At 38.7% G+C, this 72,089-nt stretch overlaps 2 protein-coding genes across 6 annotated transcripts; both read left to right on the plus strand.

The window, feature by feature from the left end:
* The first annotated feature begins 29,184 nt into the window (after nt 1–29,184).
* Nucleotides 29,185–39,078, plus strand: KRT222 (keratin 222). 2 transcript variants are annotated; one of them, XM_064369598.1, is made up of 6 exons: nt 29,185–29,359; nt 32,342–32,470; nt 34,153–34,373; nt 36,663–36,739; nt 36,922–37,057; nt 37,810–39,078. In XM_064369598.1, the coding sequence occupies exons 1-6, from the start codon at nt 29,264–29,266 to the stop codon at nt 38,036–38,038; spliced, it is 888 nt and encodes a 295-aa protein (XP_064225668.1). In that variant the 5' UTR covers nt 29,185–29,263; the 3' UTR covers nt 38,039–39,078. The 2 variants fall into 2 exon arrangements, with proteins under 2 accessions (XP_064225668.1, XP_064225669.1); XM_064369599.1 differs by having other exon boundaries at nt 29,266–29,441.
* A 7,969-nt stretch (nt 39,079–47,047) lies between these two features.
* On the plus strand, nt 47,048–66,397 carry SMARCE1 (SWI/SNF related, matrix associated, actin dependent regulator of chromatin, subfamily e, member 1). 4 transcript variants are annotated; one of them, XM_012452031.3, is made up of 11 exons: nt 47,048–47,102; nt 49,043–49,094; nt 49,272–49,315; nt 52,380–52,484; nt 57,460–57,540; nt 58,489–58,620; nt 58,913–59,084; nt 62,659–62,831; nt 63,381–63,482; nt 64,145–64,355; nt 66,121–66,397. In XM_012452031.3, exons 2-11 carry the CDS (start codon nt 49,088–49,090, stop codon nt 66,327–66,329), a joined length of 1,236 nt encoding a protein of 411 aa, XP_012307454.1. In that variant the 5' UTR covers nt 47,048–47,102; nt 49,043–49,087; the 3' UTR covers nt 66,330–66,397. The 4 variants fall into 4 exon arrangements, with proteins under 4 accessions (XP_012307454.1, XP_064225658.1, XP_012307455.1 ...); XM_064369588.1 differs by lacking the exon at nt 52,380–52,484 and having other exon boundaries at nt 47,051–47,102; XM_012452032.3 differs by lacking the exons at nt 49,272–49,315; nt 52,380–52,484 and having other exon boundaries at nt 47,051–47,102.
* Nucleotides 66,398–72,089: the final 5,692 nt, after the last annotated feature.

A 72,089-nucleotide genomic window follows, 5' to 3' on the forward strand; every position in this document is an offset into this window, starting at 1 on the left:
TATGATCTAACTGCATGACTACATTACTAATGTGAGCTCATTGTTTATACCTTACCTTCTTAAGACATTTCAGATTATAGCCATTTTTTTAATGTGGGCATTTTTCATGGCATCACACAAGAACTCAGTGGCATCATAGCTGAAATTAGACTACAGTGTCAACAGTTTAGCCCATAAAGAAGGATGTGATTATTTTAATAATCAATTTATAATTAATTAATGCCTAGTTTATATATGTCCATCACTGAACTCAGTATTTCATAAGATAAAAAAGAAACTCAAAATATGCCTCTGGGCAGGCGCGATGGCTCACACGTCTAATCTCAGCACTTTGGGAGGCCAAGACAGGTGGATCACAAGGTCAGGAGTTCAAGACCAGCCTGGCCAATATAGTGAAACCTCATCTCTACTAAAAATATAAAAATTAGCTGGGTGCAGTGGCAGGTGCCTGTTGTCCCAGTTACTAGGGAGGCTGAGACAAGAGAATCGCTTGAACCCGGGAGACAGAGGTTGCAGTAAGTTGAGATTGTGGTGCCACTGCACTCCAGCCTGGGTGACAGAGCAAGACTCCATCTCAAAAAAAAAAAAAAAAAAAAAAAAGGAAAAGAAAAAAAAAGAAAGAAAGAAAAATGCCTCCTACTTCAAAAAACTCACATTTCAGCAGAGAAGAAAAGCTAAAACACAAAGAAGACAGCAAACAATAAAAAGCTGTTAACAGTAAAGACTTGATTTCACAATCTGCTTCCGAAGTGACATAGGAATCAGACGTGTGTTTACAGAGCATTTAGGACAGGGGCCAAAAGAGAAGAGTCATGGGAAATAAGATTGGCTATGTGATATGGCATCCGACTTCTTGAAACCTTGAAAGCCCCAAAGAGAAGAGATCCTCAGTCACTTGTTCCGCTGCCAAATCTAGCCACACCTTTAGCAGATACCTGCCACTTCGCCACCAGGGTTTGTTTTCCCTGCTCTCCACTGCGAAGATCTTTCACCCCATCAGTAGTCACAGCCCTTTTCTGTCATTTCTACGGTATCCCTGAAGCCACATGGCTTTGTCTTGTCTTGTTTGGGATGATGAAACCTGTTAAGACTAGGCAGGAGGTGGTTCGGGTCCCAGGAAGAACCGGGCATAGCACCAACCCAAGCTGGCTATGGACTATCTCAATCAAGGAATTTAATACGCCCATATCACAACTCAGAGAATCAACTCTAAAAGCCAGTCCTCAAGGAAAGAACATGGGACATGGCATAAAAAGCCAAATGTAAAGTTATAAAAGGACAAACCTGAACATGATTCATGTAAATTGTATCTTCCAATATAAAACCAATTAACATGTCATTTTTCATCTTCCGGGCACATTAAATAAAACACAAAATTAATCTCTGGGTACACCATGACTTCTGCTTAAATAGTTAACCACAGAATAAGGTTAATAGCTAACCACAAAATAAACATTAAACCACTACTCAAAGAAAAAGAGCAATGTTGTCTTAAGTCAAAGCTGTTTTCCACCATCAAATCATTACAATAAACAAAACCCTGAATGTTTCTTCTCCGCTGAAACACTAAGAGTATGAACCAGCTTATCCAGCCTGGATCCATAGCTCAACAGAAATAGAAATCTGCCACAAGCAGCCTGCAGAACCTAAGGCCATCATGGCCACACCAGGGAAGCTGCTCTCTGTGGGTCTTCTCAAGTCTAACCCTCTAGCTGTGGATCTTGGCCACCTGAGACCTATATTCATGGCTAATATTATCTTCATGTCAGGGCAAAAGTAGGAGGCTACTCTGAAAATCATCTCGCAGTGAAAACCCTCACTCTGTTCTTCCTTGGCATGCATGAAGATGCTGTATTTGTACTGAATGATTGTTTACAAATATAGAAAAGGCCCAATCATAGACACAGGAGACTGAGGCACAATAGAATGTGTTGCTAAGGGCATGTTCAATTTTGAAAACTGAAACTTTTGAACCATTTTGGATCATAAAACATATTCAGAGTGCTGAATAAAATGTTAAGGACATGGTGTTCATACATTATCACTTGCCTTAAAATTATGTTAAAACTATGCAATAGGAATATGTTTATTGTGAGACTCTGAAGTTCAGCCCTCCAGGCAATTTGTTTTGTTTTGTTTTGTTACAGGGTCTCCCTCTGTCGCCCAGGCTGGAGTGTAGTGATGGCATCTCAGCTCGCCTGTAGCCTCAACCCCCTGTGCTCAAGCAATCCTCCCACCTCAGCCTCCTGTGTAGCTGGGACTACAGGTGCAGGCAATCATGCCTAGCTAATTTTGTTTATTTTTTGTAGAGATGGCTAATTTTGTTTATTTTTGTTTATTTTTTCACTATGTTGCCCAGGCTGGTCTCAAACTCCTGGGCTCAAGGCATCCTCCCACCTCGGCCTCTCAAAGTGCTGGGATTATAGGCATGAGCAACTGCACCCAGTCTCAACTTTTGAATGACAGGAACACGTTTCTTTTTCTGAGAGTGGATTTACCATAAGACGGAAGAGCCCATGCCTATGTGCACATGGCTTTTCACCCATTTACTTTTGATCCACAGATTCACAGGGTTGTTTTTTCTTTCTAACCTCAAGGAAGTATAAGCAGGAATGATGAGAATGGTAGATGTGGCATCCATCCTCACCGAGACTAGAAACAAGGTTTACAGCAGGCAGCTCAGAGGAAACAGTGAAAGTATTTGAGGCTCTAAGGAAAGTGGCCTGAACTTGCTTAACAACTTCATGGAATTAGACAGTGTTCACCCAAGAGGAGACAAACTGGGGGATATAAATCACCCAAAATGAAGCTCAGGTAATATTATCCAAACAACCTCCTCAAGTAACAAAATGCTGCAAGTGACAAATCACTTTAAAAAATTTTCAGTGGCTGAAATGTGACACTTAGATAACAGAAAATATTGATCAAGCCCTTCTGAAAACAAAGTACTCCCATTTGTAATATCAATGTCAATACAAAATGATAAGGTGGAAAGAAGCAAACGTTAATAGTTCAACCACTATTTTTAAAGTTAGCACTTAAATAGCAGGTAAAGGACAAGCCCAGAGGTATCCTGTATACAAAGCTCGGACTCCCAGAGAGGGGGAGTGATGAAGTTATTTTGCTGACAGAACCACAAGGAACATGAAGGCACATGAGAGCTCATAACAAAATTGCAACAGGATGTGCCTTGCATGGCTCTGTCACCCAGGCTGGAGTGCAGTGGCTCGATCACGATTCACTGCAGCTTAGACCTCCTGAGCTCAAGTAATCCTCCCACCTCAGCCCCCAAGTAGCTGGGACTACAGGTGTGCTTCACCATGCCCAGCTAATTTTTGTATTTTTTGTAGAAATGGGGTTTTGCTGGGATTGCAGGAGTGGCTCACACCTGTAATCCCAGCACTTTGGGAGGCTGAGGCAAGTGGATCAGTTGAGCCCAGGAGTTTGAGACCAGTCTGAGCCACATAGTGGGATCCCATCTCTACAAAAAAAAAAAATACAAAAATTAGCCAGATCTGGTGGCGTGTGCCTGTAGTCCCAGCTACTCAAGGGGCTGAGGTGGGAGAATCGCATGAGCCAGGGAGGTTGAGGCTGCCGTGAGCTGTGGTGACACCACTGCACTCCAGCCTGGGTGACAGAGTGAGACCCAGTCTCAAAAAGGAAAAAAAAACAACAAATTAGAGAAAATGTAGCTATATGTGGTTCCACTTGTGATGTAAAAGCATTACAATAAATTAATGTCTATAATTAACCTGAATAGATGTTTCTACAACAAGTGATGTCAAACATAGTAATTTTTTTGAGCAATCCAAAAGAAGGAGAAAAATTAGGAGGGGAAAAGGAATTTACATTTCGTAAGCATATATTACGTTTATAAATACTTTGTATCTATGTTTATATTTTATTTCACTTAATCCACAAACTCTCTGATGTAGGTACATGGCAAGCAAGTGGAAGAATTACAAGTTAAAGTCCCATCTTCCTAATTCCATGAGCTAGAATTCTACTCTATCAAAATAAGTGAAGTTCTATAGTTTCATATCCTAAACTCACCAAGTGACCTATTTCTGTGAGAGGTACCCACCAAAAGTACTATTTTTTTTTTTTCATTTTTCCAAACCCGCTTCTCCCCCGCCTAAAGTCAACAGGGAGGCTTCAAAATTTCCAGAAGAGTTTTCTATCTTTGTAGACAGGAGAAATCTGTTGACGTTGGAGACCAGAAGAACTAAAAAAGACACCCATTGATCTGAATTCAAATAGAAAGCAGGCTATCACATGCCCCTTTGGCCACTAAAACTGAAGCTGGATTTCAAGTTAAGGGCAAAACCAGGGGAAGGCCACCTTCCTAAGTAGGACAGGAGCATCTGAGCTTCATAATCTCACAGTGATAGCGATGAGAGGAAAATAATTCATTGAAAACCAATTTTTTAAAATGAAAATAGAGACAGGGTCTCAATATATTTCCCAGGCTGGTCTCCAACTCCCAGCCTGAAGCAATCCTCCCACCTCATCCTCCCAAAGTGCTGACATTACAGGCATGAGCTCCAACACCTGGCCAAAAACCAATTTTTTATGTGCAGAAAGTACATATGATATGTAATTCTAAGCAAGAATTATTCTAAAATTTTTATAATAAGGTGGTGAGGTGATTCTCTGCATAGACAAATGGGATCTAATTAAACTTAAGAGCTCTGCACAGCAAAAGAAACAATCCTTAGAGTGAACCAGAAACCAATAGAATGGGAAAAAATTTTTATAAGCTACCCATCTGACAAAGGGCTAATATCCAGAGTCTACAAAGAACTAAAGCAGATTTACAAGAAAAAAACAAACCCATCCAAAAGTGGGCAAAGGATATGAACAGACGCTTTTCAAAAGAAGACATTTATGCAGCCAACAAACATATGAAAAATGCTCATCATCACTGGTCATTAGAGAAATGCAAATCAAAACCACATTGAGATACCATCTCACACCTGTTAGAATGGCAATCATTAAAAAATCTGGAGACAACAGATGCTGGAGAGGATGTGGAGAAATAGGAACGCTTTTACACTGTTGGTGGGAGTGTAAATTAGTTCAACCATTGTGGAAGACAGTTTGGCGATTCCTCAAGGATCTAAAAATAGAAATACCATTTGACCCAGCAATCCCATTACTGAGTATATACCCAAAGGATTATAAATGGTTCTATTATAAAGACACATGCACACGTATGTTCATTGCAGCACTGTTTACAATAGCAAAGACCTGGAACCAACCCAAATGCCCATAATGATAGACTGGATAAAGAAAATGTGGCACATATACACCATAGAATACCACGCAGCCATATAAAAGGATGAGTTCATGTCCTTTGTAGGGACATGGATGAATCTGGAATCCATCATTCTCCCCAAACACAAGAACAGAAAACCAAACACTGCATGTTCTCACTCATAGGTGGGTATTGAACAATGAGAACACATGGACACAGGGAGGGGAACATCACACACTGGGGTCTGTTGGGGGTAGGGGGCTAGGGGAGGGGTAGCGGGGGGTGGGGAGGTTGGGGAGGGATAATATTGGGAGAAATGCCTGATGTAGGTGATGGGGGGATGGAGGCAGCAAATCACCATCCCATGTGTACCTAAGAAACAATCCTGCAAGATCTGCACACGTACTCTAGAACATAAAGTATAATTTTTTAAAAAGTTAACACATACACTTTGAGAAATGTAAATACATTTCCAAGCATCCTCTCTCATCCTTGAAAAATCTCTACTTGCGCAACTCATAACTGAAATGATTAATGCCCTGGAATTTACTGACCTATGGAAAGAGCTTTTTCATAACTCTCACAACTTCTGTTAATTAATTCTAACACTTTCATCTTTAGACACACACGCTGCTTTTAGCTTGCAACTATCTGTAAATAAATTGCTTCATATGATTTTTATTAATTTTAAATAAATTGCTTCATATGATTTTGTATTAGTTTGCCTAAGACCAAGACGCTAGACTTTTACATCTTCATGATGAGTTTTTATGCAAATGAGGGCTTTGTTACACCGATTCAAGATGAGGTAACTTTACTTTCCCCACTAGCTGTTCCACACCTAAATTTTCCATGAAGATTCAATATCAGTGCTTTGTGATTTCTATCACAATCATAGAAACATAAAATTTCCAGAATTTTAAAGAGTTGGGTGGTGACCTTTATTCCAACCTCCCACTCAGAACACACCACATTCATTTACCAAAAAATATTGTCTGTGTATAACAGCTTTCATTAAAGATTGATTGATTGATTGATGAAAGATAGATAGAAACACCTTCCATCAACCTCTGGGTTTATCTCACTGCCCTGACAATAAACATGAAGAAAAATACATTTTGTAATATAGAAATCACCTGAGGTCAGGAGTTTGAGACCAGTCTGGCCAACATGGTGAAACCCATCTCTCTTAAAAATACAAAAATTAGCCGGGTATGGTGGTGGGCGCCTGCAATCCCAGCTACCCGGGAGGCTGAGGCAGGAGAACTCAGGAGGCAGAGGTTACAGTGAGCTGAGATCAAGCCATTGCACTCCAGCCTGGGCAACAGCTCAAGATTCCATCTCAAAAAAAAAAGAGAGAGAGAGAGAGAAATCATGGGTTATTTTTCCCCATGATTGCAAAAGAAACTGCAAAAGAAGCAAGACACAGCCACTGCAGAGGTTTACAAGAACCTGGAAAAACTTACAAGTTTGCTATTTCACATTAAATCCACCCACAAAACTCTACTATGTCAGTGCCTCCATTCCTCTTTAACTCTCTTGGGCAGGGGAGAGATCATACACTTTCACAAGATAAGGGGGAAAAGTTAGATAACATTAGCTATTTCAAAATTCCAAGACAGGCTTTAATAAATTTAAATTTTTGTTTTCTTAGAATCAATCAGATTCAAGAAAAAAAATAGAACAATGCCATTTATTTTCATATTATTTTCCTAAATTTTATTCTTAAATACTTCAAATATTTAATATATAGGATACAGAAATTAAGGATCTGCCTCTTTATATTACTTCTCTAGAAATCCCTAAAATTGGTTTCAAATAGCTTCATCTGAAAATAAGTAATATTTATCATATCATTCCAAAGGACTTTGTATTACAAGCATTGTGCCTATATAAATGTATTTTCCTTTGTGCAGAAATTCCATAAGGGAAAATACAAGTTTTATTGGGCTGATATCATGTAAATATTATCGGATTTATCCCTCCAATATGAAATAAATATCTAAAGGCATTTTCCGTGCCTTTTAATAAAAAGATAGTCTATTGAGTTTAATAGACAGCCTATTGAGTTTAATTACAGATGTTATTAAAAATATTTAAAGCAATTATATCAGAGATGAAATGACCAATCAACTGTAAGAGGAATTACTAATTGATGATTCCCTTACCATTCTCTCTGTTGGGCTTTGTAGGGTTGAAGCTCTTCCATTCAGTGATACTCTGCCTCAAAATCTACTCTATGGCAATTAGATACTGCTCATTGGAAAGAAAGAATTACAGGGAGAAATGTGACTCAGGTGGAGATTTTCTACCAACTTTGGATTACTATCTTGGGAGGAGGTGGGTGGGTTCTTCTCTGGTAATAAGAAGGATGCAATGCAAAATCTAAATGACCATCTCACAGTTTACCTGTACAAGGTCTGAACTCTGGTGCAGGCAAAGAGTACAGTTGAATATAAAATCAAAGAATGGAATAAGAAATGTGAGCCTGGGGCTAACGATCAAGGAGAAAAATAGGACTACAAGAAGTATTATCAGATAACTACAGAACTTAAAAACAAGGTAAGACATTTTGCTAGACAAAAGAACCACACTAAAAATGACAAAATTTTAGAAGACTGGCAACATCTTATACGTATACTTGTACTTTTGTCAATTTAGGCAGATTAAGGAAGAAATTTAATAAGCAACAGAACATACTTCTTAGCTATTTTTTTTCCTAATTTGTTTACTTTTGTACGGTTCATTTTATGGAAATAATTCTAGAAATGCTTCCAAAATACTTAAGAAAAAGTAAACTAAATTGCTTACAGTTCTTTTATTCCAAAAGCAGAAGGTATACGCATTTTCCATTAGAGAACCATATACATATAAAATTTATTTGAAAGACCTGAAGTTGACATGGCTAAACACCAGCACACAGAGGTTCAGAATGTGAGTGTATCAAACACAACTTTTTGTGTCCTGTATTTCCAGCTTTCAGAAGCAAACACTAACAATGCAACTCTATGCTACAGACCATCAGTGTAAAACTAGCAGCTGTGGACCTCAGACAACAGTTTGATGTAGTTACCCTTAGCAACGTGATGGAAAACATAAGCTATGAAGATAAACACTAGGTGAAGCCAGGCTTCTTTTTATACTGGAATCACAGTTACAAAGGAATGTTTTTCTTCTTAGAAACAGATAGAATCCTAAACAATGGAAAAATATTTTAGTTGAAAACCTCATGGGAGCTCATTATTTACAAGAATGCTGTGATGATTCTATGTCCAAAGGAACTACCACTTAGTTTATGTTCCATAAGTAAGAATTTCTAGTTAGGTCAAGTGAGGTTTCTGAAAAGAACCAGCATGTGTTTCTGAGGATTCTTTAATTTAACTCCCTACTTTATGTGTGTGTAGAAGGCCCTCAACACACAAGAGGCCAACAAGGTATAGTCACTGTGTTCTAAGAAATAAAAATGCTGAAAAGGTTCTTCCCTGAAACTCGCAGCATTTTATATGCAGTGCCATCATATCGCCAAAAATGTGGGAAGTTAATAGCAAATTATATTAACAAGTAAAGATCAGAAGGTTGGCATTTCTGCAGTATTTTAATAAAATATTTTAAATGCAGCATAATATTAATAATACAAACCTAATGACCACTGAAAGCATTAGAAATGTTTTCCAGGTTTGAGATTGAACTGACCCTGCACCTGTGTGTCAAGGCTGAAGTGGACAGTCTGCACCAAGTCCGGAATGACATGACTTTGTCCAAGATTATCTAAAATGCAGACAGAAACTCTGGCAAAGGAGTTTGCTCATCTCCAAAAGAACCAGAAAGAGGTATGTGACCACATACCAAATCGTTAACTCTCCTCTTTTAGATGGAGTTTTGCTCTTGTTGCCCAGGCTGGAGTGCAATGGCACGATCTCAACTCACTGCAACCTCCACCTCCCAGGTTCGAGCGAGTCTCCTGCCTCAGCTTCCCGAGTAGCTGGGATTACAGGTGCCCGCCACCACACCCAGCTAATTTTTTGTATTTTTAGTAGAGACAGGGTTTCTCCATGTTGGTCAGGCTGATCTCAAACTCCCGACCTCAGGTGATCTGCCCACTTCGGCCTCCCAGAGTGCTGTGATTACAGACGTGAGCCACCGTGCCCAGCCTCCTCTTTCTTATATAATTCCTGTCTTCAATTTGAGTCTGATAAGGTGAAGGAAAACTCTAATAAATGAAGTTATTCTCCTACCATAATGGCTGAATTCCTTGAGCAAGGGTTGTTTCCAGTTCAGGAAATTAAAGGCCAGCCAGCTGTTACAGGCTGAGTTGAGGGTGGAATTGGTCAGCTCACCTGGAGCTAATCTAACACAGCCTCTCACAATGTGAGAATGCACTATGAGGTCATGGTCAAGCACAATCACCAAGATGCTGAAATTAGATTCAACAATAAAGTGAACCAGAAACACAGCCAAGGTCAGGAAATCCAGGACGACTTCGCTTCACTGATAAATGACTCTTTTTACGAAGGTATTTCAGAAAAGAGTGCTGCAACAGCAGCTTGCCGCTGCTGCATCCAGTTCTGCTAAGACTGAGAACGTTCAGGAGCTGGCATTGTAGGCGCTGGAGACGGAACTACAGTCTACGGTAGACTTGGTACATAAAAATCTCTCCCTGGGTGAAAACGCCGGAAACCAATTGCCCACACAGACAATTGCACAATTTCACAAGGATTCACAGCACCATGTTTCCAAAATATGATATTCCCTAATAAAAGTTTGCTTCTTTTAAGGCTCTTAAGAAAAAGCCAAAATCTTGGACTTTTCCAATTGTAACTTGGACAGGAAATTTTCCATTTAATGTATGAAAAACACATGGAAGCAAAATTATAAACTGCACATGTCGAGCCCTATTTTGCAAACACGACAGCCACTGAATCCGCTGATATACCGCCAGTGTCAGCATGAGCGTGCTGTTAGGGAAATGTTGGCCCACGTTCAGAATGAGATCATTGTTTCTATCTCCAGGTAGGTGATTAGACAGGGCTCCTGGCTGAAAGCTTAAAAGAATTAATCTAGATCAAATTCCTGCATGTAGGTCAGCTAGGATTTCATTAAATATCAAGAAGTATATAGGCTCCTTTTTAAGAAGATTTAATACATTTAAACTTGAATGACAGGTGGGGCATGGTGGCTCATGCCTGTAATCCCAGCACTTTGGGAGGCCAAGGCGGGCAGACCACCTGAGGTCAGGCGTTCGACACCAGCCTGGCCAACATGGTGAAACCCTGTCTTTACTAAAAATACAAAAATTAGCCGGGCATGATGATGATACCTGTAATCCCAGCTACTCAGGAGGCTGAGGCATGAGAATTCCTTGAACCCAGGAAGTAGAGGTTGCAGTGAGCCAAGATTGCGCCAATGCACTCCAGCCTGGGCAATAGAGTGAGACTCTGTCTCAATAAATAAATAAACAAATAAATAAACTTGAATAGCAATGTGTCACTTTTAAAGTAAATTTTTCACTCATACTTAAAATTTATTAAGTGCCCAATGTTTCAGGAGCAGCAAAATAGGAACGAGGATAGCTGCAGCACCTTTATCTTCTGGGAATTACACTTTAGCCATAGGGAAACTTTTGATTAAACTAATCATACATTAGTAAGTTGCTGTATTTTTCATTGACCTGGTAGGCCTAAGCCTCAGTCTCAGGTTGTCTCAAAGCTCACCATGTAACTTTAGATAAATCACTTACTCCTTTAAAAGTATCTATCTCTAGGCCTCATTTTTTTTCTGCAAAGCAAGGGAGTTGGTGATTACTAAGGTACCCATCTTCTAGCTCTAAAATCTATGACTCTGCAAATAGAAATTGTTTTAATTTAAAAAAAAATTCAAAGTGGCAGAATTAATGTTACAGGGAATTAAAATGAGATCAGATTCTCCCTAATTCAAGCATTTTCCTGAAACATGGAAATGTGTAACATCCAAGTGTCAGGTTTGAAGGCAGAGTCTCTTGATCTTGGCACTATAGACATTTTTGGTTGGATAATTACTGGGGAGCTGTCCTGTGGGTCGTAGGATGTTTATGGCCTGTACCTAGTAGAGTAGTAGGCCCCCCTGCCTCTTATTATGTGAGCCAAAAATGTCTCCAAATATTGCCTGATGGGGGTGGAGGGGAGGCACAAAATCCCCTGAGAATCACTGCTCTACCTTAAGAAAGCAGGATTTTCCTACACCATAGGGATGCACTAGGTACAGAAGAAAAGCAGCCTGGGATACTCTCCTTCCTGTTAAATCAAAACCTCGCCCTCTTAAAACCTGGCATCTGCGTAGAAGATTATCTGTTTTACTTGAAAGAGAAAAGGTTAGAAGAGGAGACAGTAACATCCGTACAGTGTATATTCCCTTCCTGCAGAGTGAATAGGAAAACTTTCTGATGCTAATCTACCCAAGTAATTCTTTATTTCATCTCTTCTTTTAGGCAAACTTCACTCCACTCTCAGAAAAGAGCTCTCAAAGCCAAGCTGACAGAATCAAAGGCCAAGCGCCAGCCTTGGGTAGAGATGAGTGCCTGGAGACCCAGCTCCTTCAAGGGCACCGTGAGACCGAGGACCAGAGCCAGGCTAAACGCAGCTGCTGAAGGTCCAGGCGTGGCTGGAGAATGAAGCTGGGACCAACCACCGCCTGCTCATGAATGGGAGGTAGAGATTTCCACCCAAGCAACAGAAACTTTCCCAAGTACCAAGGAATAATCATGAAAACCATCACTGATAATACTCTCTTGGCACATTTTCTTATCACTTCCCTGTTGTGGATTTGTCCCTCTTAATTGACTACTCGTTTTTTGAGCTAATTTGAGAGCTTTGGGTTTTATTCCCCTAGTTTTGACATTGACTTTCATCAGTGTCACAGGTGTGAGATCTTTCTCCTTTCTGCCATTCTTTTCCTTCCCTTCCTCTCTCATCACATTTTCCATTTTTCCTCCCACTCTTCATAGAGAGATTTTGAGTAGCTGATGTGTGTGTGTGTGCATGTGTGTGTGTGTGTGTGTGTGTGTGTTGTGTACTGGGGTCATGATGTAAAATGATGCCTTTGTTCTTGTGGCTTGCAGTGGGAAAAGTTATGACCTTTGCTATAGAGGTTTCTTTATTTTTCCTTTCAGTTTTCACTTGAACTTAATTGTATGAAATGAATTGTGGGCCAGGCACGGTGGCTCATGCCTATAATCCCAGCACACTGGGAGGCCAAGGCGGGCGGATCACCTGAGGTCAGGAGCTCGAGACCAGCCTGGCCAACATGGTGAAACCCTGTCTCTACTAAAAATACAAAAATTAGCTGGGGATGGTGACATGTGCCTATAATCCCAGCTACTTGGGAGGCTGAGACAGGAGAATCACTTGAACCCTGGAGACAGAGGTTGCAGTGAGCAGAGATCACACCACTGCACTCCAGCCTGGGTGACAGAGCAAGAATCCATCCCCCCACCAAAAAAGAAATGGATTGCGAATCTGTTTGCCATCGATCGTTCTTGATGTCGCTTCCTTCTCTATGACTGAGAATTCATTGCCATTCCTAGAAGGATTCAAATCCTTCTTCATTTTTTGAGCTAATTTCACTATGATTTCACTATATACCACTTTCTTGCCTATATCATTGCAATGCCTCTCTATATAGAACTCGCTGTATTATAACAATGATAACAAAGGCAACTACCATTTATGGAGCACTTACTATATAAACATAATTCCCACAGCAATTCTGTAGATGGGGCATGATCTCCATTGCACAGATAAGGAAACTGAAGGTCAGTGACGTTAAATAGTTCGCCCATGATCACAAAGCTCATCTGGGGCAGAATGAGCCAATCAAACCCTTTGAGGTTCCAAAATTTCAAGTGATAATCTCATTCCCATTTCTCATCCTCTCAACACTTTATGAAGTGAGTACTATTATTATCCCCAGTTTACAGATAAGAACACTATAATTTTCCCGAGTTATACAGTAACTTGGGAAGAGTTAGGATTCAAACCCAGGCAGTCTGGTTTCAGTTTTTGTGCTTTTAATCATATGCTCTACTAACGTTATTCCTTTACTCTTTTTTAGTGTTTCATTGAAAAAATAATATACATACTAAAATCACATATATGATGAGTAGAACAACTGGATGAATTTTCACAAACTGAACATACTAGCGTAAATCAACTTCCAGCTGAAGAAATAGAACATTGTCAGAAACCTGAAAGCCCCCCTCATTTTCCCATCCAGACATTAACACCTCCTGAGGCCAACTGCTCTCCTAACCTCTAGCACCATACATAGAGTTTTGATTATTTTCAACCATATACAAATTGAATCATGCAATATGTTCTTTTTCTTTTTTTTTTTCCTTGAGCCAGAGTCTTGCTCTGTCACCTAAACTGGAATGCAGTGGTTCAGTCTCCACTCACTGTAACCTCTGCCTCCTGGGTTAAAGCAATTCTCCTGTCTTAGCCTCCCAAGTAACTGGGATTACAGGCATGTGCTACCACGCCCAGCTAATTTTTCTATTTTTAGTAGAGATGGGGTTTCACCATATTGGTCAGGCTGGTCTCGAACTCCTGACCTCAGGTGATCCACCTGCCTCAGCCTCCCAAAGTGCTGGGATTACAGGCGTGAGACACCACACCCATCCCTGAATCATGCAGTAAGTTCTTTTTCGTATCTGGCTTCTTTCCCTCAACATGCTCTGTGCGCGATTCATCCATGCTACTGATGTGGTTGTAGATCATGTTGTGCCTTTAATAAACACCTACGTTAGGTGTTAGAGATACAAAGATATGGTCCCTCTCTTGGAGAATTTAGTCTAGAAGAAGGAAAAATAGATGTAGCTAGCATAAATTATTAACTACAATTTTCATTGAGTTTTATCAAAATCACTCCATATTTGTGAAGCTTTAGAAAAGCAAAGACTAAACTCAATGAGATTTATGTGCTTATCTTTCTCACTATTGAAAGTAGGTAGAAAAGTTAATAAGGGCTGGGTGCGGTGGCTCACATCTATAATCCCAGCACTTTGGGAGGCCAATGTGGGAGGATCACAAGGTCAAGAGATCAGGACCATCCCAGCCAACATGGTGAAATCCTCTCTATTAAAAATACAAAAATGAGCTGGGCATGTTGGCATGCGCCTGTAGTCCCAGCTACTCAGGAGACTAAGGCAGGAGAATCGCTTGAACCCAAGAGGTAGAGGTTGCAGTGAGCGGAGATTGCACCACTGCACTCCAGCCTATTGACAGAGAGAGACTCCATCTCAAAAAAAAAAGTTAATAAGTACCCAATAAGAGAGCTGTCTTACTTTTGATTAAGGAGAAATACTTTATCAATTTACTTCATTTCCATCAATATGTAATTGACATATCTTTTTTTTCACAGAACTAATGAAATGTTTTGGTACAAGACAATTGTTTAAGAACTGGTTGATGGCATTGTTGTTTTATCACAAATGAGAGATGTTCACCAAAGACCAGTTTAAGGAACACCACACAAGTTAGTCACAAAAACTAAGACAAATAAAGCACCAAGAACCATTTAACCTTAGTCATATATGTTGGATAACTGATGCAACGTATAGAGTCAAACTTAGCAAAAGCCATGAAGACAAAGGGATGTAGTTCAACAATACTCACCTTTTAACGATAGGAAATATAAAAGCCAGCAGGATATTTAGGGAATGTTTTTGCTCATCTGCAATAGAGTCATGTGAATACACTCATCTACATTTTGGAATTATTTTAATCTTTGTGGACTTAACAAAAATGAGTATACTTCTAATTCAGAAGGTCTAACCTTGCAGTTTTTAGCTCTGGTCTGAAGAAATCAATGTGGGCCCAGTGCTTGGCTGAGCACTCCAGACAGTAAACAATAAGAGAAAAATACTCCCTTCTAGAAGGTACAGCCCATCTGGAGATGTGGGAGATACTCCTGAAATAATTGAATGGCATCAAAGTATCACATAGAACTAAAAGTAGTAAGTAGCACAGGTGACAAGTGCCATGGGAACTCACAGATAATAATTCAATATGGGCCAAAGAGGCCAGTAAAAAAAACTCATGAAGCTATGAATTAAAGCTCCAATGTTACAGCATTTTACGCCCACCAGCAAGTGGAAATTAAAAAGACAATATCAAGTATTAACATGACCATGAAGCAACTGGGGCTGGGCGCAGTGGCTCATGCCTGTAATGCCAACACTTTGGGAGGCCGAGGCAGGAGAGTCACTTAAGGTCAGAAGTTTGAGACCAACCTGGGCAACACAGTGAGAGCTCATCTCAACAAAAAAATCCAAAAATTAGCCAGGCCTGGTGGCACGTGCCTATAGTCCCAGCTACTTGGCAGAGTAAGGCAAGAGGATCACTTGAGCCCAGGGGGTTGAGGCAGCAGTGAGCCATGATCACACCACTGCACTTCAGCCTGGGCAACAGAGTAAGACCCTGTCTCAAAAAAAGAAAAAGAAGCAACTGGAGTTCACATCTACAGATGGAAGCGTAAGTCAGCACAACCACTTTGGAAAACCATTGACATTTTCTACCATAGCTGAAGAGGATACCCTGTGAAGCAGCAATTCCTCTCATTCATTCATTCATTCATTCAACAGATATTAATTGAGCACCTACTATATGCTATGTACCATTCTAAGCACAAGGTTCTAATCTAAGCCCTCCTAGGTTAGATTGTCCACATGTGCACCAGAAAACATGTTCAAAATTTTACCAATTATAATGGCAAAAAACCCTAAAATATCCCAAGTGTCCATCAACAGTATAGTGGATAGCATTCCTTTATAAGAAGAAAATTCAATACACCAGAAGAAATTAATAGACTATAACATTCACAACAGGGCAGCAGGGATGAATTTCAGAAACATATTTTTAAAAGCAAGTTCCCTAAGAATGTATACAATATTATGCCATTTATATAAAGCTCAAAAACATTCACCACTGTAAAATAATGTATTCTTTAGTGATGCAAACAATATGAAATAAAACTAAAAAGAAAAGCAAGTGAAATATAAACACAAAATTCAGGGAGCAGGAGGAGGAGAAACTTGGATAGGGGCACACAGACAACTCAATAGTACTGGCAAGAACCATGTCTTATTTCCAAACTAGAGGCAGTTCATGGGTATTTATCATGTTGTTTCTCTTAATGCCTTGTATATATTTTATATAAATATTCTTTTGTATCTACTTAATAATGCTCTTAAGTTCAATAAACTGACAAAGCTTCAATTCTGAAGGAAGGATTTGAATAGGCAAAAATGAAGCTGATATGAATGAAGGAAAAGTAAGAGAATCGACCATCATATACATGGAACCATGAAGCAGAATCTTACAGAGTGAAGGCTTTGTCTTGCAGAGTGACAGGGGTAAGACCAGTGAATGGAATGAGGCAAATCCTGGAGACTCGTAAGAGCGTCTCTGAGGGGTCAGACTCGTCTCAAGGTTCACAGAGAACTCTTGAAATCTTAGGCTTTGGAGTAATCTATCAAGGGTTGCAAAAGAAAATATACTAGGGTTGCCTAAGAAAATTAATATGTATCTGTCTACAGGATGAATTGAGTGGTAGGGATGGAAACTAGATATGAAGTCAGAAGACTTCTGTAGCAATTTAATAAATTGAAATTTTTCTGGCCTGAAATAATCCCAGGAGAAGAGAAAAATCTGGGAGACAAGATTTGGCTTATTAGACTTAAAAGAGCTAAGATAGTATAAGCAAAAATTCTAAAATTTCAAGGTGGAATAAAAGTTGGCAGGAAGAGCAGTGTTAGAAGGAAAGATGATATGGCAAGCTATAGGTATACTGAGTTTGATATAACATTTTTAATGAAAATGTATTATTCATAGCAAAATGTCTAACCACGTGACAAATAGAAATAGAACTATGCAATTAAAAAAAGAAACAGGCTGGGCACAGTGGCTCACACCTGCAATTCCAGTACTTTGGGAGGCCAAGGCAGGTGGATCACTTGAGGTCAGGAGTTCCAGATCAGCCTGGCCAATATGGCAAAACCCCATCTCTACTAAAAATACAAAAATTAGCCAGGCATGGTGGCGCATGCCTGTAATCTCAGCAACTTGGGAGGCTGAGGCAGGAGAATCACTTGAACCTAGGAGGCGGAGGTTGCAGTGAGCTGAGATCGCACCACTACCCTCTGGACTGGGTGACAGAGTGAGACTCCATCTCAAAAAAAAAAAAAAAGAAAAACACAAAAAACAGCACTACAAATGGGCAGTCACACTAATATATATATAGCATGAAAAAATAAGTCTTTATTTTAACAAAAATGTATTCAACATAGCAAAATTTCTAATCACATGACAAACATTCAGAATTTCAGAATCAGAGTGCATTTCTAAAATCACTTTACAACTAATAAAACTCTAAAAATTCAGGACTATATAAGATATTTTGAGGTGTGAATTATCTCAATCGAAGAATCACAACATAGAAGTCCTTTCCAGAAGTGAGTCACACACAAAAAGTACAAACATGACATATTTAGACGGGAATCATGCAGTTAAGTGTGTCTTGTAGATACCCTACTCAATTTTAAAAACATTTATTGATCACTTACAACATGCAAGTACAGAAACAAGGTAACATAGCTAAACTATCAGGGGTATCATAGATTCACACACAGTTGAACAAATGGTGAATTCTGGTTGTTTGCTTCCTCAAGCTCTAAGACTGATGCTTAGGATTTCTCAAAGAAAACTGAAAATGTTTTCCTAATTCTGAAACAGTACTGACTTCAATGACCTTCTCTTTTGAGGTATGAGGGACAAGAGGGAGGGGAACGGGGTTCAAAAACTGTTGGGTACTATGCTCAGTACCTGGGTGTACCCCAAACCTCAGCATCACACAATATACCCTGGTAATAAATCTGCACATGGACTCCCCTGAGTCTAAGATAAAAGTTGGAAGAAATAAAAAAGGTATGAGTCACTAGTTTTGTGGCTACTCGCAGAAGTTCCAAAGATAATGATTTTCAAAGGTAGCCAAGCTTGTGGCACCAGTATGTCAGCATATCATCACATTCATTTCTGAAGTCAGCAGTGAGAGATGGCACCAAGCCACCAGTGAGAAGAGACATTTGAGAAAAACAATTAAGAAGGAACTGAAGCTTGATGGATTAGTATAATGAATTTTTCTGAAGGCAACGGTGTGAAAAATATTTGTAAAAGGTGTGGCAGAATGTGAAATCACGAATCATCTATGCTCGCCCTGACAACAGTTTTGTTTTTCATATAGGCTGGACTAAATTTCACAAAGTTCATTAATTTTCAAATGTAATTGTTTGCTATTTAAGCCAAAGACATCTTAAAATCTGTTAAACTTTTTTAAATGTAGGACAGTGATATAAGAAGCCAAAAAGAAACAAAAGTCAAACCGAGGGGCCAAAAAAAATTACAAGGAAATAAAAAATGTCCACAAATTTCAGAACACTTTGTCTCACCGAAGAGCATAGTATTGCAAAGCTACAGTCTGTAAGAAATCAGTAACTATGTTAAGTACTGAAGCAGAAAAGAAGTTAGCACACTTTTATCTTACTACCAGATTATTTTTTATAGGTAGTGCAAAACTTATTGCTAACTATCCAAATGTATGGTAATACAGTAATACAGCTTTACTATCGAAGGTATCATATAGAACCATACAGTCTAAAAAAGTACGGATTCTGTCTGAGTTGTTAACACTGAGGATTTATCAAAGATAACAGAAAATGTCTTTCTTGCTTGCTTGCTTTCTTCTTTCTTTCATATAGAAATCCAGTCCTGCTCTGTCACCCAGGCTAGAATGCAGTGGTGAGATCATAGCTCACTGTCACCTCAAACTTCTGGTAGCTAGGACTATGGGCACATGCCACTATGACTGGCTAATTCTTTTGGTTTTTGTAGAGACAAGGTCTTGCCATGTAGCCTAGGCTGGTCTCAAACTCCTGGCCTCAAGCGACCCTCCCATCTCAGCCTCCCAAAGTGCTGGGATTACAGGTATGAGCCACTATACTTGTCCTAGAAATGTTTTTCTAATTCTCAAACAGTACTGATGGCAGTGACTACCTTTTTCAAGGTGTGAATTGCTAGTTTTGTGGCTATTTAAGGAGGTTTCAAGGATAATGATTTTTGAGAATAAAAACTAGTGTTTTCTCCAAGCACTCAGAATTATTTATGGAAGTAGAAGTATTATATTAATGTAAAGTGATATGGCCTGTAGATGTAAGCTAGTTGCCTTAAACTGCATAATTGCTGGTATACCGTATTAGTGTCTTTAATCTGGACACAGCCTCACACCCACGAGGAAAAGCTTATCATTCTCAACAGTAATTCCTGAGTGACTTATTCCTCTCTGACTATACAATCAGAAAGTCAAAACAAACTTGAACCTTGCAATGTACATTCCCAGAACTCAAAACATATTTGTAAGATAATGTTAACAGTAATCAATTCCTTTTCAAGACAAGACACAAAGTCAGTAAAACATTGCCTACTTCAATATTCATTTGTTTGTTCAAAAACATTAAGCAGGTCGGGCACGGTGGCTCACACCTGTAATCCCAGCACTTGGGGAGGCCAAGGCAGTGGATCGCGAGATCAGGAGATTGAGACCATACTGGCCAACATGGTGAAACCCCGTCTCTACAAAAAATACAAAAATTAGCTGGGCGAGGTGTCATGCGCCTGTAGTCCCAGTTACTCGGGAGGCTGAAGCAGGAGAATCACTTGAACCCAGGAGGCAGAGGTTGCAGTAAGCTGAGATTGCACCACTGCACTCCAGCCTAGTGACAGAGTGAGACTCCATCTCAAAAAAAAAACAGAAAAACAAAACAACAACAACAACAAAAAAAAAACACATAAAGCACTAAGTTTAAGGGGCTGGTGGGATGATGAAAATGGGGCAAGTTTTAAAGAAATACAAGACATTCACTCTTTGCCCTTAAGGACAATCTGCTTAAGGACAAAAAAGAGTTATCAAGTATTTTTAACCCCACTTAAAGGTGTGAGCAAATAAAATTTTGTTAATTCATGTGTTTTAAATACTGTGCATTTAATAGCCAAGGTCAGGTGCTATCTCTTCTGTGAAGCCTACAGGAAAATATAATTTTTAAAAAAATGTTGTACAGCTACAATTTTGTTTGTAAAGTTTCTCTTTGTCAAAAACTCAACTGTACACTTCTGGAACGCCAGTTCTATGCATCCAGCATGCTCAGAAGGGGCCCCTGTGGATAGACACATGTGCCGTGACTGCGCAACATGGTTCCCGGAACGATACAACAGAGTGAAGCAGCTGGAAGGTGCTCAAATACTTACAGACTGGCTGGGAAGTTGAAAGCAAGGGAAGAAGAGAAGGATGAGGAGAGAATAGCAGACGCCTCTGACAGCAGCTGTCAGGGAGCACAGCCTAGAGAAAGCTGGGGTGCTCTAGCCGCAAACTAAGGAGGCAGTAGGGGCATGAAGTAACGGGGAGGCAGGAAGGGGCACAGGACGTGGAGAGCTTGCTGCTGGAGTAGGCACATTTATCTAGTCATTACAGCAGTGCAGAGGGAGCATTTAAACCTGAAAATAGAGTTCAATCATTCAAGCCGCTACGCAAAGGCAAATAATTAGCAAAAATAATACAAACAGATGCATGAACTTTATTTACAAACTAGAACTACGTCGTCCCTTTGACCATGACCGGCACTGGTATCCTCAAGCTGTCCACACAGTCTTTCTAGGGAGGCTGCCAGAGTGGGTGAGAAAGGAAAACTAAAGCGGGTCCTATATTCAAGGCATTTCAAACACGTAAAATTAAACTATATGTTTGATTCTGAGGACTAGACGAGAGTTGTGCAGGGCATATATCCAGAACTGGGCAGGGACCAGTCCCTATTGTCAGAGAAGCTTCACACTGAGACACAAGCTTACTGAGGGAGGGTGGGCGTTGAAAGCAAGGCCGATGAATTTCTGTAAACTCTTGCTTCCTCTGTCATCGACCGCCCCTTAAGTTTTCTATTTTCTGCCTCTTCCACTTTACTAACTCTGTTTTCCAGAAAATACTCCACACCATCTCCCATAAGGGATTTCAGGCATAAGCCACTGCACCCAGCTCTAATTTTTAAAATTAATTTCCAGGCAGACCTCCTGCCACCTGTCTAAAACAGGGTCCCATGTGTGGGTTAAACTACAAAAGAGAAATGTTACATATCTTAAATTGCCTATAACATATGCATGCAACATCCTTCGTAGCCAAGGTCAGATGCTACCTCCTCCATGAAATCTGCTGTGGAAATACAATTAAAAACAAAATTTCCAGCCTGGCCAACATGGTAAAACCCCGTCTCTAATAAAAATACAAAGATTTGCTGGATGCAGTGGTGCACGCCTATAATCCCAGCTACTCTGGAGGCTGAGGTATGAAGAATCGCTTGAACCTGGGAGGCGGAGGTGGCAGTGAGCCAAGATCGCACCATTGCACTCCAGCCTGGGCGACAGAGTGAGACTCCATCTCAAAAAAAATAAAAATCTCCTAACCTAGAAATCCTCTCCATCAAGGTAAGCGAGAAATAAAACTGTTTTACTATTGAAAAAGCATTAAACCAAAATGCAATGCCTGTCACAGGCAATCCACAAAGAAATTGCAAAGACAGAAAGATCGCTCTTCCTTTATATAGCCAAGCAGATACAACCCATTACATGGATGTTCTTAGGATGAACAACAGCTACTCTTCACGTAAGAGGACTTCACAGCACCATGTGTCACACACGGCTTATCCTAACTTTCCACAATTTGTGTGACCATCTATGTTAGTTAATAGGCTTTATATACAGAGAAAAGAAACTTCTCACATCTTTATAACAGAAGGTAGCTTGGGAGCAAGGTGCCTGCCGAGATCAGGCTCCTCCCCTCCCACAGAATCTGGGACACAGGGGTGTTTCTTTCCTTGAATGTTTACACCCAAAAGGGTCGATCTCCAGTCTTGAGAAAGGCATTCCTTGGTTGTAAAGTTGGCAAAAGCTTACTTTTAAAAGATTTACCCACATTTGAAAGAGACACAGAAAGAATTTATAAGTTTTCTAAAGTAAATGCTCGAAGAAAGGGGAGTAGAGGAGGGTCTCTTCCCTTGTTTTAAACAGGAAGAATTAATTCTCTTATTTTTAATTTATGTTTGCCTTTATTTGCCTTCTCTGATCCCCTCAGAAAAAAAAAAAAAAAAAGACAATTACTTCCTCTGCAGAGGCGCCTTACTTGTGGCACTTCCCACTTCTACCCTGAATCGGAGCAGGTGCACAGGCTCAGGGCTGGTTCCTTCTGCATCCTTTATGGTGTGAGGGACCGTGAGCCAGAGCCAACACTGAGAGAAGGCCCTTCCTTGAGATCACTGTTGAAATGGAAATGTCCTGTATCTTGACTGCATCAATGTGGATAACCTGGTTGTGATATCATCCTCTAGTTTTACATGGTGATGCCATCAGGGGAATATTCAGTAAAGGATACATAGGATTGCTCTGTACTATTTCTTACAATTGAATCTATGGTTACCTCAAAAATAAAAGTTTAGCTAAAAATGAAAAAGGCTTTTGAATAACTAAAAACGTGTATTATGAACCACTGGATAATGGCTATGGAACACTACAGAGTCCAGAATACCATACAGTCCAGGCTGAGGAGAAGTAAGTTTACAGCTGCATTCCGGGGAAGAGTTGGGCAATCTTAAGGGGTGAGGGTCAGGGAATCCTGTCAGGTTGCTAAAAATTGACATGCAGAGCAGAAAGCCTGTGAAAATGACCTAAGTCAACATTTTTTTCAACAAAATAAAAATGTTCAAAAAGAGAAAAAGAAGACCACAGAGGGAAAATTTAAGAGGCCAGGCGCAGTGGCTCATGCCTGTAAGTAATCCCAGCACTTTGGGAGGCCCAGTGGCAGATCACCTGAGGTTGGGAGTTTGAGACCAGCCTGGCCAACATGGTGAAACCCTGTCTCTACTAAAAATACAAAATTAGCCAGGTGAGGTGGCGCATGCCTGTAATCTCCCAGCTACCCGGGAGGCTAAGGCAGGAGAATCGTTTGAACATGGGAAGCAGAGGTTGCAGTGAGCCGAGATCACACCAATGCACTCCAGCCTAGATGAGAGAGCAGACTCCGTCTCAAAAAAATAAATAAATAAAATAAAAACTTTTAAAAGGCAAGAAAGGATAAATGCAAGTGCAAGGAATTAAACTGTCTAGAATAAACTAAGATGCAGATAAATGACTAAGCCTAGCGTCTCAGGACACATAATAGAAGACAGCAGGGCCAATGTCATAACTTATAGAAAGCAGGTTTAGAAAAATCAATATTTCAAAGACAGGACGAGCTAAGGGAACACCTGTCAAATTGGTGAAGGCAATGTACTTAGGTCCCAACGAAGCTGTCTCTTCTAGAGATTTGAAAGGAAATGCAAATATTGTAGCTCCAGTAAGTAGATGGGTGCACAGTTTCAACCTACAAACTATGACTTCAAAGGCTGGCACTTAATTAAAGCACCTCCAGATAAAAATGAGATGGAGAAAATTCTGAAGAGTTTTGTAAGGTGCCTATAGTCTGCTAAGCTAGCAAAAAAAAAGAAATCACACGAATTGTATTTGTAATACACCAAAATTATATAAACTGGGTGTCCTAAAATGAGCCCGCCCTCTATCTAGTAAAGTTCATTTTGAGAATCTGTGTGTGTTGGGCCACAATAAACAAGGTAGGAAGGAGAACCACCTGGAAGTATCTGGAAGATGCCAGAGAAAATAGGACCTAATGGCAAAGTCCTTGATTGGTGAAACTGCCCTGCTTTTTGCCCTTGAGTTACGTAGCAGCAAAGAATGAAGTGAGTATCTACCAGGACCAAGACTGCATATATAATGTACCCAGCTGAATCAGTTCATACGAAATGCGTGTTCAGGGTGTATAGAAACACATGTAAGCATTTCTCACATACTCTGAAAACATGCTAAAAAATGCTGACAAACATATTCCCACACAAAACTGTTTATCATCTAATTATAGTCTTAGCTCATATATAAAAAATAAGATTAAACCACATCATGTAGAGGCCTGCTCCTTTGAGTAGAAAAATCAATAATATAACAAAAAGGATATAAGCCAGTAAAGCCCTGTCATTTAAGCAATTTTTTAAGTTGAAAAAAAAAAAGCCTTTATTTGCTGACTAATTACGCCTTTATAATCCTATGAAAATGCATGCTTTATTAAAAAGAGGGACTCACAAAATCCTAAGCTGCTAAAGAAATTATGCTTCATAAATAAAATAATACCCAAGCTCTCTGGGATTATAAAAGATCAGTTGGACTGATCTACCTGAAGAAAAAAGCTTCGTATTTACAATTTCCTGGAGGGAAAAAAAAACACTTAATATAGACCTGTGCGGCCATGATTTCATCTGTTACACTTCTTAGAATAAAAACAGATCACATTTATGTGTAGGGCAGGAAAAATATTAAATGGATTGAGTTTGACATTCCTGTGTTCAAGATTAATTTAAAGGGTGCAATGTATGTGTCCAAATCCATTACATAAAAATAATTCATTATTTTCTTTGTTAATATTTTTTCCTCTTCAAAGCAAAATTCACATTTTTGAGTGTGCCACATCTGTTAAGGACAAACAGGTTAGAAAAGCTGTTATTTCTCCCAAAGTTTAATTCCAGACTCCCAGAAGGTCACTCAGTGAAAATTCACCAGGATGAATGACGGGTGCATATCTGATTTGCCTGCGTTTATAAACACTAGAAATTTAAGGAATTTAGTGTTTTTGAGCTACTTACCTTTCTTCCAGTAATTCGCTTCCTTCATGGCCTTCAGGCAAATAAATTAATCTGTGCTCATTGTCTCAGTGGAGGATGAAACAAAAGCAATGTGGTCCCCCAGTCCAGTCTTAGAATGAAGAGGACTCAGGGCCCACACAAAATGTCTAAAAGAAGTGTTATTCATTGGCCACATGTCCGCTGCCTGCCTTCTCTGTGCTAGGCACAGAGCTAGAAAGTGGTGATCCAGCAGTGAACAAGACAGGTCTTGGAGCTTAGGTTCTAGTAGTAAAAGCAGGATTTTCCATCCCACCCTGAAGAATAGAACTTACCCTGGACTGAAAGGAGAGGGGAGAAAAAAAGGATTGCTGAGGAAGGGCAAAGTGGGGTCCCCGAGAGGGGAGCCCCAGGTCCTGCTTCTGAGTCAGAGCCCCTGCAAAGCAGCAAAAAGGGAGGTAAGTTGGGGGAACTGACTATTTAGGAGAACTGTGCCCTACTTCCTAGATTGTAACCTCGGGAAACGGACAAGAGTCAAATAGGTTATGGCTGCACAGTGTGTCCGGGCAGATGGAGCCACCATCTACCTGATATTTCCATGCCACCAGCACACAGAAGCATCAGAACAACTCGTAAGCCCTCAAGCGTGGACAGAACTGTGGGAGAGAGCAGCTGGACGATGCTGGGACAAAGCAAATTTAAAATAAGAGGCTTGATTCTTCCTGTTGGAAGCAAGGGAAGAGATTTCTCTCTCTTCCTAAATTTTCTTTGAGCATTTACTTCATCATTACAAAAAATAAATTTTATGTCATTACAACATGATGTGATGGGATACATATGCACAGTAAAATGGTTACTCTGGTGAAGCAAATTAACATTTCTGTCATCTCACAGTTACCTTTTTGTGTGTGATGAGAGCAGCTAAAGTCTACTTACTTAACAAAAGCCCCAGATAACATACAATTTTGTGATATCTGGTTTGTAGGGTAAGTCTCTAAACTTGTTCGTCCTACATATCTGTCACTTTTTTTAAATTTCTTTTTTTTTATTGCATTTTAGGTTTTGGGGTACATGTGAAGAATATGCAAGATTGTTGCATAGGTACACACATGGCAGTGTGATTTTGTATACACTGACTTCCATCTCCCCATTTCCTAACCCATCCCGACCCCCACTCCCGGGAACCACTGTTTTATTCTCTGCATATTTGGCTTTTTTTCTTAGATTCCACATATAAATAAGATAATATAATATGTTTCTTACTTCACTTAGCATAATGTCCTCCAGGTCCATTTATGTTGTGACAAATGGCAAGATCTCCTTTTTTAGGGTGGAATAGTAGTCTATTGTTGCAGATATATATATATGTACACACACACACACACACACACACCAGTTTCTCTATCCATTCATTCATTGACACTTAGGTAGTTTCCATATCTTGGCTATTGTGAATAATGCTACAATGAACATAGAAATGCAGATATCTTTATGAGGTGGTGATTGCATCTCCTTTGGGTGAATACCCAGAAGAGAAATTCCTAGGTCATATGGAAGTTCTTTTTCTTTTTTTTGAGATGGAGTCTCACTCTGTTACCCAGGCTAGAGTGCACTTTAAATGTGGCTTTTGAGTACTTTAAATGTGGCTTTTCCAAACTGAGATGCTATGTAAATATAAAATACCCTTGGATTTCAAAGACAATATCAAGAATAATGTAAAGTATCTTATTAACATTTTATATTGGTTGCTGCATTTTTGATACATCATGTTAAATAAAATGTAATACTAAAATTAATTTCACTTCTTTTTGCTTCTATCATTTGATATGGCTAGTAGAAAGTTTAGGCCGGGCGTAGTGGCTCATGCCTGTAATCCTAGCACTTTGGGAGGCTGAGGTGGACGGATCACCTGAGGTCAGGAGACCATCCTGGCCAACATGGTGAGACCCTATCTCTACTAAAAATACAAAAATTGGCTGGGCATGGTGGCACACGCCTGTAGTCCCTGCTACTTGGGAGGCTGAGGCAGGAGAATCGGTTGAACCCGGGAGGCAGAGGTTGCAGTGAGCCGAGATTGCTCCACTGTACTCCAGCTTGGTAACAGAGTGAGACTCCATCTCAAAAAAGAAAGAAAGAAAGAAAGTTTAAAAATACATCTGTGGTTTGTATTTGTGGTTTGTGTTATATTTCCACTGGACAGTGCCGCTTTATTTAGGGTGCATAAGAAATGCTGGGAGACCTATTTAAAATGCAGATTGCCAGGACTGACCCTCCAGGGAATCTAGTTCAGCTCTCTGTGTTTTAGGCAGACATCAGCAGGAGCTACCTAAAGTAGCAGGAAGCATTTACTTCATTGCTCCCTGAATTTAATTTAGGAATTTAATTCATTGCTTTCTTCTCTCTCCTCCACTCCCAAGCCTAACTCTCTTCATATTTGTGAGTCTCAATTACCAAGAAAGAGAATCAGTTTGGCCTAGATAATCATCAATGAGCCTCCTTAGTCAGAGCTTTCTGTCTCAGTCTACCTCATAGGTCTCTGACCAATCTATAGATAATCAAGCTGTGGCTGGCAGGGAAGGTGCAGGAGGTAGGGAGGGGCAGGTCAGGAATGACCTGGCACCTCTCCTCTCACCAGGGGCTGTGGGTAGGACAGCTCTGTTTAGAGGGGACTGTGAGAATGCCCAGCATAGACTGGGCTGGCCAGATGTGAGTTAATTCAGAAACTAAAAGGGCAGGACATGCGTGCAAAGGCCCTGTGAGGGCTAGAACCCAGGTCTGATTATCCCCTGAACTGTGCTCCAGATACAATTCAGCCAAAGCCACTCCACAAATAACAATAACGATAGATTCACTCTCACAACATGTTTCCATCACATCTAGCAACCAGCTGGCAAAATTGAACCAGGAATTTAGGAGGGGACAGTGATAACGCAGATGCAGATACGCAGGGGCAATACATGGAACACAGGCAAGTCATCAAAGAGCCAGTCCCAACGATGTCATACATCGCTGAGCAACCTTGGGCAAGATGCCTCAACCTCTCTGGCCTCAGTCTTTTCATCTTTACAGGTTGGAAAACGTCAGGATTTGCAAAGACTGGATGGAATGATACACTGAATACACCCTCCGAAGGGCTCACATGATTGCAAAGATTGGATGGAATGATACATTGACTAGAAAGGGCTCAAGGGTTCTTTTGGTGAATACACCAAAAGGTTTACTTCTTCATCCCTATTAAAACATTGGAAATGTTAACTCGCAACTCCCATAGTCTACAGCACTTATCTGTAGCTACAGCTTCACCTCGATACATCAAGCTCTATCAGGCCAGCAGTCCTCTATGAGCTCCACAGCATGCACTCGAGAGAAATATGGTCAGTCAGTTCTGAGCTAATGACAACTGTCAACTTAATCTGATGATAGCTTTTTCCAATAACTGTCAGAATATTTAAGATTTACAACATACTCTAATGACCCACCATAGCATTTCTGTTTAAAGGGTCCAGACAGTGAGAAAAACTATAAAAGAAAATTTTAACTATCATGTGTTGGGGCCCAGATTTATTTCCATGCAACATTTTGAGAAAACTAAATATAATTTTATTTTCTTTTATTTTATTTTGAGACAGAGCCTATCTCTGTCACCCAGGCTGGAGTGCAGTGGCTCACCTCCTGGGTTCAAGCAATTCTCCTGGCTCAGCCTCCCAAGTAGCTGGGATTACAGGCGCCACCACCACCGCCAGATAATTTTTGTATTTTTAGTAGAGACAGGGTTTCACCATGTTGGCCAGGCTGGTCTCGAACTCCTGACCTCAGATGATCCACCTGCCTCAGCCTCCCAAAGTGCTGGGATTACAGGCCTGAGCCACAGTGCCCGGCAATTCTATTTTATGCCCCATTTCCTTTTCACAGAAGTTAACTCCCCCTCCCCACAAAGTACTCAATTTTTACAGGGAACCAGTACAGTTTTTTAAATTTTCGTTTCCTTCATGAAGAATCTAACATTTCTACTATACCAACAAAAATAGAAGAGAAAAGTTTACCCTGTATTTGCATAATTAGTTAGAAAGACAGGAATTTCCATAGCCTCTGAAAAAGGAGCTCTGCATCTTTAAGACTCCGCGATGCTTCCTGCCCTCCTCGCAAACAGAGCAGACTCTGCCGCAGCGACTCATCCTATCGATAAGGTTCAGTTAGCCAAGGTGGAGGATGGGAAAAGAATGGAACTGTCCCAGCTACTCAATGAGATCAGGGCAAACTATGAAAAGATCCTCACCAGAAATCAGATAGAGACGGTGCTCTCAACAAGGATCCAGGTAATGATTTCATACAGACAGGCACCTTCCAGAATAAGGAGACAGTCCATGTCTACCCAATTCCTGTCCCGGCCTCTCTGAGGTACAGTATTTCCTTTTCAATGCAGCATCTATTGGGGAAGGATTTTAGCTTCTACTGCAATGTGACTGGGACTACAGGGGGAAATACTGTGATTATATTCTTAAATTGCCATTAAATAAGTGTTGATTGATGCATTTGATTTTTATGTAAATTGTGAGGTTCCTATCATTAACATGGGGTCAACATACAATAAAATGGTGCACTCTAACCTCTTACAGACATTCTTCAGGAAGGAAGCATTTCAGATACCCTTCAAAGATATTATGGAGTTATTTATAGAGATAATTTAAATAACATCTTTAAAATGAAAAATCTTTAAGTAAGATTTATTAGCATGTGCACTTTCTAGAGATAAAACTAAGTAAAATATTTCTAAAAGGTTTCTATCATCTTTTTACCAGGCTGGTCTGGTAAAGAGTTACATTTTATATCAGATTGTTATAAATAGAAACCATCTGAGTGTGTGAACATGGCATTCAGAAACAATGATATAAACTATGACAATCGAAATTCCCCAAATTGGTAATGATTCTCCACTAAGATTTTTGCTTCTGTACTATAAGATGATAAACATTTATTTCCATTACAAAGCTTATAATATTTTAGTATTTTAAAAAAGAGAAGGAGAGCCAACTTAGATAAGGACTAAATCTTAATTTCATAGACTTATTTTTAAGGTAACAATCACCTTCAGCAATTAATTAAGGTCTCAAGTCTTTAAACAAATTTACAAACAAATATTTTAAAAACAAAGATTATGAAATTTAGGGGTTTTTTTAGTTTATCTGTCATATCTGGGTTCAAGTTCTCTTCCAAGCCCTGAAATACAGCAAAAAGTTTACTTCAGAATATTACCCCCCCCAAAAAAAATTGGTAGAAAATCACAGGCCTTTATTCTATTGGGAACTCATTTTTACTTACATTATAAATTTCACCTCTAGATAACATTTTCAGTTTTCATAAATGATCAACATCTTAGACTAAGCAAAGTCACTGGTACATGTAAACGTTGGGATAGTTCATTCATCTTTACAAAGAGAAGAAAAAATCAGTAGATGACAACTTCTGAAAATTATAAACAAAACACTTTACTTTGTAGTAGTAGAAATATGAGTTTAGTTTACAAGTCACAGGGCCAAATGAGTAAATTCAAATGAAAAAGCAGGACTACAGTAAGTTTTGTTAAAAGTATCTTTTAACTTGAAACTACTTTAGAGGATCTTTTCCAAATAATTCAGAAAGTCAGCCGAAATAAATTCAAGAAAGCCTGATTGTTTAATATTTTTAAAAAATTTAATAAACTATTTTAGTTACAGATTGTTGTATAATATAACACCCCCAAAACTCAGCCAGGACCTCAGTCTTCTTGGGGCACGATTGGGCTAGAACATCCAAGGTGCTTCACTCATGTGTCTGGCATTTTGGCAGGGCATTGCTGAAAGGCTGGCTGTGCTGGGACTTTCTCTCTCACTCCACGCAGCCTCAGGGTCTCTCTCCATCTGGCCTTTCTACAAGATCTCTCCAACAGGGTATCCAGACTTTACATATTAGCCCAGGGCTCCCAAAAGCATAGAAGTAGAAGGTGTCAGGGTTTCCTAAGACTTGGGCCTGGAAGTGGCACGGCATTCTTTCTAACTCATCCTACCTGTTAAAGTGAGACCCAGGTCATCCCAGAATCAATGTACAAGGGGAGATAGAGTTCTTAAGGGGCCATCTTGGGACTTTAGTTACCAAACAAGCTTAGCTGCTAGTTCCATATTCGAAAGCCACAGGACCAGCAGATAGCAGCATTTTTCTGTTTTCTTCTTTCCAAAATTCTATACTTTATTTTCTGTAGTTGCTCTGGTAGGTGTTGCTTGCCGCATGACTCTGCCAAGTTAACACCAAGAACAGATTATCAACAAACCAAAGAAATGTACGAATTTTGTTCTCAAATACCTTGCCCTAAACTTTATTCATAGACTTTCATTTACTTCAATGTTTCCTTTAAACAATCTATTGTACAATAAAATTAAATTTTTTAATGTTAAAATGTATTTTTATAAGAATATTAAAAGTTATAAATTTTGCTTCAAAATACTACAATCAATTCTATATATTGTTCCCACTGTTCCTGGGGCCAAATGTTGAAAATTCTGCCAACAGATACGTTCTGTTCATTTCAATATCAGCATAAAAACATTTAAAGCTAAATATAAAATATTACACTTTTTTTAATATGAAAACATTTGGAAAACAATCCTTAGAGAAGTCATTTTTATTATTTATTCATTTTATTACCCAGATACCCAAAATTAACATGCCTTTTAAAAAGGTCATCTTGAAAAAGGAAAATCAACAGTGGATTTTCTTCATATGGAAGTCATTTGTGAGCCTTATTGCCTATAATAACTTAATTCTCTAAATTGCTAGTAATGTACTTCCTGGCAGTATTTACTACCTGTCCCTATACCTGATCCCAGGTTGATCAGTTTTGGGGGTACAGCTATTTGTTTCTGCAAAGCAGTCTTCAAGAAAATATGGGGGGACATAGCAGCTAATTTTTCAATCCTTCCTCCAATGATCCGTAAATAGTGAAAAGTTAAGAATCAGAGATCACAAATCTTGGTCCTGCAAACTGTTTTCATTCATGTCAATGTATATTTCTATATTTCATAGATTACCATAGTTGGAAAGGATTTTTTGAAATCATTTTACGTAGGAGAAAACGGGCTAAGAATGCCACAGACTTGCTCACGTATTTAATTAGTTAACTAGGCACTAGAACACACATTATAATCTAACAAGTTAAGAAAAAATTATTTGATTCCCATACAATTTTTCTATAATTGCTTTTACACATCTCATTTTCAAGAGCACTCCTTTTTTGTTTGTTATTGTTGCTGTTGGCTTTCTTGTAGCTAGAAGAAGACATAAGCAAAAAAATGGACAAAGATGAAGAGGCTTTGAAGGCAGCTCAAGCAGAACTCAAGGAAGCCCGACGCCAGTGGCACCACCTGCAAGTGGAAATTGAATCTCTCCATGCTGTGGTGAGAATGATCTCAAAAGTAACTGACTCATCAAGTCCTCAGTGTGATTTGATGAAGAGAGGGAAAGAATTAATGTCCATTTATTTACCTTGAGAAACTGGAAATTAAGGCCACTGAATTCTATCCCTGATCGTAGTTGAATTACTCACCCCTCCCTCCATTGTGGCAGTGGCTGTTATCAACTCACTCAAGGTCTAGTTCAGACCTGTAAAAATGAAGAAATACTTTCTTATTACCTTGGGATTCTCCAGTTGCTGAAATGGGGGAATACAATATTTGTAATTATCCAAAGTCTTAACAGTGGTGATTTATTTTATCCAAGTCATTGAGACATCTAATAAAAAAATATTTAGGCCAGACACTGTGGCTCACTCCTGTAATCCCAGCACTTTAGGAGGCTAAGGTGGGCTGATTGCCTGAGCTCAGGAGTTTGAGACCAGCCTGAGAAACATGGTGAAATCCTGTCTCTATTAAATACAAAATATTAGCCCGGCATGGTGGCATGCACCTGTAGTCCCAGCTACTTGGGAGGCTAAGGCATGAGAATTGCTTGAACCTGGGAGGCGGAGGTTGCAGTGAGCCGAGATCATGCCACTGCACTCCAGCCTGGGTGACAGTGCAAGACTGTCTCCAAAAAAGAAAAGAAAAATATTTAAGCATGTTCAGGGCAGGGCAAGGTTGCTCATGCCTGTAATCCTAGCACTTTGGGAGGCCAAGGCAGGTGGATCATTTGAGGCTAGGAGTTCTAGACCAGCTTGGGCAACATGGTGAAATCATCTCTACTAAAAAATAAGCTGGGTATGGTGGCACACGCCTGTAATCCCAGCTACTCAGGAGGCTGAGGCATGAGAATCACTTGAACCCAGGAGGCAGAGGCTGCAGTAAGCTGCAATCACACCACTGCACGGCAGCCTAAGGGACAAAACGAGGCTGTCGCAAATGAACAAACAAAAAAGTATTTAAGCATGTTCCTTAAATGCCTTTTATGAGCAGTCTGCTCTGGCTTTAATATTCAACATATTATATTTTCTTTCTTTTTTACAAAGCTTACCTCTGAAGTATACTTTCACTAATTTAAAAATCAGGTAACTCAGAGTGATAATAAGTTAATCACACTTCAGAGAATTTTTTTTTTTAGTAAGAATTATCACAGGATGTATTTGAAATAAAGTAAGCTTTCTAGTTACATATATAAAATATAATTTTTTTAAATGGGGTCACACACAAAGCTGTAAGGAAACACACCTTTTGCATAGATGCAATATAATTATTGCAATCTTTTTAAAGAAAAAAATGAACATAAAAGGATGAAGATGGCTGGGCGCGGTGGCTCACGCCTGTAATCCCAGCACTTTGGGAGGCTGAGGCTGGCAGATCACGAGGTCAGGAGTTCAAGACCAGCCTGGCCAACATGGTGAAACCCCATCTCTACTAAAGATACAAAAAATTAGCCAGGCATGGTGGCACACGCCTGTAATCTCGCTACTCGGGAGGTTGAGGCAGGAGAATAGCTTGAACCCAGGAGTCGGAGGTTGCAGTGAGCCGATATCGCACCATTGCACTCCAGCCTGGGCGACAGGGAGACTTCATCCCAAAAAAAAAAAAGGTGAAGATATTGCAAATCAGATTTCAGAAACACATTCTGTGTTACTCATTCACTGATGAAGATCTCTATAAAACAGGAAAGGGGCCTTGAAAACTCCCTACAAGCCAGCGAGCAGCATTACCAGATGCAGCTGCAAGACCTAGAGGCTGTGATTGAAGGACTAGAAAAAGAGCTACAAGAAGTAAGGCGCGGCATCGAAAAGCAGCTTCAAGAGCATGAGATGCTTCTCAACACAAAGATGAGGCTGGAACAAGAAATCGCAACTTATCGCCGCCTCCTAGAAAAAGAAGAAATCAGGTACCTAAATCCATTTAGTTAATGACAAGGGATCAGAAATACGTAACTACTTATGTCATTGTTGATGTAGTCAGAGAAATTAAATCCAAAAAAGCCATCATCATTATGGTATACTCACTGAGCTCATACAACAAAATAGGTATGCACTGCAAAGAATATATGGAAGAACCATTTCTAGTCTTCTAAATTAGGAACTAAATAGCCAAAGTCAGCTAGAATAAAATGTAAACAATTCTAGATCACTATAAAAATGATCTTGTAGTCTTGGCCAGCTGCAGTGGCTCACACCTGTAATCCCAGCACTTTGGGAGGCTGAGGCAGGGGGATTGCTACAGCTCAGGAGTTCGAGACCAGCTTGGGCAATATAGTGAGCCCTCATCTCTATAAAAGATTTTTAAATTAGCTGAGCATGGTGGCACACACCTGTAGTCCCAGCTACTTGGGAGGCTAAGGTGGGAGGATTGCTTAAGCCAAGTAGTTTGGAATTACAACGAACTAATCATGAAAAAGACCTTTCCTCAGCTGGGTGCAGTGACCCATGCCTGTAATCTCAGCACTTTGGGAAGCCGAGGCGGGCGAGTCACCTGAGGTCAGAAATTTGGGACCTGGCCAACATGGCAAAACCCTGGTCTCTACTAAAAATAATAATAATAATAATACAAAAATTAGCTGGGCATGGTGGTGCATGCTTGTAATCCCAGCTACTCGGGAGGCTGAGACAGGGGAATCACTTGAATCCAGGAGAGGCAGGTTGCAATGAGCAGAGACCACGCCACTGCACTCCAGCCCAGGTGACAGAGTGAGACTCCATCTCACAAAAAAAAAAAAAAAAAAGAAAGAAGGAAAAAGAGAGAGAGAAAGAAGAAGAAAGGAAGGAAGGGGGGAAGGGAAGGAGGAAGGGAAAGAGGGAGGGAGGGAGGGATTAGTCTGTGCCTTCTAAGGATCACCCACAAAGAAAGCCTGGAAAATTCACAATCACAACAATCCCCTGACCACGGGCTCACCCTATACCACACATCAAACCCCAAAATAATAATAATTACTATAATGTAATTATATTACAAACATGGAAAGGAATATTGTTTTGAGTCATGATTTTAAAAACTACCAGATGTCCTGATAAGATATCAAAAGAGGAATTCTTATTAATTCATACGTCATAATCTGTAATGATTTATAAGGTCATATTGCTTTGAGCATGACATAACCTCCAATTCTCCATGTTCCCATAAGAAGAAATCTTTGTCCTTGCTTGTTTCCAAATTCTAAGTCTTCTATAAAACTAGATGAAAAGTAGGTAAAACAACTTTAGCCTATAATAAATCTTGACATTAAGTCTTTGAAAAACATAAACAGAATTAAAAACATACCACTTACTAGCTGAGTGACCTTGGGCAAGTTACTTAACCTCTGTATGCCTCAGTGTTCACATCTGTAAAATGAGAATAATAATACTATCCACCTCATAGAATTGCTGTGAGGATTAATCGAGTCAATGTTTATAAAGTGCTTAAAACAATACCTGGCACATTGTAAGTGCTATGTAAATGTGTGTGTATGCATATCGTGTGTGTGTGTGTATATATATATATATATGTATGTATATGTATATATGTAACTAGTTAAATGGTTATAAATTTTAATTCCTAATCATTCAACATCCTATATACATGTAACTATATAATTGTTAAATAAAATGAACGGTTGTGAATTTTATTTAATTCCTAATCATTCAAGATATTGATCAAATAGTCTTTAATATTTCCATAGTAAAACTTGAAAAAATATTATTATGCTACACTTCAGATATACAAGAAAATTTCAGAAAAATATAATGACCACCCCTATACCCACTTCCCCCAGGTTAAGAAGTAAAATAGTTTAAAAAAAAAAAAGAAAAAGAGTAAAATATTTCCAATGTTGTTGAAGTTCCCTGGACATCTAAGTGACATTCCCCAATCTCATCCTCCTCCCTCTACCTGACCTGGCTTCTGAATTTGATGCTTATTAGTCTCATACACTTAGTCATAGTAATATGTATGTATTTCTACAAAGTATGAAATTGTTTTGCATGTTATTCTAACCTTTATACAATTAGCTGCAACTTCTTTTTTCACTCAATATTATTCTTAGGCAATCCATCCATAAAGATACAGTGTAGACTTAGTTCATTTCTTTTAGGTCAGAGTATTTCTATTGCATGAATGTACAATTTATCCATTCTCCTGTGTGTTTCAATTATTTGCTAATACAGTGTTGCTCTTAAAATATAATTCTTTCCAATTTCAGATATTATGGTTGTATTCAAGGTGGGAAAAAAGACAAAAAGCCTACCACAAGTAGAGTTGGCTTTGTTTTACCATCAGGTGAGTTTCTGATATAAATAAACTAATTTGAAAAGTTAAGTACTATTTACAGGGATTACTTTATAAGGAAATTAAATACTCTAAAGTAGAAAAAAAACAATATTTGAATAAAAGTTTGAATATAATTTGTTAACAGTAATTCAATATTGTAATTTAATATATCATAAATAATATTTTCACAGCCATTATAAATGAAATATCTTTTACTACAAAAGTCCCACAAAAGTATGAGAATGAAAACGCAGAAACAATGACCAAACAGGCAATCTTAAATGGAAGTACTGTGAAGGAGAGCACTGAAGCTCATGGCACTATTCAGTGAGTAAAGAAACTTTGACTAAGAAATAATAATAAATATATGTAAAGAAATTAACTTTGAATAATCCCAATAATTCTTCTTCTTTGTGTAAATGTTTCCAAACATAGTTTTAGTATACTGTGTTTTTTTTTTTTTTTTTTTTTTTTTGAGACCAAGTCTCACTCTATTGCCAGGCTGGAGTGCAATGGCATGATCGTGACTCACTGTATTCTCTGCCTCCCAGGTTCAAGCAATTCTCCTGCCTCAGCCTCCCGAGTAGCTGGGACTATAGGCATGTGCCACCCTGCCCAGTAATTTTTTCTTTCTTTCTTTCTTTTTTTTTTTTTTTTGCATTTTTAGTAGAGATGGGGTTTCACCATGTTGGCCAGGCTGATCTCAAATCTCCTGACCTCGCGATCCACCCATCTCGGACTCCCAAAGTGCTGGAATTACAGGTGTGAGTCACCATGCCCAGCTTTTACTGTGATTTTTAATCTGACATATATACGTAAAAACTCATGGAAGATTACTTAATCCTTAATTCGCCATTTTTTTCTAAAAATACAACCCAAACATGAGAATTCCTACAGAGAAATCCCATACAATTCCTTGGAAATTCTATTCATATGATCTTTAAAGTAAGTATATTATAAATTCTACAAACTATAAATTATACAAATTTCTTGATTTTTCCATAGATATGAAATACATATTATATATTTTTAATAGACCCATACTTCTTCATATTAAAAGGTTTATTTTATCATTTCAGAACAGAAAAAGTGGATGAAGTTATTAAAGAATGGGAAGGTTCTTTCTTTAAAGATAACCCTCGATTGAGGAAAAAATCTGTTTCTCTTCGATTTGATCTTCATTTAGCAGCCACCGATGAAGGGTGTTTACAGACTAAGCAGGATAATCTACCAGATATAGAAGTCAGGCTTATCATGAGACGATCATGCAGTATTCCCTCTATCAAACCTCCATCGACAGCTGATTAATCCAAAGATAGTATTTGACTTGATTTGAAAATGTTAGGATGGTCCAAGGTGGGCCATACCAACTTCCTTTGTCCCAAAATGTAAGTTATTAAGTATGTATAGAAAAGGTTATGATCAACATGTGGTTCTCTTCAGAAGAAAAAAACAGTAAAGGACATTTCTCTAAATCTAATTATGGAGATATACATACAAATATATGAATGAAGGGGTAGCTTAAAAATAAAATCACAAATTCAGTACAGTCTATTTCTTTTTATTTTCCAAATAGTCTTCTTTTTCCCTTGAAACTTCATCAGAGACTGTAAGCATTAACCTGGTTTAGTAAAGTCTTTGTAATTTTTTTCAACGGCTGAATACTCTAAGGAAGAAATAATTGTTTGAATAAGATTGTATTATGTTAAGAGTCACACTGAGTTATTCATCATTATTCCATGACTAGTTAAACCTACAATGTTTGTTCTATTTTTCAGAAACAGCAATTATACACAAGTTTTTTAAGGGGGACTCACTATTCACTTAACAAGAATTCTTCCTTTTTAGGTAATCATTTGTACACTGAGAAAAATAAGAAGAGTTATTTTCCATGAGAAATTCTGAGCAAACTATTGAACACACCCCAAGGCTAATTTGATGATAAGTAAAATCAAGTTAATCTATACATATCTAAAAGTTTTTTAAATAAGTATCTGATTTCCAGAAGATTTACTTTACTCAAAGAACTTTAAAGGTTGTATCCCCCACCAAAAAAAGAAAAAAATCAGAAGGCCAACTGTACAAACAAAATATGAAAAGCGAATTGAAAAGGTAGTTACTATCGTTATCAGAACAGTTACCCACCATCCCAGTTTTTCCATCTGTAAAGCCAAATGTGATTAGAGTGTTTGCTATCAGCCTTAGATAAGATACTATATAAAGTATTATAAATATTTCTTGCAATCATTTATGTGAACGAAGATAACAGTAATTGTTATCTAAGCTAGGAGTGTTTGCAGGATTTGTTTTTAAATTGTTCAAATTGTAATAAATATGGGTAGAAAATATATTTGTGAATAAGTGAGGTATTGTTGCAAAGTTTTTAAAATAACCTAATTTGTTTAATACAGGTATATTTATTTTAAGATCTTAAATAATAAATACCTGTTTTAAGACATTAGAAATTTATAAGCTCTTAATTTTTTTCTAAGCAGAAAAAGTAGTTGAGTACAACTCACCACACTTTTTCCAAGTTAAAGTATCATCTAAGGGCTACAGCTACGTTTGCATTTTAGTACAGCCTTTACAGCCTTTAAAATCTCTCTCTCTCTCTTTCTCCGTACATATATATATATATATACACACACATACATATATATGTATTTCAACCAGAAAAATGTATGTTTTAACCAGGAAAATATTATGTTATTTTAATATTTAACATAATACAGGGATAAAGATTTTTAATTTTCTTTCAATTACTTCAGATTCCTTTTAGTCTGGCTTATTCTATTTAATGAAAAGGGATGATTTTGTTTTGTCAAGGATATAACAGCATGTTAAGTGCTTATTCTTGCATAAGCATCTGACCTAAAATACATCCTATACATTAAAAAAGTTTCATTCAATATTGCTAAATGCTACTAGCTTTATTAAAGCTTTAAAAATGCAATCATATAAGCTATTGTACTAAAGTTACTGTATGAAGCAGCAGTGATCATAATAAAGCAATATATCTAGCATCATGTATTTCAGTGTTAAAAAAAAACAGTACTGGGTGTCATGAATGTAACTGCTTGTTGTAGTGACTTCAGTATGTATCTATTGGGTGTATAACATGTACATTTAAAAATACAGTACTTGAATTTATAATGAAGTTTTATTCACTCTGGGGCATTTAAATTGGGATACGAATTTACCAAGGTAATGACACTACTACAATTTAAAAAAAACAAAACATGACCAGGCGCAGTCCCTCATGCCTGTAATCCCAGCACTTTGGGAGGCCAATGCAGGAGGATCACTTGAGCCCAGGAGTTCAAGACCAGCCTGGGCAATATAGCAAGAATCCATCTCTATAAAAAGTAAAAATAAATAAAAATTAAAAATTGAAAAAATTGAAACATGAAAGCTAAAGCTGCATTGTATGTGAGTTTGAACACAGGCCTTTAAGTTCACAAATATCTCTGCATGGTTAAGTGAAGCAAAGAACTAATTACTCCAATATGGTTAGTTCATTTGGGGAATAAAAAAAACTGCAATCACAGTAGATAGATAATGGTTTTTAACTTGTTTTACAAAAGAAAGTGTTAAAATGGTATATTTATATTTTATTCTAATTTTTTTAATCAAAATAATCACATAATCCTATAATTCCGGGAAAAGTACAATAATGGCTGCACCATTTGCAAAGCACTTGCTCGGCTGCAGTCACTGTGTTTAATCCCTAATCCTTCCTCACAACAATCCTACAACATGAATAATATTATCCTTGTTTTACACAAGAGTAGAAATTAATATTCTTCAGTCACTCGGAAATGTTTCAAATGCATGCTTGCATAACAAAATACAAAAATGAAGAGTAATTCCAATTACTAACAACTGTAGGATCCTAGCCTGGCTCTGTCAACTAATTAACCCTGTAACCAGGAGGGACCACTTTAAGTTCCTAGGTCTCAAGTTTTACACTTGAAAACAAAGGAAAAGGTAATGCTGGGTAATAATTCCTACTCTGCCTATTTTACAATTGTTTGAAATAATACACAAGCAAAAATATTTGGTAAAGCACTGCTCAGATATACAGTACTATTTGGAAGAAAACTGTCTTCAGAGAATTTGCGGGGAAAATTATAGCTGACAATGATTAATAATTCAAAACACAACAGGTAAAGATACCATTTTGGTTTTTTGGGATTTGTTTGTTTGTTTGTTTTGAGACTGAGTCTCACTCTGTCACCCAGGCTGGAGTGCAGTGGCACGATCTTGGCTCATTTTGGGTTCAAGTGATCCTCCTGCCTCAGCCTCCCCAGTAGCTGGGATTACAGGCATAGGCCACCACACCCAGCTAATTTTTGTATTTTTGGTGGAGACAGAGTTTCACCATGTTGGCCAGGCTCGTCTCCAACTCCTGACCTCAGGTGATCTGCCCACCTCAGCCTCCCAAGGTGCTAGGGTTAGGCATGAGCCACCGCGCCCGGCCAAGATACTATTTTTAATTTTTCAATTGCTGCCAGAAAAGCAATTATTTCCCAATAAGTCTCACCCAGTTTGAACTGTTCTGTCATGATAGCTTTTAAAGTACAAAAATGTTCTCTATGCCAGGCACAGCGGCTGATGCCTATAATCCCAGCATTTTGGGAGGCCTAGGCAGAAGGATTGCTAGAGCTCAGGAGTACAAGACCAGCCTGGACAATATAGTGAGGCCTCATATCTATTAACAAAATTTAAATTAACTGAGCATGGTAACATGCCAGTAGTCCCAGCTACTCAGGAGGCTGAAGTAGAAGAATCACTTGAGCCCAGGTGGAAGGTGCAGTGAGCCAAGATCACGCCACTGAACTCCAGCCTGGGTGACAGAGTCAGACCCTATGTCTGAAAAAAACAAAAAACAAAACAAATGGTTCTCTAAAGATAATAAGTGATTATTATTTTAAGCCACTAAATTTTGGGATAATATGTTATGCAGAAATATACAACTAATACTGCACATAAGCACATTTCTTTCTTTTTTTTTTTTTTTTTTTGAGACAGAGTTTCGCTCTTGTTACCCAGGCTGGAACCTCTGCCTCCTGGGTTCAGGCAATTCTCCTGCCTCAGCTTCCTGAGTAGCTGGGATTACAGGCACGTGCCACTATGCCCAGCTAATTTTTTGTATTTTTAGTAGAGACAGGGTTTCATCATGTTGACCAGGATGGTCTTGATCTCTTGACCTCGTGATCCACCCGCCTCGGCCTCCCAAAGTGCTGGGATTACAGGCTTGATTGTTAGAGATCTTTGTATTGTCAAAGTTCAGTTTGCCCTTCGATTTGTTTTATGTTTTCAGAATTCTTTAAAAAATCTCTTGGCTGAGCATGGTGGTTCACACCCATAATCCCAACACTTTGGGATCCCAAGGCAGGAGAATTGCTTGAGCCCAGGAGTTTGAGACCAGCCTGGGCAACGCAGTGAGCCCTCATCTCTACCAAAAAAAAAAAAAAAAAAATCAAAAAATTAACGTGGTGTGGTAGTGTGCATGAATCTGAGCCACTCAGGAAACTGAGGTGGGAGGACTGCTTGAACCCAGGAGGTCAAGACTGCAATAAGCCTAGATCACACCACTACACTCCAGCCTAGGCAATAGAGTGGGACCCTGTCTCAAAAATAAAAATATACATCTCTGAAGTCAAAAAATGCTTACATTAATTTGAAAGTTCCCTTTGGAAACTTATTACAATACATGAACTGAATTTAAATTTTAGTTAAATGATATGCATACACATTACTTAATATCAACACACAAAATCAAAGGAAAGTTGTCCACAGGGCAGAATTTGGTTCTATGTTTACAAGTTATGGCCAGCATGTACACACAGATGGCCAATATTTGTGGGCATATAACAAACAAAGGTTCTAAAATAAGGTATATATGAAAATCAGTACAAGCCTTTCCAAGTTTCCCTCACATGCTTAGACTCTACACCAGGGTTAGCAACCTTTTCCATAATAGCCCAGATAGCAAATATTTTAGGCTTTTCAGGCCATAGGATCCCTGTAACAACTATGTTAACTCTTCCCCTGTAACCACAAGCAACCATAGACAATACATAAATAAATGAAGGTGGTTGGGTCCAAATAAGCGTTTATTACAAAAACAGGAGGCAGCCCAGATACAGCCTGCAACAATCTCGTTTGGCAACTCTGCCCTAGACTCCCAATATTATCAGTGGTTAATAGACCCCACACCCCAGATTCTCCAGCTGTATCCTGTTTTCAATGTCTATCCTTTTTCACACCATGTGGCAAAACTCACGTCCCCAGTCCTCGAAGTTATTTTGAGGGCAACACAGAGAGTTGTAAAAGCAAACCATGCTTTTTAAATTCTGTAAAACAGTGTGAATCACTCTGTCCTGGAAAGCTGCTAAGCTTCATTATTTCACAACTATTTCTCGCTATAGAAACTGAATAGCCGTAGCTCCTTCTGCTTTCACAGAAACAGCTGAGAAAATTAGCTTGTTTCATCATTTTGTCTATAACCAGACTTTCTTAGGCTATTTGGGTCAGGTAAAGCTTTGTTCTTGCTTTCCCTTGTTTAAGGAAAAAAAAAAATCCACTAAAAAAGCTTAAACAGAACATACTACAAACTCCATGGCTCAGTGGTTGGTTGATAATCTTTCTTGAGTTATACACCTCTTTGAAAATCTCATGAAATAATTAACCTTCTGGCCAGGCATGGTGGCTCACGCCTGTAATCCCAGCACTTTCGGAGGGTGAGGCAGGTGGATCACGAGGTCAAAAGATTAAGACCATTTTGGCCAACATGGTGAATCCCCATCTCTACTAAAAATACAAAAATTAGCTGGGCGTGGTGGGGTGGACCTGCAGTCCCAGCTACTCAGGAGGCTGAGGCAGCAGAATCGCTTGAACCCAGTAGGCAAAGGTTGCAGTGAACCAAGATTGCACCACTGCACTCCCACCTGGTGACAGAGTGAGACTCTCAAAGAAAAAAATTAACCTTCGATTAGGAAAAAAATGCCCGTAAGAATTGAGCATAATTTTAATGGGTTCACAGACCACTTAGAGCCTATTCATGGACAACTGGATGTCCAAGGACTTCAGGTTTTTCCTTATTCTCTCCCATTTTTTCCTTTTTTCTTCTTTCTTCCCAGTCCTACCCCAAATTCTGTCTCCGTCACCAGTTTCTTCCCACAACACAATGGTAAGAACTCAGAGACCTGGGCTTCAACCTTAGCTTGCTCACTTAGTTTTGGCTTCCCTGTCTTGGGGAAAGAAGAACCCCAAAAAAGTATGAGTAGTGTCAGAGGGGAAAGCAGGCCAAGTTTCTGGATCTTGCTGCCAGAATGAAAACTAAGGCCTGAGTTAGGCCTTAATTGGGCCTAAGATTATCTCTGGGGTTAACCACTGGGCCCATCTGAGAGCTCCCAACCACCGTTATAGTTTTATTTAAATAGTCACAGTGATGCTGTATCCCACATTTTCTGGGAATAATCACAATTCCAAACATCTGTAGTTTCCATAAATATCCTTATAAAGGAAAGATCATATGTTCTGATGTTTGTTTCAGGGGGAAAAAAATTCATTATTAAGTAAAGTCCATCTTGCTAGATATTTCACTCTTCAGTTTTAATTTCTTCAGGACTAGGAATCAGATTATGTTTCTATTATCTCTTGCCTATATCCTTCCTTCTTTTCTTTTTTTTTGAAAGGGTCTTGCTCTGTCACCCAGGGTGGAGTGCAGTGGCATGATCACGGCTCACAGCAGCCTTGATCTCCCAGGCTCAAGTGATCCTCCCACCTCAGCCTCCCAAGTAACTGAGACCATAAGTGTGTACCACCACACCTGGCTAATTTTTTTCTTTTTAAGAGTTGGAGTCTCCCTATGTTGCCAGGCTGGTGTTTCTTAATTTTTCAAATCTTTGGTAGAGAAAGAACCAAGGGAAGAAAGTGAGAGAGTCATTCATTTATTTAGTCCACAAGTATTGAGCACCTAAATGTGCCATGTGCTGTTACAGATGTCAAAGGTCTCCACCCTGAAGAAGCTTTCATTCTGATGGGAAGAGAAAGACAGCTGGGCATGGTGGCTCACTCCTATAATCCCAGCACTTTGGGAGCCCGAGGTGGGTGGATCACTTGAGGGCAGGAGTTCAAGACCAGCCTGGCCAACATGGTGAAACCCTGTCTCTACTAAAAACACAAAATTAGCCAGGCGTGGTGGCACATGCCTGTAATCCCAGCTACTTGGGAAGCTGAGGCAGGAGAATCACTTGAATCCGGGAGACAGAGGTTTCAATGAGCCGAGATCGTGCCATTGCACTCCAGCCTGGTCAACAAGAGCAAAACGCCATTTCAAAAAAGAAAAGAAAAGAAAAAGACAAAACAAATGCATAAAAAGTATAGTATGTTAGGAAGCAATAAGTGCTACAGAAAAAGTAAAGCACAGGCCATGAACAGACATTGGGGGTTGGGGAATGGGCTGCAATTTTAAGTAGGTCAGGAAACACCAGTGAGAAAGATTATCAGACAATGTCACTGCTCCACTTAGGTCCCGTCCTTTCTTTTTTCACCGTTTTTGGGCCACCCCTTTCTTACTATAGTATGCTTTATTCTTAACATCCAAAACCTGCAGTGTTTCTTCAGAGGACTCCCTAGAGACAACACCACACAGTGCCTCCCCAGCACTGCACTTGCCTAATCTCCCCACTATAACCCCAAAGGCAGGGAGGAAACCAGGCTGGAGTTGCTGGACAACGCCAGAAAAAGGTACTGGAATCCCTTCTGAGGGCTTTGTGTATCGTACATTAATTCTTTACATGTCTCTGATGCTTCTGTATTTTTAACAAAGCAATTTCACTTACATTTTCTCAAGCACCACTCAGGCTGCCTGTCCATAGGGCAGACGAACCTCTCCTTTAGTCTTTCTCTTGAATGTGCTCTTCAATTTCATTAATCTCTATTCATGAGTATAACAATATTGAAAGAATTGGAAAGAATTGGACAGAGTATCACTTGTTCCTGGCTTTGCAGACTTCTAGAGATGCGTCTAGTCCCTGTTGGCACACTCAGGATGGGGGCTAAGGGCAGTCCAAGAATTCAGCCTCTCTAAATGTCAACTGTTTTCAAGTAATCACAGGTCAGGGATCCAATCTGTTCATTCTCCCTCCATATAAAAATCCGTCAGGTGTTCATGTATTCAAAGAAGAGGCTACTCACTCCATCTGGTAAACCAACGTACTCATGATTTAGTGGAAAGAGCCCTGGAATAGCACAGAGGGCTGCCTCAGTACACACTTAACTGAGCATCTAACAATGAATGGGTCAAGCCCTTCGTAGGCACTGGCAATGGGAAGATGACCAATACAGACAACGGAACCTTGCTTTCAAGGCCTTCATAAAGCGCTGGAGATGACAAACAAACACGGTCAGATACAAAGGGTCAGGTTCAGGACGCCAATCATTATAATCAAAAAGCCGCGGAATACAAAGGAAGGATTATTAGGGGTAAGTTCCACGAGGGAATCACAGAGACCTCTGAGCTAGATCCGGAAGCACGGATGAGCTTAAGCTGAAAGTGGGGACGATAGTTCCCGGTGGCGGGAACCGAAGAAGCTGAGGCAGCGTTGGGGCGGAGCCCAGGTGGCACCCGCGGCGCTGCAAGGACACACAAGCTGTGGCAAGCGGGGTCAACTTCTCCGCTCCTCGGCTTAGAAACCTGTGACGATTACACCCTAAAAGCGCTTGGAAAAACTGCAAAACTGCGAGGCGCCTGTGAGGACGCCAACGCCGCCAAGCGAGTCCTCCACGCCTCCATCCCCGACTTAGTGAAGTCTAGACTCTGGCCCACAGCCTAGAGGAAAGAAAGACCGGGGGTCGGGGAGGGCCCCTCCGGGGGCGGGCTCCGCAGGAGCCTGGCTGAGCTGCGCGCCGCCACAGTGGTTCCGCGGCCTCGGGCTGAGCGCTTCCTGCCGTCTCCCACCGCGGTCCCCACCGCCCCTCCGAAAGGCTCGGCACCTCCCGACACCTCCTCGGTCGCCGCGGCCGCTTCCGCTCCTCACAGCCGCGAAGCCCGGGCCTATCCCGCGGTCGGGCCTCCTCGGCCCTCTTCGCCGTGACGAATCGGCGCCCGGTTGGGAAATTATCCAAATTCGGGGAGTTCTGAGAGCCAATAGGGCCTGAAAAAAAAAAACCCTGAATGTGCTAAGCATCACCGCGTCCTCATTAGAGGTTTATTTTTTCTAAAGAGGGTCGGGTGGGGCGTGGAAAAAAATTAAGAAGAGTGTGGAAAGTGCGAGTGCGGAAGCTCCGGACGCGAGGGGCGGGGCGTGCGCGGGACAAAGGGAAGCGAAGCCGGAGCTGCGGGCGCTTTTTCTGCCCGCGGGTGAGTGTTTCCAAGTGGGCCGGACCGGGTCGGTGGGGGCAAGTCGTGGTGTCCCCGCTTGGCTGGACCCCGAGTTCCCTTGGGTTGCTGGGGTTCAGGTTTGGCCGTGGGGCCGGAGCCGGGAGCCGGTTGCGGCCTCCTTGAGGCCTAGCAGAGCGAAGGTTGGGAGGGAGTCCCATCTGGGGCCCCCTCCTTGGAGGCAAGGCCAGTCCCCTGAAATTGGTCAAAGCACCTGTGCCTACCGCGTTTTAGGGGAGTTGCTAGTCAAGTACGTTCACCAAGACAAACTTAAAGAGAGCGACCTCAGGAAGCCCGCGGTCAAGGCAAGTCCGTGGTTCTCACCCCCAGGAAGAAGGTTCCCCCATTGGTTCAGGCAGCGACCTGAGGACTCACGGTGTGGCTTAGAGTGATGAACGGAGCTCTGAAATAGTTTGGCCTGGGTTTGAAACCCAGCTCTGGCACTTGCTGGCTGCGTGTGGCTTCAGACAAGTTATTTGCACTCTCCGAGACTCCGTTGCTTCATCTGTAAAATGGGGATAGCTGTACATATCTCATAAAGTACTTGTGACTGTTAAGCGAAGTAGTTCATAAGCCTACCCCGTATAAAATATTCTTTGAACAAATATTTATCGGGTATTTATGTTTATGCCAGGCACCAAGGATGGTTCCAGCAGTGGACAAATGTACAAGCCCACTCTTAAATTTTATATTCTAGCAAAGGAGAGCAATAATTTTTAAGTATTGACAATGAGCTTATGGCAGTTGTCAGGGTCCCCTGCAGCGAGGCTTACTGGATGTTGACAGCTCCCCTAATGTGAGCAGAAAGGAAATCTACACGAGTCAAAGGTTTCTGACTGTTCCTTAAGAGGGAATGACTCAGGTTGGACCATTGGGAAAATAAACTGTTTCTTTCCACACCAGGACTCATTCCTTATGCTCCCGGGAATTTCCTTAAAATGAATACTAGAAGCAAAAAATCCGGTCTATTTTACATAATTTTGGATGCAAATACCTCCAATAATCATCAAAGTTTGTCTGCCTTCTTTCTAAAGATGAATTTTTGTCTTTTTGTACCTCACTATTTGTGATGTATGTTGATGTAAAGAACAAGCTCACATGAGTCTGGTCATGTTGTGAGCTGGTAATACTAGGACAAAATTTCCTAAGACTATAGCTAGGTCCTGACATGGTCCCTGTTTCTAAGTAGCGTACAATCCTGCCATATTGACGAGTTTTTACAAAGTTATAATAACATCATAGATCTGTGTAAACTGTATAGGAGCACAGATGGCAGAGCAATTCTCCCCAGGTAATGTATCAAGAAAGTTCCATTGAGGAGATAAATTTTGAAGTGGGCTGTGAAGGATGAATAAAAGCTTTTCAGGTCGACTCTCAAAATTTATTCCCAGCATTTATGAAGCTATTTACCACCATAAGAGAATATGAAGTTCATTGTCATAGTAATTACCTTTTGCACTGCTTCCAAGAATAAAATGCTGCCCTATTTTAATAAAAATTGTTATCCCAAAAGCATGGTACAGTTGCTGATCTGGGAGCTGTCAGTATCTGGTAGACCTTGTTGGGTTGGACCCTGATAACACATCACATTCTATTCTCATCTTTGTATCAGTCTGAGGAAATGTTTACATGGTGTCAGCAAAATGTTTTTCATACTAGAGGTGGCTTAGTATCACAAGAAAAAAAACCTGGAAGTACATTTCTAAATATCCCCAGTACTTTATTTTAGTCATTTAGTTCTAATCAACCAAATGACCTTTAAGAACCAGTTAAAATATGCAGAAGGCTTAATTACTAGGAATTAAGGTGAAGTAATTTTACTCGGAAATCCCGATTAAATTACCCTATTCATTAGGAAAACATTCTCGTATGCTTGCTGAGTTTTGATTCTCTTTTTTTTTTCCTTTTTTTTTTTATTTTAGTGTCTCAGATTCATTCTTAAGGAACTGAGAACTTAATCTTCCAAAATGTCAAGTAAGTTTCAATTTTTATATTTATCAATCTATGTTAATAAGAGACTAATGCCCTAGCAAGTGGGAATTCCAAAATACTCTCATTTTTTTTTTCTTCAAAACAGGACCATTGGTAGTTTTGTTGCATAGTATTATATCTCAGTTGTTTACAAGAAGTTATTTATTTTCTTTCAAACAGAAAGACCATCTTATGCCCCACCTCCCACCCCAGCTCCTGCAACAGTAAGTTTTAATTTTCTTGTTAATGTAATAGCCAAGTCTGGCCTTGATACAAAAACCCAGATGTCTTCCAGTGACAGTCACTCAATCATCACAGCAACAGGATGAAATTCAGCTTAAAAAAAAAAAAAAAAAGAAAAGAAAAAAGAAAAACAGCACTTCCTACTAAATAAAATAATTATCTGCATCTTTCCTTGAACCAACCCCAACATTTAAAGAAACAATACTGTAAAATTCCAACCTCCTATGCTCAGTTTGTTTTTTCTTTGTAAATGGAAAGTGACAATTTTAACACTTCTTATTAATCTTCACTATTAAGAGTCTCTAAGTTGATACTGAGTGAATGCTCATTCTGGCTTTTTTGTTAAACCTAACCTTCAACTGGTTATGTTTTTTTCTCCTTTCTTGTCTTTCTCTAAAATTTTCATATTAAATTAAACAAAGCTTCTGAAACTACACTCATTGTAAGTATTTTCAAGCTGTTCAAGTAAAGATTTCATTATCTATGGGTCAGATCTTGTTATTGAATCTTATTCCATTCCACAAATTATGTTTTATTGGTTTGGAAGTATATATGCTTTTAAGGTATCTAAAAAGTAGTTGTGAACATGGTTTTTCACCCAGCAAGCTCTGACCCAACTTGGTCAGCATGTAAAATAATTTTCCAACCCACAAAATAGATTTAACAGTAACTGTTAAGGTCTTGCTGAAATGGCTTCCTTGTTGGTTTTTTGGGTGGGGGGTTTTGTTTGTTTTTTAAAAAACACTGTTAACATGACCAGATTCTACAAAATTAGTTCTTTAATATTAATCCTTCCTTCCATAGCCCCTACCATCTAAATTTCAGGCTAGTCTACTTTTCACTACTAATTAGGTCCTTTTGTAATTTTGTTTTCTCCACTAGAAAACTACTCATATTTACTAACCCTCAGATAGATATTTTAGTTACATTTATCAACAATTTGTTTTTCCTTAGTGAGATGCTTTTAAAAAGAGATATTGTACTATATGTTCTCATTTCAATTTATGTTATATATAGGCTCTAAAGTTAATGCCAGTAGACCATAAAGTCCTGTGCTTGGTTTGTTTTCTTTCTTAAATCAAAGAACATTTGTTATGACCATCTCCATGGCATTCCGCTAGTGGCTATACAGGTGGAGCTGAACAATTGAGATTCTGACCTCAAAAAGCTAACCATGTACTTCAGCTTTGGAAATGGTATAATCATAATGTTTTGCTTTCCATTTTTTTTTTAGTTCCCTTATTTTTCTAACATTATTGCCTCATAATGTTAAACAGTGATTCTTATTATTTATGCAGCACCTTTGAAGGTGTCATTTTGACATAAATACCACCTCTGACAATGTAGAATATCTTGAGGACAAACTTGATTTCTCGAGATTAAAATATTTCAAAAACCAAGTGTCCCCTTATAATTTCTTATGTGTAAAAAGGGACTTTTTTGCCTTTCTTTAGTTATATTTTTGTACCATTATAATTTCGCATTAACACACAAAATATAGAAGACTAGGGATTAGAACATCCAACAGAATGGATACTAAATGAATTATTCTCCTTTCTTTTTTCTTTCTATTACTTCTACCGCTACCACCACCACCATCACCACCACTACCACCTCTGTCACCATCACTACAGCCACTCTCACCACCACTACCGCCACTCTCACCTCCACCACCCAAATGTACCACTCCAAGTAATATACACTTCTTTCCTGCCTTTGATACTTCATCTGTGTTTTGCCTACTTAAATATGCTTTATTTGCGTCTTTTTTAACTGTATAGAATAGAAATTGATCAGCCGTTCTCTTTTTTCCTAAAGAGTATGAAATGTAATATCTGCTTAAATGTCTTTCTTTTGGGTACTAAGGATATGTGCAGCGGCATGTTTTAGGAAATTGTGTTTATTTTGTAACAGCTACAGCTTAGTTGGAATGTGTTAAGTGTATTTTATACAATTAAGGACTGATAATTGTTAATTGCATGTAAAAATGAAATTGTCACGTATTTTGACTGAGTTTTACAAGATAAAATACCCTAATTTTGGTCTCTCTCTACTACATTCTTTCTATGCATTATGCCTTGGTTCTCATGAACATTGAGTGTCATTGTGTTAGCCCCAAGGCCATTGCTATCTAAGAGCCCGTTGGTGATTACATCAACACATAAATCACAAAAACCAAGAGTTCTGTTGCTGAAATGAGCAGTTGTGTTTTCAAAGGGTGAGAGCTATCAGGAAACTAGATGAAAAAAGAAAAAAAGTAGTTCACATTGAGACTAAATGCAGAAATTTTTTCATGATTGACCTATGGAAGATGGATCAAAGAAGAGATGGAAGAGAAATCCTGTAAAAGAATGACTGGGTTAAAAAGATCAGATAGTACCCCAGAATGGAATCCATGCATTTCTTACAAGTCTTTGTTTTAAATCATGTATGTGACATCCATCAAATCCAACATATGTTCTTTTCAATTGACAAATCCTGGCTTCCTGATTTGAGTCTCTTCTCATTTCTCACATTATATTAAATTATTTAAAACTGTCTTTGAAATCAGATCCATTTCTTGTTTTTGTTTTTAGTAGACGAATGCATTGGTGGCATCCACATAACTGTCAAATAAATTGTGTTTTGTTTTGCATGTAGTGTTTTCAGAGTTCAGTTTATCACACTTCAAGCTTTCCTATCTCAGTCTTCATATATTGCTAAGTTGTTATATCCTATTGTTGACCATAAAGTAATCCTGAATGTTTTAAACACTTCAGTGTATTGCTTACCTCAAAAAACAACTCACACATTCACAGTCACACGAACACCCCCAGCCCCTACAAAAAAGAAAGAAAAACAACCAAAAGACACCGCAAACAGGTTTCTCAATGAAAGAAAAATATTTAATTTCCTCAGTGAAAAAAAAGAACAATTACAACACATCATTGCTTGTTTAAATTCAGGTTGCTTTTGCATGCCATATGCAGATCATTTTTCATTTCTGTGTTTTCCTCGTTTGAGCTCATTTCTCATTCGTGTTTTTGTCTCATTTGTTTCCATCAGCAAATGCCCAGCACACCAGGGTTTGTGGGATACAATCCATACAGTCATCTCGCCTACAACAACTACAGGCTGGGAGGGAACCCGGGCACCAACAGCCGGGTCACGGTAGGAGAATCAACTATTACAGCATCCGGCAAACAACTGGAATTGACCAGAAATGCCTTCAGAATTAGCTCCTTTTGAATCATAAGCACAGCCATTTAAAAAAATTTTTTTAACCTGGCTTTTTGACTATTTTCAACATTCATTGTAGGATCTCACACTGAAAAAATAAATAGTGAGATCTGGAATGTGTATGGAAGAAAAGGAAAATCCATTCAGTTTGGTGGTTGGTAGGGATAAAGCCTTGAGCACTTGATGCTTATACTGTATGTAAACAATCAGAATTTCTTATGGTAAAAATACCCTTTTTGACGTAAAGAGTATCTTTCATTTTTCTAAGGTGATTGGCATTAGTCTCAAGGACTCAGTTTCTGGTAAAGGCTGGGCTTTCTGACCTGGCTTTTTCAGGTCTGGAAAGCTTTTGGCTGGCATACCAGTTTGAATCACTACCCATAGTTATTTGTCTTTTGGATTTGAAAATTGACCTTCTAACTGAGACTCATTTCTCTCTGGTAAAAAAGAGAAAAATGTTTTAATGTCACCTCAAAGAAATACAGAATAAAGGCTGAATAAAATTAATTTGAAGTATCAGACTGGATATGCACAACAAGAAGTGCATTTTTAATCCTTAGTATAAGAGATATGATTTCTGAAATTTAGGTTGTTTCATTTAAATGATCAGCCCAAGATATCAAAATTGGATGATATACATCAAAGCTTTTTTTTAGAATCATCTTAAATTTCATTCAAAAAAGTTTAGGTACCAAAAAAAACGCCAATAATTATAAAAATGACTTACTAAAAATAAAAATAAATCCAAAAGTCAAATACTTACATACATTGGAATGTAGTGTTGGTGAGAATTTATACAACCCAGAATGGCTGTAAAGTTTTTAATACCTGGTTTTTGTTTGCTGTGTTCATAAATAACAAGTGCCTTCTATTAATGTAACTTCAGAAAGCCCTCTCACCCTGTAGTCAAGCTAGAACTGAAAGCTTGTAGCTATCAAATGAATGTCTATCTTGATAAGCATATTGCTTAGCTTGATAGGTTTTGTTTGTCTAAAATTTTTCATTGTTTCTGCATAATTTGTACTTCATAAGCATATCAAGTTTTTATGTGCCATGCATATTTCATGGTATCTGAAAAGAATTCTGACAAAGTGTGTGTATGTATGCATTTCACAATGCATACAGTTTTTATGTGCATCAGTACATGTTTTTCCCTGGCCTAAATGTGTTGTTTCACAAGTGTAATGGTTGACAAGATTTTCAAATGATAAAGAACATTTTAATTTAAACAATGAACGGAACCAATTGTGGATCTTCATGTTAATGCAGAAATTTTTTCACGGGCAGTAAACAAGAATGATTGCATTTAATAGCTCTATACAGTCACCTCTTGATTATCTATGTTAATGGAATAGAAATGGTAACCATAATATTACAATAATTTGTCTTTTGGTTTGTGTGAGCATTTTGTTCTTAACTTGGATTTAGCTGTGGGGAATTCTTTGTTAATAAAGTGAGATTATTCGATGGAGACTAGGAAGAGAACGTACACTCCCTATTGAATCACTCATCTATTTCTTCCCATTCCTTCTTGGCGAATGTTAAGAACCAAGCATTTGGTGTGGACACTAGCTTCATGGTAGATTAAGTACAGAGAGTTATTGGGCATGGAAAATTTGGTGTTTTGGTCCTTTGTGGAGATTGACTTTGTATTATTGTCTTCTTAACACCAGATTGAGGTATAATTGAACTGCTGCATGAAGGACCTAGAAAATGTGGAGGTTTTATACTACTTGCTCTGTTTTTTCTTTATCTAATTTAAGCTGTGTTAGGACTCAGTGGCTCTGATTTTGACCATTATAAAAGCATTTTGATTTTACTATGACCCTAGTTATGTATTACTTTTGGGGGTGAGGGGAAGCTCCTGTTTGGTATCGTTGCCTCCAGATTGCGTTAGTGATTTTCAAGGAATGAGTTTGTGAAGCCCTGTCAAGTAGCTTCTGGTAGGCCATAGAGAACATTGGGTTTCCCTGATGACTCCAGTACACTTGGATCATTTTCAGACAATAAATACTCTGTATAGCTGTTGAGATCTTGTGGAGTGCTTATGATAGCTACGAGTTGGAATTGACTCCTAGTCAGTTCTTCATTCAGATGATGATTAGCATTTTCTTAAGTACAGGTGTGAAAACAGATTGAGACAAAAATGTCTTTAAAAACAGCCTATTTCCTGTACATTAATAGAAATTCTCTGTCCCAGAAGAAACCCCTTAATAAGACCCTACTAGAGAAACAGCTGAGAATTGCAAAAGAAACAGCAAAAAAAACTGAGTAGCCAAGATGAATTTCATAAAATCATGGACTTTATTCATAGGAGATTTCCTAGGACCTTGCTCTTATGTAATAAGCACAGTTCCACTCGCCTCCCCATTGGAAATTGAAAGCAGAAAATTGGAAAGAGAGAGAGTTGCTGCTAGAGGTGGATTTCCTGAGAGTAGCAAGGAAAGAAACAGTTCAAAAATGGAAACACACTCTCCAAAAGCATAGCCCCTGGGCCATTTAATAAAAGAGCCAACAGTAGGTTTTTACTTTTCACACATCTGACAGAAGGTTACAGCACAGCAAAACAGTGGTTGTTTCTAATTGAATCTTACCCAGAAAGGGTCTGAAGTATGTTTAACTCTTTTTTTAAAAGAAATGTTTAAGACATTGTAGAAAGATGTCGGTCTGAGACATTAAATAAATTGGAGGTATGTAATGATTATAAATCTACTATCCCCCGAAAACCATCTGGAATTTAACTTTATTCTTGTTTTGTTTTGTTTTTTTAAGTTTGGGGGTTTTTGTTTTTGTTTGTTTGTTTGTTTTGGTAAGTTGACTGGTCTCAATATATAGATGATTTGTGTACCTTTCTTTGGGAGAAAGGAGGGGAAATAGCAAATCTATTAATATAAAATGTGATTCTTTGAAAAATATCATAAAGTAAATACTACTGTGTTTTTAAAGTGTTTTAATTCATACTTCAAGTTTGAAAGCATAGGCATTTTAGAATTCTTTACCTCTTTAATTTAAAAAAAATTTGACAATGGTCTTACTACCTCAGTTATGGGCACAATTCCAACTTTATTTGTAACCCATTTCATGGAATTCTGAAGGCTTGTGTTGGATATGAGTTGGAAATGTTGAAGTCATGTATATTACTTTCTAATAACTTTATGTGTGAAGAAGCAGCCTTTTGTGTATCTGTTCCTCTGAATCCATAAGGTGGTTAGCCTTATAGGAATTTCCTTTCCCCTTGAAAGAACTCCTACAAAACCTGATACAGGTTTCCCCTTATTGGCTGCGCATCCCACCACTTTTGACTGTTTTCACACCTCCTGACCATCTCTGTTGCCCACTACTGGCAGAAAACAGGGTCTGTCTACCTGGGCACTAGCATGAGGTGTGGTAAGAATGCATGGGAGGAATGGAAAGAGAGGAAATACTGCTTCTAAGCCAAAATGCTTTCTAATAACTTCATATATGAAGAAGTAGAATTATAGGGAAGGAGAAGACCCTTGTAGGAAGAAGAAACATTTCTTGATCATAGTGGAAAGGAACACAAACATGCTCATCCCAGAGCCCTCGAATGCAAAATAAGGTTATAATTGGGGTCCCAGCCCGGAGTGGAGGAGTATCTCTGGGGCTTTATCACAGCAGCAACAGAAGAGAAAGCGAACAAAATATCACTTTAGTTTTCTTATAAGGATTTGTCAATCCTGTCTTTTGATAATTAGTATGAAGCCAGCACTGCTTTTCTCCAGCCTACCAGGGAGAGTCAGTATCAGAGATCTCCTGAAAATTTGCAGATTGTCTGAAATAGCAATGTTTTTTCTTATCCTGGGCCTTTAATCAAATGCAGTCATGCATATTAAGGGGAGACTAAAAAGTTGAAATAGATAGTTGTGGGTGGGTGTTACCTGGGTGGCCTACTGGAAGCTGTCTGGAATCTCACCTAGACCTTAGACCAGAGGAAAAACTGATCACTTCTCTTTCTCTTTCCTTCTTCCTTTTTTATTTTTTCTCTCACTTATTTTTGCTTTACCTTATTAAAAAATATTTTTCAGTCTTCCTTCCCCCTCCTTTTCTCCTGTCTCCCTTTTCCTGCATATCCCGTCTTTCCTTTTCCTTTGTCTTTCCCATAAAACCGAAGATTTTTAATGGAATGGAGCTCGTCAATATAAGACCTCAAAAATAACATTATCAGGCCCCATATCTGCCACTTCTCTGTTCTTGATAAACTTGTTTGCTTTTACACTGTGATTAGGCCTAAGGACAAAGAAAAGTGTGACTTGAGTTCACACTTCTCATTCCCCTTTACAAGAAAACCACTAGGTAACAGACAGAACTTTAAGAGAAATAATATCTCTAGCCTGGCAAAGGAGGTAAGGTGGTTTGTTATTTCACAGATTGTTTTTGTTTTTGAACCTGGGAAGTTGTTTTTGTGGTGGTATTGTTGGGAGTGCATTCCTAACATAGTGCTAATAGGTACTAAGGCTCCTATAGACAGTGTGAGAATGGTAAGTGCTAAGGGTTCAGATCCTGCTACAGATAATCAAGTGTTGACTGTATGTGTAACGGTAATTGAGCAGAATCAGAGGGTGCCAGGTAAAGTCCTGAATGTGAGACGGTTGATATATAACCATATATTTTCAATGTATGGGTTATCATGTAATATTTTATTTGTTCTTACAGCGAGGTTGTCAAAGTATTGGCAATAAACTGCTAAGTAAAACATTTAAAAATTATGTGCTTAAAGTCATTTTCTTTTGAACATTTCTGAATTTGCAGTAATAGCTATTTTCAGTGGAGAAAATATTTGGACGAGTAGAAGAAAGGCGCATTAGAATTTTTTAAGGAACTCTCTTTTCAGTTTGCCGGTGAACTCCTTACAGTTGAATAATGAATGTATTTAACTCTTTTGTAGGCATCCTCTGGTATTACGATTCCAAAACCCCCAAAGCCACCAGATAAGCCGCTGATGCCCTACATGAGGTACAGCAGAAAGGTAGGCGCTTAGGACCTGGAAAGGAGTGAGGACACTGTCTTTGCTTCTTCTTTGCTTTACATCCAATTTTAGATTGGCTTAGCCAGCTTTTCTGTGCATATTCAGAGGAAAGGCCCAAAAAAACTACAGTTTTTAAAACAATTAGTTCTGATTTCAAAATTCCAGAACAAAATCCAACAAGAGCAGCATGATTAAATAAACTTTTAAAATCCTTAGGACAGAATGTTCTGTAGCCATTAAAGTCATGTCTTTTGTAGAACATTTAATGACATGAGGAATATGTTAAGTGAAGGGGGAATACAAGACTATATGAATTATTTTTATAAAAATAATAGCAACCACATGTTAGTTTGAAGGGGGAAAACACAGAAGACAATGATTCTCTCTCAGCAGTAAGCTTATTGTAGTTTTTATTTTCTTTATATTTCCTCAGATTTCCCCTGGTTTTTTTGGTGATGAACCTACATTACTCTTAAAATAAAAAATATAGCCAGTATCTTTATTAAAAGGCAGAGCATTTTAACCACTATCTAGAAATTTTAAACCTTTTGGTCTTGACTATTATATATGTATTTGATAATATGATATATTGTGTTATGCAAATTAAGCATTTTCTTCTAAATTCACATGAACTTTTAGAGACATACCCTATGTTGTTGAAGTAACTCATCTTAAGCGTCTGTAGTGATTGGAGATATTCTTGTCTATCAAATTGAAGTATTTATAAGTGAGTGGCATGATGTCTGAGATCTATCTTAGTCCAGTAGGGCAAAGATGACATGAGATTGGCTAGCCATTGATAATTGTTGAAGTAGGCTGATGAGTACATAGAAATTTGATCCTGTTTTCTCTGCTTTTTATGTTTAAAAGTTTCCATATTAAAAAGTGTTTTTTAGTGTCTGTACATTTAGACATCAGTATTGACATTTCACCTGTTTTCTTTTTAAGGTCTGGGACCAAGTAAAGGCTTCCAACCCTGACCTAAAGTTGTGGGAGATTGGCAAGATTATTGGTGGCATGTGGCGAGATCTCACTGATGAAGAAAAACAAGAATATTTAAACGAATACGAAGCAGAAAAGGTAGAGTAGGGGCTCACAGTGGGATAGATAATGTGTAAAGTACATAAACATTGGCTTACTATTTATAAAGGAAACCTAAGATTTGATCAGAAGGCTGATGCTGTACTGAGGCTCTGTCTACCTAAGTCAAGTCAACTTCTCAAGGCCTCAGATTTCTTGTCTGTAAAAAAGGAGATAATTATCCCAGCACTCTGCTTACATCATATCTTTTGATAGTCAAATGAGGTAACATAAGTCTGCATTGTAACCTGCAAAATGTTAATTATAAAACCAAAAAACATTTGAATTTCAGATAGAGTACAATGAATCTATGAAGGCCTATCATAATTCCCCCGCGTACCTTGCTTACATAAATGCAAAAAGTCGTGCAGAAGCTGCTTTAGAGGAAGAAAGTCGACAGAGACAGTCTCGCATGGAGAAAGGAGAACCGTACATGAGCATTCAGCCTGCTGAAGATCCAGATGGTAAAAGAAAAAAGTGGGGTTTTGTTTCTGCTTTCTCTGAGAGTTAAGATATGGGAAATCTCCTAAGTATAAGTTTTTATTTCTTATCCTAAATGGAAAAGAAAGCATAATTCAAGTATCATCTCAGTATTTTGGTTATATTAAGATTTGTATGTGAATTTCTCACGAGAAAAATATCTTTTTCAGTGTAGAAAATAGCAAAAATTATTTATTGTTTATCAGAATCTTTGTACTCAAAATGTATGAAAGGTTTTTAAGTCACAATCAGGATTTTGCCTCATCTGCTTTTGAAAAGCTAAATGCATTCTAATTATATCCTATTTTTTTATTGGTTCACTAAATTTGCTGAATTAAAGGCTCTTAAGGGAGAAGCTAATGAGTATGTAGAAACATTACGAAATTTCCTTTCTATTTAATTCAGAAATCCAAAAAGAATGTATAAATATAGCTCATGCTACTACTCATGAGGGTACACCCATACAAATTTTATACATGCATACGAATAGCAGAGCTTCCTAATTGCCATCCTGAATGAGTACTTAGCAGGTGTGCTGATTGTTCTGGTCTTGTGCAGCCAGGCAGGGTCTGAAGCTGCAAGGAGACACAGAGATAGCCACCTGCAGTATGAACACACTCAACCACATATCCAATGTGCTGTATAATATTAATAGTTTCTCTGTATGCTGCTATCATGTGCAAAAGATTAGATGCTCTAGATACAAGCAACAAAGACATCAGGAAAATGATTTAAGATCCCATCTTAAAGTAGTAATAACAAAGAGGAAGCCTATAAGAACTTTAAAGACAACATCAATGAGGGAGGAAGCAATAATGGCACCAAAAGACAAGAATAAATTGATAAAAGTGGAGAAAACCAAAAATCTTTTTTTAAAAGAATGGACCGGAATATTGTTCTCATAAATACAGACAGTGGAATGTAATACTATAGAGAATAGACTATGGAATCGAAACAGTAATGAGTTTTTTTTTTTACTTTTTTTTTAATAAGTTAATTCCCTTGAACAGCTGACTCCAAACAGTACTGAGTGTTAAGCTGAATAATCAGCAGTGCTAAAGACACACTAGCATCCTCACACTTTAATTACTCAAATGGGATGATTAATGCAAGAGAAACATAAAGAACTGAAAAACAGAAGATGTTCCAGTGTACAGATATTGGGAGGATGCGGGTCAGTACAAGAGGAGACAGAGGCCAGCAACATAAGTAGAAAATAACTACAGCTTTCATTAACAGCATGAACATTGAGAAGGACTGAAGAGATTCACTCAGAAACAGTCTCAAACTTGGGCCTATTATGTTTTTAACTTCAAGATCAGATCTTAAAGTTGCTAGTAAGAAAGTACAGATAGCAATTAAGATTCGAGTATGAGGATGTCGTTAGCATGCCAGTATGAAAATGATCAGAAAGAGGAAGACTTGGGAGGTGGAAGTGTATGTAAAACGTACAGAAGAGAAAGGTGGCATCTGCATGAAGTACAACAGCTACTGACTTCTTTAACAGAGAACTGTCAAAAGACAGACATGGCCAGGTACTATGGCTCATGGCTGTAATCCCAACACTTTGGGAAACTGAAGCAGAAGGATTGCTTGTGGCCAAGAGTTTGAAACCAGCCTGGGCAACATAGCAGGACCTGTCTCTACAAAATACTTAAAAATTAGCTGGGCATGGTGGCTTGTGCCTGTAGTCCCAGCTACTCCGACTGAGGCTGAGGTGAATGGATCAGTTGAGCCCAAGAGTTCGAGGCTGCAGTGAGCTATGATCATGCCACTGCACTCCATCCTGGATGACAGAGCAATACCCAGTCTCAAAAAAAAAATAGGGCATATGCAGTTATCCACACAAGACAATAAAGGCTTTTATTCAATGAGAGACCCTTCATGGGATAAATAGCTGTTGAATTAAATCATAACTAGAAAAGCCATTCCCCACAAAAAAGGAAGCATACGACTAACATGCAAGGAAGGATGAACCCAAATTGCTTAGACTTTGTTTTCACACGTCAGCATTGGGGCCGTATAAATGAAAGAAGAAAACAAAAAACAACAACAAAAGTAGATAACTTAGAGTTAGCACAAATTTACCATATATAACCTTAAAGGTGAAACACTCCTAAAAAGTAGAAAGGTTATAGTTTAAAAAACTGTATCTTGCCTAGTAGTTTCAATTTCAGAAGTTTATTTCCAAAAGAAATTACTCAAAAGGAAATGAAAATAATTTTTTTAAAAACAGTTTTTAGCTGTAGTATTTATGATAATGAGAATTTTAGGAACTATTTATTTAACTGCCACAATAAGGGAGGTGCTAGACTGTGACGTAGCCGCATGACATAGGCCTCTGTAGCAAGGGTTCCTCTGTAACAAGGTTTCCTTAAGTGTGGACCCTCTGTCTGGTGGGACACTGAGGTGATAAACTGGTTCAGAGAGGAGCATTTGTTTTAATACGTATTGCTTAAGAAAATGCTCTTTTTTTTTTAAGTGAGTTAGTTTAAAGAAAAAATATTAAGTAAACAATAGTACAGGCTGTTAAAAGATACATGAAAAACTATAACAGTGATAGAGCAAAGACTGAGATTAAGGAAACACTAGATAGCTATTAAAAATAATCATAGTAGGCTGGGCACAGTGGCTCACACCTGTAATCCCAGCACTTTAGAAGGCTAGGATGGGTGGATCACATGAGTTCAGGAGTTCAAGACCATCCTGGCCAACATGGTGAAATCCTGTCTCTACTGAAAATACAAAAATTAGCTAGGCGTGGTGTCAGGCACCTGTATTTCCGGCTACTTGGGAGGCTGAGGCACAAGAATCGCTTGAACCCAGGAGGTGAAGGTTGCAGTGAGCCAAGATCGGGCCATTATACTCCACCCTGGGTGACACAGCTAGATTCTGTCTCAAAACAAACAAAACAAAAACATATAAACCAGACCTATACTGTATGAACTTGGGTCATACCATTACACACTGACAACAGCTGGCTAAGTGTAAACTGACAAAAATTAAATTTGGAATCAAACATTTATTTTTCTTCTATAAATTGCTTGAAGGCCTGGGAAACTGAATATTGTTAGAGATGATGTTTTCTCTGCTGTGATAATTTTACAAATGGGCATTTTCATTCGTTTTTAAAGTGCTTCAGTGACAAAGACACTGCCGAGTTCATATGATGTTATCAGTTGTTAAGTGCCTTAAGTTACTACCAGGAGAGTAAAACACTGGGCAGAAGGTCAGTGAGTGCCATCACATGCAGCCTTCACATTGATTCCAAAGCCAAAAGAGATATGTTATATCTCGTTAACGTTGTAGCCAAATCCTTCTCAGACACACATCATCACTTAAAGACTGGGAGATAAACTACTACCTTGGCCAATGAACACATTATGTCCTCTGTATGGTTTTTATCAAGTAACTGCCCCAGAACTCCCATGATGCTGGTCAGGTCCACTTGTTAGGCCAGCAAGGGCCATAGTTACTTGGTAATTAAGTGTTAACATTGTTACACTCCTTTTTATGGTTACTGGTGACCTAATTTCCAGAATAATCTGTTCATTCCAGATTACGATGATGGCTTTTCAATGAAGCATACAGCCACTGCCCGTTTCCAGAGAAACCACCGCCTCATCAGTGAAATCCTTAGTGAGAGTGTGGTGCCAGACGTTCGGTCAGTTGTCACAACAGCTAGAATGCAGGTCCTCAAACGACAGGTCCAGTCCTTAATGGTTCATCAGGTAAAGTCATAAAATATTCATTTCAATAAAATGGGCCCATGCCGCAAATCCCAAGTGACATGATTCTTACACCATGCGTAAATGTACCTGCTAAATATTTCAGTCTAAACTGTTCCTGATTTGGAGAAGAGGTTTAAGGAAATGGACCTTTCCCAGAGGTTTAATAAGTTTGTCATTAAAAACTGTAACATAGAACCTTGTAATGGAAAGTGTATTTGTTTAGATATACATGTGAACGTAAGAGTTTTGAGGCATCCTGTCAATTTTTACTGCTCTACTAAATATTTTTTCGAAGGAATTGCTCAGACCTGAAACAGTATTCTTTAATATTTGCCTGTTTATCATAGTCATTTCTTTGTGCTGCATTTTGTAGTTTTTAAATCTTAGCTAGACTCATGTAATTAATGACCTAAAGTAAAAATTCAAAGCATTATTTGGTACACTGTTTGAAATTGTGGACCATTAAAAAAATGAGACATATTTTCTGTGTTTGACATTTGCTTTAGAGAAAATAATTACGTAATTATAAAGCCTGATCCTGTCTTACAGCGAAAACTAGAAGCTGAACTTCTTCAGATAGAGGAACGACACCAGGAGAAAAAGAGGAAATTCCTGGAAAGCACAGATTCATTTAACAATGAACTTAAAAGGGTATCTGTTTAATATGTTAACAATACTTTTATCACTATACCTGTTACTTTATTTTTCCTCATTTTTTTTTCCAAAATAGTGTTTTAATGAATGTTGTTCACTTTGAAACAGGGTTAACTTTACCATATAACCTCTAAGATCTTTTTTTATACAATTTTTCCCATCCTCTGGCAAAATTGCAATAAATTTGAAATATCATGGAGTATACACATATCTACTAGGCCTATAAATGCTAGAGCCCTCTGATATTTTAAACTCCCGTACACAGTCAATTACTTTTATTGTGATTTAGTCATAAAATGTCTTCATTAGATGTAATTTATAGTTTACACTTTACATTCAGACAAGGAAATCTAGTTGGTAGCCCAAAATATAAAATGGAAGCCTTATGTATACCCCAGAACTTTCACTATTTTGCCTCACCAGCTGCTCTGGAATATCGGATGTTATATGACTGCTAGAGCAGCTTTCTTTTCTTGTAGACCCAAGAGTTTCAGAGAAGACCTAGAACCACATTTTTTTGCCACACACACAGACACACAGGTGTATGTATATATATATATATAGTTTATGGGCAAGAAAACCAACTTTTGAAAGAATATATCTGGCTCAAAAATTATAAGAAAACAACATTACTAAGAGTTCTGGTTTTTTCTGACTAGTTGTGTGGTCTGAAAGTCGAAGTGGATATGGAGAAAATTGCAGCTGAGATTGCACAGGCAGAGGAACAGGCCCGCAAAAGGCAGGAGGAAAGGGAGAAGGAGGCGGCAGAGCAAGCCGAACGCAGTCAGAGCAGCATCGTTCCTGAGGAAGAACAAGCAGCCAACAAAGGCGAGGAGAAGAAGGACGACGAGAACATTGCAATGGAGACAGGTAACCCACTAGCAACAAACACAAGGAAGTGCCAAGACTTTGTACGGCTGTCTTTAATTTAGATTTTTCATTCTAAGTGCAAATTTTCTGGTACCTGCCACTGAGAGTGATTCCCAGTACTGAATTTGACGTGATATTGATATTCAGTATTTTAACTTTATTGCTTACATTATTTATCAAGATGTAGTTATTGCTGTTAAGATTAATTGTCTTTGGTGTCCTAGGACAGCATTCTGCAAAGTAATACCTATAGGCCAATTCTGCCTACCGCTTGTTTTTGTAAATAAAACTGGAACACAGCCACACTTGTTTGTTTACATATTGTCTATGGCTGCTTTGGGGCTAAAACAGTATAGTTGAGTAGTTGCAACAAAAACTGCCTGGCCTGCAAAGACAAAAATATTTGCTGTCTGGCTCTTTACAGAAAAAAATTGCCAACCCCGTCCTAGAAAAACCCTTACTTCTAGGTATATTGATTTTCCTGATTAAAAGCAGCATCCCTCAAGGTAAAAAATAATAATAACTTTTATGAATAAAACTTATATAAAGTACTGATTACGTTGATTATCATTTGTAATTTTGAGATCACCTAACCTCATAGCACTATTTTGACACTGCCTAGTACACTGTGTAAACAGGACTAAGCTAAAAGTCGTTATGGAAAACAAAACCAAAGGCTTCCTGGAGCATCGCTGCAAGAAGTGGGAGGGACAGTAGTCATACTTGGTACTCAAATGACAACCTCCGAGTGTCATACTTTGTAGTCAAATGACAACTATCTGGAAAACATGTAATGAAATACAGATCTTTACCGGGTATTTTTGCAAAATTTAATCCAGCAGATTAACATTTTAGATAGTCATATTTTAAGTTTCACTATCTGAGTCTCTGTTTTGTGTGAACATGTTTTTTATCTTAATAAATTTGGAGCATGAGCACATCTTTGTGGTTAAAGTAAGAGCTTGAAATTTAAAATGCTGATTTTTGCAACTAGATGAACACTCTGTCCTTTGCCTCCTTTTTGGCACCTGTGAATAAGGCATGTCTTATGCTTAAGGTTTGCAGGTCTTTACTCAAATTCTGTTCTCCTAGCTCAGGGAAAAGCCTGAAGAAGATCGTATGAGACTATTAGAGCCAAAACCTCATGCTTTTAATTTCCTATAGGAAACAGCCCAGCATGACTTTAACAAAGTATCTAAAAGATCAACCTTATATCATTTCTACAACTGCTTCTCCTCATTTAATCCATAGCACTACAGACTGACTCTCATTCACTGTCCAATAGAAATAAAACGCAATTCACATGTGAAATTTTAAATTTTCTACTAGTGACCTATTTTTAAAAGTTAAGCAAAACAAGTGTTTTAACAATATATTTTATTCAATTTAGCATATCCTAAGTAACATTATTTCAACACAGAAGAAACATTTTTAAAATCAGCTTTCCTTTTTTTAAATAGTCTTCAAATCCAGTATATATTTTATATTTTTCTATTCATTTCAATTCAGAAGATAAATTTTTATCAAAAGTATTTGATCTGAATTTATTTAATAAATTTCATAAATTTACAACTAAAAGGTAGGTTTTCATACCCAGATTGTTCCAACATTCTTAAAAGTTCTGTAGTCACGCTGGCTCATTTCAGGGGTTTAATAACCACCTGTGGCTAGTGGCTCCTGTATTGGACAGCACAGCTGTATACTGTCAGCATAACTAGAATAAAATTTCGTCTTGGAACTGACAGTGACAAATGTGTGATTACAGAGGAGACACACCTTGAAGAAACGACAGAGAGCCAACAGAACGGTGAAGAAGGCACGTCTACTCCTGAGGACAAGGAGAGTGGGCAGGAGGGCGTCGACAGCATGGCAGAGGAAGGAACCAGTGATAGCAACACTGGCTCAGAGAGCAACAGTGCAACAGTGGAGGAGCCCCCAACAGATCCCATACCAGAAGATGAGAAAAAAGAATAAATGTTGCCTTGTTTTATGTGTTCTAAATACTTTTTTAAATGAAAAAATGTTTTTTGGTTTTAATGGTGTTACGTGGTTTGTGTATTAATTTTTTTCTTGTCCATATCACACCACCAAAGGCTTTTGGACCATTTAGCATCATGAGCCTAATGGCACAGTCAGTCACCCTTCTTAGTGTTGTGAAGATGGCCCTTTTCTTTGGATCTTGTTTCTAGCCCTCAACTGCTGAAAGCCTCAGAATTTAGATTAATTGAGAAAACACCCTCCTCTTTTAGAGAATTATCCTTTGATGCTGCAGAATCTATTCTTAAAATGCCTTCCTACAGCTCACTGGGGTGCTTACCAAAGCCATAGCTTTAAACCTTCCCAATCCCCATCAACAGCTTCCTGAAAGTCTCCTCTCTTGTTTACTTCTGCAAAGGGTAGCTTCTTAAAACCGTAATCGTGTATGAGTATGTATTTGTTCACTTCCCCTTTTTTACTTTTAGTCAATGTCAGATACCAAGAGCTGTGTTAAGAAGTTGAGTGTAGGCTACAACTATGCTTGGATCTCACTGATCCAGAAATAGCTCCCATAGTTAAGAGTAATTACTTATGAAATGGTCATTAAAGTGAACACAACACGTACACATTATCTATACTGCTTTTTGTTATGATTAATATTGGGTATGTTCTGGTAAATTCATCCTTACTGTATAGAAAAAAAATTACTTTTTTACCAGGTTTTCCAAAGATGGACTAGATCACAAAACTCAAGGAATTTAATATTCTTGTAATGGACTAGATAATTTAAACTGATTAGCCCATTCCAGAAGAAAAACAGCTGGGAATTAAGTTAATCCACCTGAAATTATTTTACAATAATCAGAACATTCAAAACCTCAAGGCTCAAGATCCCATAGATCAGAGCCCACCTTTTTGATAAACTCTTAGTACTAAGTCTTGGAGACTAGAAGCAAGATAGTTTGTGACACATATGCTTCCCAAAAACTAGAATAGATTTTTACTGAATAGTGGTATATCTGATGGTATATGTTTCTTAAAGGTCCAAATGTAATAAAAAAATGAAAAAAAAGGTCTCAGTGTTTTTAATGCACTACATACTTGTATGCAAGACAAGCATCCAGTTTTCTTTCTGTAATGCAGTGACAGTGTGGAATGACCACTCAGCCATTGCAAGTTTGTGTACTCAGGACCCTTGTCTCACCCAACTATGTCTATAAACTGCTGCAAAAGTCAGTTCATTTGTACAAGATACTTGTGAAAATCAGTTTTCATAGTCAATGTCACATATGGAAGTTGGCCTTTGACCACAAAAGTAAGGGGAGTATGTTTCTACATTAACATGAGGAATATGAAGAAATCTCTAACATTTGAATTATGTTTGAAAAAGTGGCTAAAAACTCTTTAAGTCCTGTGCTATGGAGAGAGCTTTTCTATACTGGCATGAGTGAATTTACGATGAATTCACTCTTACTCAGTTCATGGCACATTAGTGACTAGGAATCTGTTCAGCCTCCTGAGAGGAGGGAGAAGCTTGATGTCTGGTACAAACAACTCTTGACATCTGTTTCCTTGTGTGTCAATGATTTTATCAAATAGATCTGTTTCTGAGTGTTGGCCATTATATGGCTAAGAACTCAGCCTATCTCATCTCAGACAAATTGGACAGCCTCTTTGATACATTTCCTAGTAGTCAAAATGGGGCAGATGTAGTTTAATGTGGGTGGAAAACAGTGCCCAACTAAGATAATCAGGTTATTTACTATGGTATTGAAGGTTCTAAGAGAGTGGAAGTGGTTCCTTTGCTCAGCTGGAAATGGAACTGGGAAAACAAGGTATCTGGACCCAGCTTGCCCATACAACACTGGCAATTGGCTGATGGCTGATGAGGGAATTTTTTTTTTTTTTTTTTTTTTTTTTGAGCTAGAGTCTTGCTCTGTCACCCAGGCTGTTGTGCAGTGGTGCCATCTCAGCTCACTGCAACTTCCATCTCCCAAGTTCAAGCAATTCACTCTGCTTCAGCCTCCCAAGTAGCTAGGATTACAGGCACCGCCACCACGCCTGGCTAATTTTTGTATTTTTTAGTAGAGACAGGGTTTCACCATGTTGGCCAGTCTGGTCTTGAGCTCCTGACCTTAGGTGATCCACCTGCCTCAGCCTCCCAACGTGCTGGGATTACAGGTGTGAGCCACCATGTCCAGCCCCATAGTCCCCCAATTTTCTAACAGGAATTTTAAATTCTGTAACATCCCGTCTATAAACAAGGCTGTCTTTTTAAATGGCTCTCCTACAGGATGTGATAATTATGTATTCTATAAAGCTGAGATTTGGGGAGAGATATATAATTCACATTAACACGATAGTGTAAATGCCGTATGGAAAACATATAATACTTGGCCTATATTTGAAAGGGGAATCTGGGGTCGTGCATAGTGAAGTTTAACTAGATCCCTCCAGATTTTGGGTTTTGATCCTACACATTTAGAGACTAGTTTGGGATTTTAGACAGTTGGTGCTGACAGTGTGAAATTCCCATTGCCTGCAGTTAAATTGAAGCTTTGGCTTCTCATGAACAGGCAGTGAAGCGGGATTATACTTTAAGTCCTCATTTCAGAAATAGTTTCCCTCCACCCCCGAGCACTGCCACACATGGTCTCCCCACCTGGTTTCAGCTAGTGCACGAGTTTTCTCTTGTTTTTTACCGCTGGGCAAACCTTGCTGGAACAACAACCGACTTCTTAATGATTTGCACATTTGGAGGGCTTAACGTCTTTGCAAATGAAAAATCCACTGTGCAATAACAAGCTCAAAGGAACTCGGAGCCTTTTTAGAAGCAATCATGCTGAATTACACTGTGGCTTACTGCAATAATGTTTCTTTGATCAGGATGGAAAGGAAAATACTGAGTTTAGTAGAAAACAATGTTAAATGTATTTGTAATGATACAATTGTTTATAAATGTTTTACTATTAGGTTGAACCATAAGAAATTGCCAGTATAGGATTTCATCTGCAAAATGACAATTTCACCTGGTTTAACCTAAATTCTGCATTTATATTCCAAGAACAACCTCTTAATGGCAGCTTTCTACATGTGAAATGATGGAACTTTCTGTTTGCCAGAATGATTTACACTCCTCTAATAGTTTACATCATATTGTTAGCCAAACCCTGATTAAAACACAAATCTCAAACTATTGAGTTTTTAACTGCCTGGTGTTTAAAATACACTGTGGTGAACTTATAGTTAGATTAGCTCATTTATGTTCACACATTTTCTCATTTAGCACCAAAAACTTTCTTATAGCTCTTTTGCATGTATTCAGGAGTAAAAAGTATTGTATGGGGAGGGGAAATTCCCAAATGATAAATGCTTTTTACATAAAACTGAGACAGTAACTGCAGATAATGGCTCCCTTTGAGGAGCCACTTGAAAGGCAAGAAAGGCTGCCTTTTTTTTTTTTTAGAGTCTCGCTCTGTCGCTGAAGTGCAGTGGCACGATCTCAGTTCGCTGCAACCTCCACCTCCCAGGTTCAAGCGATTCTCCTGCTTCAACTCCTGAGTAGCTAGGATTACAGGTGCATGCCACCACACCCAGCTAATTTTGTATTTTTAGTAGAGATGGAGTTTCACCATGTTGGTCAGGCTGGTCTCGAACTCCCGACCTTGTGATCTGCCCGCCTCAGCCTCCCAAAGTGCTGGGATTACAGGCATGAGCCACCGCACCTGGCCAAAACGCTGCCTTAAATTCCTTGACTTTAAGGGGCAGCAAAGACCCTAGCCAGCCACCTCCACACCCCTCCAGCACTTGGTCCCAGATTCCCTAAGGTCTAAGGTTGTCATGGCTCTACTTAAATAAATACCTGTAGTCTTGGGGAGCTCATCATCTCTTAAGACAGCTCATTCCTTCTTTAGTTCACTAAAGGTATTTCCTCTCACCTAGCTAAAAATTGTCTTCCTATAATTTCAGCCTCCCTCTTATTCACCTTGAAGTCAATTAGAGTACATGTCATCATCTTCCAAGTAAAAGATCTTCAAATATTTTAAGACATGTGCCCCTTGAGATCCTTTCAGAAGACAATTTCCGTTCTCTTTTTAAAAATGTTTGATTTTTTCAAAATACAGAAACATTTGGAACATAGTTTCCATTCTCCTTGCCGTCTCCTCCAATGTGTCTCTCCTGGGATAGAAGGACTACCTCTTTTCAAACACTGTTTTTTCTATAATCTGCTAAAGTCATGTTTCCTCCCCAGTGTATTGCACTTGAGATACAACATCTCTAGATCATGGAAACCACCTGCCTAAAATACAGGGGTGGTCCTATGATGATCTCAAGGTCCTGAACAACACAGAAGTTTTATAACTGTACTACAGATCCAAACTCCTTGAAATAAGTGTTGATGCATGTTTTCAGATGTAGCACAACGGAGAGCACACGGATTCAATTCACTGACCTAGTAGTTCTCAAACTTGGTCATTTGCATGCCACCATCACAATTTCTACCATTTCTTAGTACGACTTGTGCTATTATTACTTAGCAGCTTTCTTTGAATCAACTTCTTCCACTTGAATGATTTGTTTTAAAGGAAAACTGTATATCAGCATAAATGTTAAAACCATTGCCTTTTGTCATAAAAAGAAAATAATCTTTTAGTAGTTCACAAATCTTTTAGTAGTTCGTTCCATTTAGACTTCAATCTGTACTATTTTGAAGAGCACTATTTAAGGCCAAGTGTGGTGATTCATATCTGTAATCTCAGCACTTTGGGAGACCGAGGCAGGAGGATCACTTGTGGCCAGAGGTTCAAGACCAGCCTGGGCAACATAGAAAGACCCTGTCTCTATTTTTTTAAATAAATTATTTAAAAAATAGAGACAGGGTCTTGCTATGTTGCCAAAGATCCCACATGGTGGTGTGGATAACACTCTTGGGAGAAGACAGCACTAATGGGAAGGTCTCTCTCCTGATACCTGAAGTTGCAGGAGGTTTGTCTATTTAGAAACTATCCCTGGATCAACAGTGGCTTATAACTCAGGGCAAATTAGTGAAAGTTAATTCCATGATCACCTAATAATAATAAAAGCCAACATTTGTTGAGCACTTATATATGCTCATGTGTTTTTTATACTTTTTATTTTCTAATCCCAGAAGTTAATATTAGAGTAGATCACTTTATCAATGAAATCTATATTTATGATCTTGGGCCTGAGTTGATCCATCAACTCTTACAAACCATTTTTCCTGGGGAGAGGAAAATTAGCCCCAAGCTGTCGTACAATATATTAAATGACATCAAGATTGAACATCTGTGCTAAGAATTTCATCACTGTGGATCAATAATTCAAAAGACTCAAGACAAAAGAATCCACTTGGAGATCAGTGTTCTTGCTAAGGGAGATGTATGCGTAAAAACTATTCCCTCTTGAATCCCTCTCTCCTTCCCTCAAAGCTCTCCATACCACCAAAATGAAAAAGTACACACACACAAACACACAGACTTCAATAATTTGTAAGTCTACAATAATACAAAATATTGTGCTATACAGAGAACTACCCTGATGTCAGACGTACAGTACGTTATGTGTGCATTTTACCCCTGTGTGGTTTCCTGTCAATCTGTGAGCAGTGGGGAACCGTTTAAAAGACATCCCTGGTTGGGTGCCAAAAATTTCATGAAGTATTAAATCAGATGGATGTTACGCAGAATAACTCTCTGACCTTTAGCCCCCTCTGCCTGATGTGTGCCGTGGATAGGT

This window comes from Aotus nancymaae, unplaced genomic scaffold (genome assembly GCF_030222135.1).
Source record: "Aotus nancymaae isolate 86718 unplaced genomic scaffold, 86718_ANA_hifiasm-v0.15.2.pri h1tg000089l, whole genome shotgun sequence".
NCBI classification, from domain to species: domain Eukaryota; kingdom Metazoa; phylum Chordata; class Mammalia; order Primates; family Aotidae; genus Aotus; species Aotus nancymaae.

Coding starts and splice junctions, on each gene's coding strand:
- SMARCE1 (XM_012452031.3), top strand. Junction 49,316..52,379: donor CCACCCCAGCTCCTGCAACA/GTAAGTTTTAAT, acceptor TGTTTCCATCAG/CAAATGCCCAGCACACCAGG. Junction 64,356..66,120: donor GAACATTGCAATGGAGACAG/GTAACCCACTAG, acceptor GTGTGATTACAG/AGGAGACACACCTTGAAGAA.
- KRT222 (XM_064369598.1), top strand. CDS start 29,264: ATGGAACTGTCCCAGCTACTCAATGAGATCAGGGCAAACTATGAAAAG. Junction 32,471..34,152: donor TTGAATCTCTCCATGCTGTG/GTGAGAATGATC, acceptor TCTATAAAACAG/GAAAGGGGCCTTGAAAACTC. Junction 34,374..36,662: donor CTAGAAAAAGAAGAAATCAG/GTACCTAAATCC, acceptor TTCCAATTTCAG/ATATTATGGTTGTATTCAAG.